Here is a 51,417-nt window from a genome sequence, read left to right on the forward strand (position 1 = left end):
ATGCACCTGTACTGACCTCGCCTTCTGGATGATAGCGGGGTGAACAGGCAGTGGCTCGGGTGGTTGTTGTCCTTGATGATCTTTATGGCCTTCCTGTAACATCGGGTGGTGTAGGTGTCCTGGAGGGCAGGTAGTTTGCCCCCGGTGATGCGTTGTGCAGACCTCACTACCCTCTGGAGAGCCTTACGGTTGTGGGCGGAGCAGTTGCCGTACCAGGCGGTGATACAGCCCGCCAGGATGCTCTCGATTGTGCATCTGTAGAAGTTTGTGAGTGCTTTTGGTGGCAAGCCGAATTTCTTCAGCCTCCTGTGGTTGAAGAGGCGCTGCTGCGCCCTCTTCATGATGCTGTCTGTGTGGGTGGACCAATTCAGTTTGTCTGTGATGTGTATGCCGAGGAACTTAAAACTTACTACCCTCTCCACTACTTTTGGTCATGTAGTGTAGTTATTCATAAATTGAGGTCCAAAGATGAAAATATGATCATAAACCAGGAGTATATTGATTCATCTAGATTCTCAGAATATCCCTGTGCTCTAGTCAGACACCATAATCCTATCCAAAAGTCAGTCTAAGCTCCCAGATAAATGCACTGTAAAAACAATAATCATTCAACTATTAACATAGATAACATAATTATTTGAAGGGACTTCCATAACATTTGAATCCCTACGCTCTATGGGCCTTAAATCACTTTACTATACCATTGAGCAAATATTGTGACATCTCAATGAAGGCTGCTGTCCACAGAGGTACCTGTACATGAGTCAGCAGAAGGTCCAGCAGAGAGTCCAGGAGAGAGTGAATGTGCTGAAGGAGCTCAAACAGGCTGTGAAATATCTCAAGGTGAGTATTATTGATCAGATGAGACAATTCCACTTCTCTCCTCCAGTCAGCCAATGAGAGAGGCCCCTCTCCAATCCTACTGAGCCCCAATGTGGGGAACAGGGTCATATTGGCCCCCAGTTAACAGTGGTCTTGTCTTCTCTCTCTCTCTCTCTGTCCTAACAGCGCTCTGCACAGGCAGCAGTGGAGGACAGTGAGAGGATATTTATTGATCTGATCCACTCCATTGAAAGAAGGTGATTTGAGGTGAAGGAGCTGATCAGAGTCCAAGAGAAGGCTCAAGTGAATCAAGCTGAAGGACTCATGGGGCAACTGCAGCGGGAGATAGCTGAGGAGGAGAAGCACTGAGCTGGAGCAGCTCTCAAACACAGAGGATCGCATCCATTTCCTCCTGGTTGATACAGGTGATATGGAAAAGAATAGAATAGATACTTTACTGTTCATTTTGTGAGAAACTCTCTCAAGGGCAAATGGCAGGAGACCAGCACCTGCCAGATTGACAGTTTTTTTCTCCCTCTCTGGAGTTATCAGTCTCTCTCCAGCCCCAGTATTTCTTCAGACTTACCCAGCATTGTTGTCCATCCTCTTTCACATTGAAGATGTGACTGAGGCTGTTGCTGAGCTGAAAAATAAACTACACAGATTCCTTAAAGGATATATCCTATAGAGCTGGGTTGAAAATAATACTAAAACAAATTGTGAAACACTTTAGACCAAATGTCTTACGTGTGTGTAATGTGATCATAACATTCTCTCTGTGAATGTGTTTGTGTGTCTGCAGTGAATACAGTGGATTGTTCTATTGCCTCCAAAGCCAAAGACCAGAGAACAGTTCTTATAATGTGAGTGTCTTTATCCTGAAGTAACTTTGTCTCTTTTTGTTGACACTCCTCATAAACCTTAAGATAGAAATATATAGCCAAATACTAGTTAGACACAATATCTGGCTCTAAAGGCCATTGTTGGTGGAAGAAGGTGAGGACCAAAGCGCAGCATGGTATGTGTTCATGATGTTAATATTTAATGAATCAAACTGAACGCTGAAATACAAAACAACAACGTGAACGAACGAACGAACGAAACAGTTCTGTCTGGTGCAGAATACAAACACTCAACAGAAAATAATCACCCACAACTCAAGGGTGAAAACAGGCTACCTAAGTATGGTTCTCAATCAGGGACAACGATTGACAGCTGCCTCTGATTGAGAACCATATCAGGCCAAACACAGAAATCCCAAATCATAGAAAAAAGAACATAGACTGCCCACCCCCACTCACGCCCTGACCATACTAAAACAAAGACAAAACAAAGGTCAGAACGTGACAGTATCGCTCTGATTTGATCTATGCTCTGCTATAATCAAAGAGGGTAGTACCAGTATCTGACTCAGTATCTGTATCAGGTCCTCAGTTCTCCAGAGTAGGAGTGTACCTGGATCACAAGATAGGTATTTTTTAAATCATTATTATTAAACCTTTATTTAACCAGGAAGGGCTCACTGAGATTTAAAATCTGTTTTTCAAGAGCGTCCTGGCCAAGATAGGCAGCACCAAAGTCATTACAAAAATTACAGACAAACAACATGAAAAACTACAAGTAATCTAGTAAAAACCATAGAATTCACAAGAGTATAACAAAATCAAAAACACCAAATCAAAAACATTGACAGGTCAGGGAATCAGTCTCAAGATCATTCATCAGTGATTTAAAAATACCAATCGAGACAAGTTCTTCCAGTTTAAAAGTATTTTGTAAGGCGTTCCAAGACTATGGCGCAGAGTACATAAAAGCGGTTTTACCAAATTCAGCTCGGACATGTGGAACAGTTAGCAGGATAATGTCCAGCGAACGAAGAGAGTACCCACCACATTTCTGAACAATAAAATTGCCCAAATAAAAAGGTAGTAAACCCAAAATGGCTTTGTAAATAAAAGTATACCAGTGACTGAGCCTACGAGTGACTAGAGAAGGTCAGCCAACCATGTCCTACTCTGTCCTTCTACAGTGTCTCTGAAACAATGACCCTCCTCCACAGAGTAAATAAAAAAACAAAAATGTACATAAAGAGGTTTAAAAAGGGTTACATTCACGTGAATACAGCAAAAATGCCCCCCCGTCACAGAGCTACACTTTCAGGTATTAATTAAACATAGTTGGGTTCCAATTGTCTAGTGTTGGATTGATGAGCAGAGTTTCACACTCCCACCTCTTCCAGGATGTTGGATTCAATGTCGGACTCTCCTCCTCTGTAAAAATGTGACATTGATAATGCAATTAGTACTCACAAACAGTATCATAAAATAAAGAAGAAAACTGTGTGGTAGCTCCTACTTGTATAGTGCAGTGTAGTGTATGTTGTATAGCATGCTGTAAGTCCTTGCCTATGATGTCATCCTCAGTGTCAAGCTCTTTGCAGGATAGTGGGATCCGGGCTAAGGCAGACAGTTTAGCTATGAAGGCCTCTTCTGCCTCCTGATGGAGCAAACACAAAAATGCATTATGCAACTGTTGGTAAGGCTGGTAATTTACTGTTTTTTCATAAATAGTTTGTTAACCATTAGTAAACTATATATCATTCTTCAAATCAAATATTTGCCAACTCTTATGAACACTCTCTGCTTTCACATCTAAATGATCCTAATCAAGAACACAATGTCATTCAGGTTGTATAGAGTGGTTCTTATCTGTAACTGTCCTTTGAATTTCTCCATGTTTTTTGCTGGGATAACTTCCTGCTCTCAAAGTTTCACACGCAACGTCCAGCTCCAAGTCATACTGTTCCAACATCCTCTTCTTCTGCAGTTCAACTCTATTTAAGTATTACTTTTCGTGTGCAATGAAAAAGAGTGAGCCTTTCTCTGTATAATATATTCACAGTATCAGTTAACAGCAATTGATTAGTAGAGAAACAGTACTTCTGGTGAAACTCAGTGGACAAGGGCTTTCTCCCCCGGTTGACCAGCTCCTTCAGCAGGGCCATGTTAATCTGAGAGCTGTTCTCTCGTCGTTCCCACCCCTCTGTGACAGTGACAGCTGTATTACTTTATGCCAAAATTAAATCAATCGAAGACACGTGAGTTACATGACATTTTGAGTTACGCATACAGTAGCCTTTTCTCAATTGCATACTCCTTGCTTCCTCTCTCCTCGTCTCCTTCTCAAAACCGAATGTAAGATACGGTCAGAGGGGAGGGACCTCTGGCTTTTCATCCATTGAGTTTTGAGAAGGCAACAAGGAGAAAGGACGCAAGGATTATGCAATTGAGAAAAGGCCATAGTATCTCTAGTTAGGATTTAGCCCTTACGGACAGTGCGCTTATTCTGTCTGCATGAAACGCCCCCATTCAACTCAAATAGAGTAGAGTAGAATTAAGCAGTAAGATCCGACGGGGTGTGGTATACAGTGCATTCGGAAAGTATTCAGACACCTTGACTTTTTCCACATTTTGTTACATTACAGCCTTAGTCTAAAATTGATTTTTTTTAATTAAAAAATCCTCAGCAATCTACACATAGTACCCCATAATGACAAAGCGAAAACAGGTTTTTAGAAATGTTTGCAAATTTATTAAAAAAATAAAAACAGAAATACCTTATTTACATAAGTATTCAGACCCTTTGCTATGAGACTTTTTAAATTGAGCTCAGGAACATCTGGTTGCCACTGATCATCCTTGAGATGTTTCAACAACTTGGAGTCCACCTGTGTAAAATCAACTGATTGGACATGATTTGGAAAGGCACACTCCTGTCTATATAAGCTCCCACAGTTGACAGTGCATGTCAGAGCAAAAACCAAGCCATGAGGTCGAAGGAATTGTCCGTAGAGCTCTGAGACAGGTTTGTGTCAAGGCACAGATCTGGGGAAGATTACCAAAAAATGCCTGCATCATTGAAGGTCTCCAAAAACACAGTGGCCTCCATCATTCTTAAATGGAAGAAGTTTGCAACCACCAAGACTTTTCCTAGAGCTGGCCTCCCTGACCAAACTGAGCGGTTGGGGGAGAAGGGGTTTTATCAGGGAGGTGACCAAGAACCTGATGGTCACTCTGACAGAGCTCCATAGTTCATCTGTGGAGATGGGAGAACCTTCCAGAAGGACAACCATCTCTGCAGCACTCCACAAATCAGGCCTTTATGGTAGAGTGGCCAGACAAGCGACACTCCTCAGTAAAAGGCACATGACAGCCTGCTTGGATTTTTCCAAAAGGCACCTAAAGTCACTCAGCCTTGAGAAACAAGATTCTCTGGTCTGATGAAACCAAGATTGACCTCTTTGGCCTGAATGCCAAGTGTCACGTCTGGAGGAAATCTGGCACAATTTCTACGGTGAAGTATGGTGGTGGCAGCATCATGCTGTGGGGATGTTTTTCAGTGGCATAGACTGGGAGACTAGTCAGGATCGAGGCAAAGATGAATGGAGCAAAGTACAGAGAGATTGTTGTTGAAAATGTGCTCCAGAGTGACCTCAGACTGGGGCGAAAGTTCACCTTTCAACCGGACAACAAACCTAAGCCCACATCCAAGACATAGCAGGAGTGGCTTCGGGACAAGTCTTTGAATGTCCTTGAGTGGCCCAGGCAGAGCCTGGACTTGAACCCAATCAAACATCCCTGGAGAGGCCTGAAAATAGCTGTGCAGGGACGCTCCCCATCCAACCTGACAGAGCTTGAGAGGATCTGCAGAGAAGATTGGGAGAAACTCCCCAAATACAGCAGTCATGCCCAAGAAGACTCGAGTCTGTAATCACTGCCAAAGGTGCTTCAACAAAGTACTGGGTAAAGGGTCAGAATACTTATGTAAATATATTATTATTTTGTATTTATTTATAAAATTTAAAAAAAAAAATCAAAATAACTGTTTTTGCTTTGTCATTATGGGATATTGTATCCGGTTCCGGTTGGAGCGAGCGGTCGCATCTACACTTCGGTCCGCAGGTAGTATAACTTTTCATAACATTTCATTTCGTTATAGTACAACGGTTTGATTTGTCTTATCTTAGCAATTTCTTCTTAGCTAGCTACATAGCCGTCTTTGTATCAACGACAATTGCATATTATCGTATTTCGTCGTCCTAACGTATCTGCCCAGCAGCTAGCTAAGCAGCTAGCTAACATCCACTGTCCACTAGCACTGTAGAAACTATTACACTCAACTGAACGACTCGATTAGCGTAGTGTCAGCTAGCTACATAGTTGTCTTCGCTGTCTTCGTATCCAAGATAATTGTGCAGTTTAGAGTGTGTAGACTTAGAGTGATTATCTTAATTTACCGAGTTAGCTAGCCAGCTATTTGTCGTCCTTAACGTAGGAAATGCTGCTAGCTAGCTAGCCAACAGCTAGCCAACCTCTACCGAATTGAACTCCAACTACCCGGTCAACATTCCGCGTCGCTCCACAGGTAGTATCACATTTTTCATTTCACTTCATTACAGTACAACGGTTTGATTTGTTTGATCGTAGCTAGCCAGCTACATAGCCGTCTTTGTATCTAAGACAATTGTGTAGTCTAGAGCGATTTTCTAGGTTAGCTGGCCAGCTATTGTCATTCTTTTAACATAGCTAGCCAGCTAGCCCCCGAATAGCAGCACTGTAGTAACTATTACAGTACAACGGTTTGTTTTGTTTGATCGTAGCTAGCTAGCTACATAGCCGTCTTTGTATCTAAGACAATTGTTTAGCCTAGAGCGATTTTCTAGGTTAGCTACATCGCAGCCACTACCAGCTAGCCTACTCCAGCAGTACTGTATCATTTCAATCATTTTAGTCTATAAGATTCTTGCTACGTAAGCTTAACTTTCTGAACATTCGAGACGTGTAGTCCACTTGTCATTCCAATCTCCTTTGCATTAGCGTAGCCTCTACTGTACCCTGTCAACTATGTGTCTATCTATCCCTGTTCTCTCCTCTCTGCACAGACCATACAAACGCTCCACACCGCGTGGCCGCGCCACCCTAATCTGGTGGTCCCAGCGCGCACGACCCACGTGGAGTTCCTGGTCTCCGGTAGCCTCTGGAACTGCCGATCTGCGGCCAACAAGGCAGAGTTCATCTCAGCCTATGCCTCCCTCCAGTCCTCGACTTCCTGGCACTGACGGAAACATGGATCACCACAGATAACACTGCTACTCCTACTGCTCTCTCTTCGTCCGCCCACGTGTTCTCGCACACCCCGAGAGCTTCTGGTCAGCGGGGTGGTGGCACCGGGATCCTCATCTCTCCCAAGTGGTCATTCTCTCTCTCTCCCCTTACCCATCTATCTATCGCCTCCTTTGAATTCCATGCTGTCACAGTTACCAGCCCTTTCAAGCTTAACATCCTTATCATTTATCGCCCTCCAGGTTCCCTCGGAGAGTTCATCAATGAGCTTGATGCCTTGATAAGCTCCTTTCCTGAGGACGGCTCACCTCTCACAGTCCTGGGCGACTTTAACCTCCCCACGTCTACCTTTGACTCATTCCTCTCTGCCTCCTTCTTTCCACTCCTCTCCTCTTTTGACCTCACCCTCTCACCTTCCCCCTACTCACAAGGCAGGCAATACGCTCGACCTCATCTTTACTAGATGCTGTTCTTCCACTAACCTCATTGCAACTCCCCTCCAAGTCTCCGACCACTACCTTGTATCCTTTTCCCTCTCGCTCTCATCCAACACTTCCCACACTGCCCCTACTCGGATGGTATCGCGCCGTCCCAACCTCCGCTCTCTCTCCCCCTTACTCTCTCCTCTTCCATCCTATCATCTCTTCCCTCTGCTCATACCTTCTCCAACCTTTCTCCTGAGTCTGCCTCCTCAACCCTCCTCTCTTCCCTTTCTGCATCCTTTGACTCTCTATGTCCCCTATCCTCCAGGCCGGCTCGGTCCTCCCCTCCCGCTCCGTGGCTCGATGACTCATTGCGAGCTCACAGAACAGAGCTCCGGGCAGCCGAGCGGAAATGGAGGAAAACTCGCCTCCTGCGGACCTGGCATCCTTTCACTCCCTCCTCTCTACATTTTCCTCCTCTGTCTCTGCTGCTAAAGCCACTTTCTACCACTCTAAATTCCAAGCATCTGCCTCTAACCCTAGGAAGCTCTTTGCCACCTTCTCCTCCCTCCTGAATCCTCCTCCCCCTCCCCCCCCCCTCCTCTCTGCAGATGACTTCGTCAACCATTTTGAAAAGAAGGTCGACGACATCCGATCCTCGTTTGCTAAGTCAAACGACACCGCTGGTTCTGCTCACACTGCCCTACCCTGTGCTCTGACCTCTTTCTCCCCTCTCTCTCCAGATGAAATCTCGCTTCTTGTGACGGCCGGCCGCCCAACAACCTGCCCGCTCGACCCTATCCCCTCTCTTCTCCAGACCATTTCCGGGGACCTTCTCCCTTACCTCACCTCGCTCATCAACTCATCCCTGACCGCTGGCTACGTCCCTTCCGTCTTCAAGAGAGCGAGAGTTGCACCCCTTCTGAAAAAACCTACACTCGATCCCTCCGATGTCAACAACTACAGACCAGTATCCCTTCTTTCTTTTCTCTCCAAAACTCTTGAACGTGCCGTCCTTGGCCAGCTCTCCCACTATCTCTCTCAGAATGACCTTCTTGATCCAAATCAGTCAGGTTTCAAGACTAGTCATTCAACTGAGACTGCTCTTCTCTGTATCACGGAGGCGCTCCGCACTGCTAAAGCTAACTCTCTCTCCTCTGCTCTCATCCTTCTAGACCTATCGGCTGCCTTCGATACTGTGAACCATCAGATCCTCCTCTCCACCCTCTCCGAGTTGGGCATCTCCGGCGCGGCCCACGCTTGGATTGCGTCCTACCTGACAGGTCGCTCCTACCAGGTGGCGTGGCGAGAATCTGTCTCCTCGCCACGCGCTCTCACCACTGGTGTCCCCCAGGGCTATGTTCTAGGCCCTCTCCTATTCTCGCTATACACCAAGTCACTTGGCTCTGTCATAACCTCACATGGTCTCTCCTATCATTGCTATGCAGACGACACACAATTAATCTTCTCCTTTCCCCCTTCTGATGACCAGGTGGCGAATCGCATCTCTGCATGTCTGGCAGACATATCAGTGTGGATGACGGATCACCACCTCAAGCTGAACCTCGGCAAGACGGAGCTGCTCTTCCTCCCGGGGAAGGACTGCCCGTTCCATGATCTCGCCATCACGGTTGACAACTCCATTGTGTCCTCCTCCCAGAGCGCTAAGAACCTTGGCGTGATCCTGGACAACACCCTGTCGTTCTCAACCAACATCATGGCGGTGGCCCGTTCCTGTAGGTTCATGCTCTACAACATCCGCAGAGTACGACCCTGCCTCACACAGGAAGCGGCGCAGGTCCTAATCCAGGCACTTGTCATCTCCCGTCTGGATTACTGCAACTCGCTGTTGGCTGGGCTCCCTGCCTGTGCCATTAAACCCCTACAACTCATCCAGAACGCCGCAGCCCGTCTGGTGTTCAACCTTCCCAAGTTCTCTCACGTCACCCCGCTCCTCCGCTCTCTCCACTGGCTTCCAGTTGAAGCTCGCATCCGCTACAAGACCATGGTGCTTGCCTACGGAGCTGTGAGGGAACGGCACCGCAGTACCTCCAGGCTCTGATCAGGCCCTACACCCAAGCAAGGGCACTGCGTTCATCCACCTCTGGCCTGCTCGCCTCCCTACCATTGAGGAAGTACAGTTCCCGCTCAGCCCAGTCAAAACTGTTCGCTGCTCTGGCCCCCAATGGTGGAACAAACTCCCTCACGACGCCAGGACAGCGGAGTCAATCACCACCTTCCGGAGACACCTGAAACCCCACCTCTTCAAGGAATACCTAGGATAAGATAAGTAATCCTTCTCACCACCCCCCCTTAATGATTTAGATGCACTATTGTAAAGTGGCTGTTCCACTGGATGTCAGAAGGTGAATTCACCAATTTGTAAGTCGCTCTGGATAAGAGCGTCTGCTAAATGACTTAAATGTAAATGTAAATGTATTGTCTGTAGCCAGCCCTTAGCCTTGGTATTTTTGCCATATACCACAAACCCCCGAAGTGCATTATTGCTCTTATAAACTGGTTGCCAACGTAATTAGAGCAGTAAAATACATGTTTTGTCACTCCAGTGGTATACGGTCTGACATACCATGGCTATCAGCGAATCAGCATTCAGGGCTCGAACCACACAGTTTATAATATAATCTAGATCTCATCTTTGCCCGTGTTAGAGTGCTGCTGCTGAAGGCCCATGGTGATGTCTTTGATCTGAGACTAGTAGCTGGTGACCAGAGCACTAAGCGAATCCCTGGTCACATATACACTGCGAGGCTACCACCGTCAGATGGCTCTACACATACACAAAGCATAAATAATGAGAATAGATCACATATCCCATCTATGCCAAATGGTTGGTTATTAAAACACATATAGGCCTAGGCCCCTCATTTCTATTTGCTTTTGGTCATTCAACTTTAATCCAAAATGATCACATGGGCTGTAGTTTTCCCATGTCTGGCCTAGCAGCATTTCCCAAACTCGGCCCTGGGGACCCTAAGGGGTGTGCATTTTGTTTTTTGCCCTAATACAACACAGCTGATTCAAATAATTAACTAAATTAATCTATCAAATGTAAAGCCCTTTTTACATCAGAAGATGTCACAAAGTGCCTCTTCAAAAATCCAGCGAGAAAATGCTGCACATCATCATCTCATCATCAAACTTTGATTATTTGAATCGGTTGTGTAGTGCTAGGGCCAAAACCAAAACATGCACACCTTGGGGTCCCCAGGACCGAGTTTAGGGAACAGTGGCCGAGGGGTTGATTCTGGATGAGGCCAAAGGATCTGGTACCTTCCTTCTGTGGTCAGGTTGGGGCGGGGACCTGGGAGGGGCCTGATCCATCTGCTGCCAGAGGCCCTGGCTGAGGGCGTGTCCCACCAGCAGCTGGGTGTTGGCCTGCAGGAGCTCCGCCCCCATCTCCAGTTTCCTGCTGGAAACTGTGGCCAATCAGCTGCGTCTCCAGTCTCAGGTGCGTCTTGGCGATTCTGGCACTGAGATCCTGTTGGAGGGAGAGATGGAGACATAGGGAGGTGGGTGACAGACCACAGTGACAAGGTGACAGAGACATCTGAACAGTCTCAAACAGAGCCATAGTTGGACGGAGTATAGCGAACATTAGAAACATCTTCCTAATACTGAGTTGCACCCCGCCTTTTGCCCTCAGAAGAGACTAGTCAGGGCATGGTGTCTACAAGGTGTCGAAAGCATTCCCGTAGGATGCTGGTCCATGGTAACGCCAATGGTTCGCACAGTTGTGTCTAGTTGGCTGGCTGTCTTTTGGGTGTTGGACCATTCTTGATACACACGGGAAACTGTTGAGCGTGAAAAACCGAGCAGTGTTGCAGTTCTTGACACAAATTGGTGCGCCTGGCACCTACTACCATATCTTGTTCAAAAGCACTTAAATATTTTGTCTTGCCCATTCACCCTCTGAACGGCACACATACAAAATCCATGTTTCAATTGTCTCAAGGCTTAAAGACCCTTATTTAACCTGTCTCCTTCCCTTCATTTACACTGATTGAAGTCGATTTAACAAGTGATATCAATATAGAGTCATAGCTTTCACCTAGATTCACCTGGGCAGTCTATGTCATGGAAAGAGCAGGTGTTCTTAATGTTTTGTATACTCAGTGAATGCTTCTAAAGCAGTTTGTCAATTCATTCCTTGGGGGGGATCTTAGAGTGTCCACTAACACACCTGATTCAACTACTCAAGGCCTAGGCAATTAGACATGTTTGCGCTGGGATGGAACAGAAATGTGCACGCCCTGGGAATGGCTTGAGAAACTCTGGACAAAACTAACATCTTAATCTCCGTATTTTTGTAAGAATTAAACGGAACAAGAATGTGAACGCAAGATGGAACAATTTCAACAATTTTACTAAGTTACAGTTCATATAAGGAAATCAGTCAATTGAAATAAATGCATTAGGCCCTAATCTATGGATATCACATGACTAGGCAGGGGTGCAGCCATGGGTGGGCCTGTGGAGCCAACTCACTGGGGAGCCAGGCCTAGCCAATCAGTATGTTTTTAATACAGACAGAAATACTCCTCAGTTTCATCAGCTGGTCTCAGGCGGGGTGGCTGGTCTCAGACGATCCCGCAGGTGAAGAAGCCAGATGTGGATGTCCTGGGATGGTGTGGTTACAAGTGGTCTGTGTGTTGAGGATGGTTGGAAAACCTGCCAAATTCTCTAAAACAACGTTGGAGGCGGCTTATGGTAGGGAAATAAACAATCAATTCTCTGGCAACAGCTCAGGTGGACATTCCTATAGTCAGCATGCCAATTGCACATTCCCTCAAAACTTGAGACATCTGTGACATTATGTTGTGTAACAAAACTGCACATTTTAGAGTGGCCATTTTATTGTCCCTAGCACCTGTGTAATGATCATGCTGTTTAATCAGTTTCTTGATATGCCACACCTGTCAGGTGGATGGATTATATTGACAAAAATAAATACTCACTAAAAGGGATGTAGACAAATTTGTGCAACAATTTGAGAGAAATACACGTATGGAAAATGGGACCAACAATTTAAATTTTTGTTTATATTTTTGTTCAGTATAGTTTATTATTGTTGTAAATGTAGGTAGAAGTGTTACTGGACCTGATGCTGAGCTTTCGTCTTGGTTGGGCTGACTGTTTCCTGGGTCTGGTCCACTAGAGCCAGAAGGGACCTGAAGTCACTCTGAGACAGCACTTTGAGCTTGGACAGCCTCATCCTTCAGGATCCTCAGGCAGAAGTGTCTGGCCAAAAAGTGCCTCTGCACCACAGCCAGCAGTAGTTACTGTTTCTTCTCGATCAACATCCCCTCGTGGCTGGGATAGAATAGAACAGAACAAAATAGAACAGAATAGTGATAGGTCAATATGTCCAAATGCATATCTTGTCATTGATTTCAAAGACACTGAATCATATTATGTACATTAAACACATTGTATTACATCTATTAAGTTGTCAATGATGAATATTCTACTATATATTTTGGCACACCTGCCAGGCAAAAGCATGGATTGATGTGGCTCCCTGGTTCACCTGTGGGCTCTCGAGTGGTGCAGTGGTCTAAGGCACTGCATCTCAGTTTCAAACAACAGTCCCCAGTTCAAATCCAGGCTGTATCACATCTGGCTGTGATTGAGTGGCGCAAGGTTGGCCCAGTGTCGCCAGGGTAGGCTGTCATTGTAAACAAGAATTTGTTCTCAACTGACTTGTCTAGTTATGTTTAAAAAAAATAATAATAAAATTCAGCATGTACCTCTTTCTGACCACCATGCCTCTGAGGATCTTCAAATGCTGTTCATCTAGGTGTCTGAGGCAGGCCAGGGCCAACTCCTCACACCATACCTACATTGGGTCAAACAGAAATACAGTATTAAAACCACTTTTTATTATGGAAAGCAACAACAAGGGGTTCTTATTGGTCCAGGTATTCTCTCCCTGTTTCATTCCATTTTCTTCAGTTTGGTACCTAATGAATACAACCCATGATGAGATAAACATGGGGCCTGTTCAGTGGACTGTAATGTTACAGGACGTCCAGATAGAAATGTATTGAGCAGAAAGGATGTCTGTCAGGTCAAATAAGAAATTGAGTCAGCTCTATTCATTACAATTCTAGGTCTGGAAGAATTCCTACCTGTACATCTTGTTCCAGCTGAGCCCGTAGGCCCTCCAGTTGCCATTTAGCATTGGCCTCTGCCTGCTGCAGCAGTGCAGCCAGGTCACCATCTTGATCCAACCATAACCTCTGATCCTGGTCTGGCATGATGCCTCTGGAGATACAAAAGCATGGGTGATATACCATGAGAAATAAGAAAGACCAGTGCTACAAGCCGAATGCTGACTGCTTGGGGCTATTGGCTAGGATATATCAATTGACTAAAACCAAGGGACTCCTCAACCTCTTTGACAAGGTAGAATGAAGTAAACAGTACAAATCTCATACAATAGGTTAAAAAGTTGGGTGATGTAATGTAAAAATCTTCCCAGCGCGAAATAGTTCCCAATCATTCTGATTGTGTTGTGACTGTGAAGTCATGAAATACACTATATACAGTGCCTTGCGAAAGTATTCGGCCCCCTTGAACTTTGCGACCTTTTGCCACATTTCAGGCTTCAAACATAAAGATATAAAAAGGTATTTTTTTGTGAAGAATCAACAACAAGTGGGACACAATCATGAAGTGGAACTACATTTATTGGATATTTCAAACTTTTTTAACAAATCAAAATCTGAAAAATTGGGCGTGCAAAATTATTCAGCCCCCTTAAGTTAATACTTTGTAGCGCCACCTTTTGCTGCGATAACAGCTGTAAGTTGCTTGGGGTATGTCTCTATCAGTTTTGCACATCAAGAGACTGACATTTTTTCCCATTCCTCCTTGCAAAACAGCTCGAGCTCAGTGAGGTTGGATGGAGAGCATTTGTGAACAGCAGTTTTCAGTTCTTTCCACATATTCTCAATTGGATTCAGGTCTGGACTTTGACTTGGCCATTCTAATACCTGGATATGTTTATTTTTGAACCATTCTATTGTAGATTTTGCTTTATGTTTTGGATCATTGTCTTGTTGGAAGACAAATCTCCGTCCCAGTTTCAGGTCTTTTGCAGACTCCATCAGGTTTTCTTCCAGAATGGTCCTGTATTTGGCTCCATCCATCTTCCCATCAATTTTAACCATCTTCCCTGTCCCTGCTGAAGAAAAGCAGGCCCAAACCATGATGCTGCCACCACCATGTTTGACAGTGGGGATGGTGTGTTCAGCGTGATGAGCTGTGTTGCTTTTACGCCAAACATAACGTTTTGAATTGTTGCCAAAAAAGTTCAATTTTGGTTTCATCTGACCAGTGCACCTTCTTCCACATGTTTGGTGTGTCTCCCAGGTGGCTTGTGGCAAACTTTAAACAACACTTTTTATGGATATCTTTAAGAAATATGGCTTTCGTCTTGCCACTCTTCCATAAAGGCCAGATTTGTGCAATATACGACTGATTGTTGTCCTATGGACAGAGTCACCCACCTCAGCTGTAGATCTCTGCAGTTCATCCAGAGTGATCATGGGCCTCTTGGCTGCATCTCTGATCAGTCTTCTCCTTGTATGAGCTGAAAGTTTAGAGGGACGGCCAGGTCTTGGTAGATTTGCAGTGGTCTGATACTCCTTCCATTTCAATATTATCGCTTGCACAGTGCTCCTCGGGATGGGGATGTTTAAAGATTGGGAAATATTTTTGTATCCAAATCCGGCTTTAAACTTCTTCACAACAGTATCTCAGACCTGCCTGGTGTGTTCCTTGTTCTTCATGATGCTCTCTGCACTTTTAACATACCTCTGAGACTATCACAGTGCAGGTGCATTTATACGGAGACTAGTGGTTAGAGCATTTGGACTAGTAACCAAAAGTTTGCAAGTTCAAATCCCCGAGCTGACAAGGTGCAAAATCTGTCGTTCTGCCCCTGAACAGGCAGTTAACCCACTGTTCCTAGGCCGTCATTGAAAATAAGAATTTGTTCTTAACTTACTTGCCTAGTAAAATAAAGGTAAAAAAAATATTTAAAAATATTACACACAGGTGGATTGTATTTATCATCATTAGTCATTTAGGTCAACATTGGATCATTCAGAGATCCTCACTGAACTTCTGTAGAGAGTTTGCTGCTCTGAAAGTAAAGGTGCTGAATAATTTTGCACGCCCAATTTTTCAGTTTTTGATTTGTTAAAAAAGTTTGAAATATCTAATAAATGTTGTTCCACTTCATGATTGTGTCCCACTTGTTGTTGATTCTTCACAAAAAAATACAGTTTTATATCTTTATGTTTGAAGCCTGAAATGTGGCAAAAGGTCGCAAAGTTCAAGGGGGCCGAATACTTTCGCAAGGCACTGTATACAAAAGTATGTGCACATCCCTTCAAATTAGTGGATTTAGCTATTTCAGCCATACCCGACAGACAGTATAAAATTGAGCACACAGCCAGCCATGTGTCATGACTGTCCTGTAAGGATCCAAATAGGTCAGATCAGCTTAGCAACAAATTACTTCCAACAGAACCTCTCTTACCTACAGAGAGGGGATAAGGGAACTGGTGGGAGTTGACAGCTCACACCCTGTAGTAAATCAAGGACAGAACATTCACATATCTCCCTCTCCAATGATCACCACAGGAATGTGCCTTTGTTTCACAGACACTTTTCCCGCCAAAACTCTAACACTTTCTAAAACAAATACTGGAAAAATATTTATAACGTAGAACATGGGGAATGGTCAGAGGCAACCTAAAGAATAATAATGTCATTTTGGTTGTTATTTTGTGATGTCATTAAAAATGTTTTAAAGGATATACTGTAACTTGAAAAGTACACACGCTATATGTGTGAAGTGTCCTTCCGATGCGTTGTGCATGAAATATGATGAGTGTAGAAAGACGTGGAGCTGCAGCTCACATCCAAAGTGGTTCGAACTCTGAATCTCAACATGAGGTAGAGACGATAAAGTCACCTCCTGGAGAATCACTGGTACTGCTGATTAGCTGTCCTAAGTAAAGTATCTAGAGAAGCAAATTTAAGTGGGACCATTCTACTACTCTTCTCAAATCACCTTAGTATGCTATTCTCATCACCCGACTGATAACCATTGACACTGCTGGCTAGCCTATCTTCAAATAAGCAGCTTCCAGAGCGAATGGAAGTAGAATAAACTCTGTCACAGGATACTGGACGACAGCAGAGGCTGAACTCCATTTCCAAGGGGGTCTGGTCCGACAGAAATACATGAAGAACCAAGGCATTTACATGTAAATACATTCATGATTTTTTACTTCAAACGGGCGGTGGTTCGTGTACAAAGTATATGATTACTGTGAGAGTAGTTTCTAAATGTACCAAAGTATTATGTCTCTGTCCCCTCTGCCCTCCTATTTTGTAACAAGCCACCATATTGTGTCAGTCCGGTAGTGACCTGTTTCTAATTTTTTAAGTGTGTATGTTTATCCTGTGTTACCATTTAGTTAGCTAGTAAATAAATAATTAAACCAATTTGTGTAGTACTTTTGCAGATACAGGAGGTTACGTCTGTTCAGAATGATGATATGATACAAGGTTATGATTAATAAGTTGACTGTTTATGGATGATAAGACATTTAGAGTTTAATTTGGGAGATTGTAACTCTTTAAAGAACTACTCTCGTGGTGCCCCAAATTCTAATGAGTCAACTGTTACATAATTAATTTAATCAGGTAACAATTAAAAATAGTTAGTTGATTAGATAAATGACAGATTCATGAAAGTAAAGTCATGACACATGCAATCTCCATAGACAAACATTGTCAGTAGAATGGCCTTCCTGAAGAGCTCAGTGACTTTCAACGTGGCACCATGATAGGATGCCTCCTTTCCGACAAGTCAGTTCAACACATTTCTGCTCTGCTAGAGCTGCCCCAGTCAACTGTAAGTGCTGTTACTGTGAAGTGGAAATGTCTAAGAGCAACAGCGCTCAGCCGCAATGTGGTAGGTCACACAAGCTCACAGAACAGGACCGCTGAAGTGCGTAAAAACCATCTGTCCTCGGTTGCAACACTCACTACCGAGTTCCAAACTGCCTCTGGAAGCAACGACAGCACAAGAACTGTTAGTCGGGAGCATCATGAAATGGGTTTCCATGGCAGAGCAGCTGCACACAAGCCTAAGATCACAATGCGCAATGTCAAGCTTCGGCTGGTGTTGTGTAAAGCTGACCACAATTGGACTCTGGAGCAGTGGAAACGCATACTCTGGAGTGATGAATCAAGCTTCACGATCTGGCAGTCCGAAGGACAAATCTTTAGTCTGCCGGATGCCTTTAGAACGATACCTGCCCCAATCCATAGTGCCAACTATAAAGTTTAGTGGAGGAGGAATAATGGTCTGGGGCTGTTTTACATGGTTTGGGCTAGGCCCCTTAGTTCCAGTGAAGGGAAATCTTAATGCTACAGCATCTAGACAATTCTGTGCTTCTAACTTTGGGGAAGGTCCTTTCCTATTTCAGCATGACAATGCCCTGTGCACAAAGCAAGGTCCATACAGAAACGGTTTGTCAAGATCGGTGTGAAAGAACTTGACTGGCCTGCACAGAGCTATGACCTCAACCCCATCAAACACGTTTGGGATGAATTGGAACACCGACTGCGAGCCAGGGCTAATCGCCAAAATCAGTGCCCGACCTCCCTAAGAGCTTGTGGCTGAATGGTAGTAAGTCCCCACAGCGATGTTCCTTCATCTAGTGGAAAGCCTTCCCGAAAGAGTGGAGGCTGTTATAGCAGCAAAGGGGGGGGTTAACTCCATATTAATGCCCATGATATTGGAAGGAGATGTTCAACTGAGCAGGTGTCCCCATACTTTTGATCATGTAGTGTACCATTAATGACAACCTACCCCCCAAAGACCCCAGACTGCCTCTGCCACTCTACCATCCTGATGCAGCTCCAAGTTCCTGCTCTGCTTCTTTTGTTTTAGAAGATTTTTTTTATTTAACTAGGCAAGTCAGTTAAGAACAAATTGTTATTTACAATGACGACCTAGGAACAGTGGGTTAACTGTCTTGTTCAGGGGCAGAACAGATTTTTACCTTGGCAGTGGAACAGTATAACTTTAGACCGTCCCCTCGCCCATACCCGGGCGCGAACCAGGGACCCTCTGCACACATCAACAACAGTCACCCACGAAGCGTCGCTCCACAAAAGCTGCAGCCCTTGCTGAGCAAGGGGGACTACTACTTCAAGGTCTCAGAGCAAGTGACGTCACCGATTGAAACGCTATTTAGCGCAAACACCGCTAGCCATTTCACATCCATTACATCAGCTCAGGGACTCTAACCACTAGGCTACCTGCTCTTGATACAACTGGAGAGGAAAATTGAACTGTTAAACCTGGAGCATGCAGCTAACAGGAGCAATTAACAATGTAATGTAATGAGATGGATAACTGTTATAGACTTACACAGAGGTGACACTCATCCAAAGTAGACTTTAAAGTGAAGTGATTGAATAGATCAATGTGAGCAGTAGTTTACTACTACTATTGTTGTGGCACTGGACATATGACAGGGAACAAATGAGCCTACTAAAAGAGAGATATTGACCTTCACAAATGTCTGTGGGTCACTGTGAGTCTGTGCAGAATCCAAGACACGGCTTCTCTCCTTCGCTTGAGTCCTCAAGAGCTTCTTCTTCTTGGAGTCGATCTTCTTGCACTTTTCATACTGAAGTTCCTTGGTCTTTATCCTGCATTCTGCAACATGTAGTTTTTATCACAATGCTACTACACTAAGTTGGAGAGAGTTTGCTGCATTGAAAGTAAAGGGGCTGAATCCTTTTGCACGCCCAATTTTTCAGTTTTTGATTTGTTAATAAAGTTTGAAATATCTAATAAATGTTATTCCTCTTCATGATTGTGTCCCACTTGTTGTTGATTCTTCACAAAAAAATACAGTTTTATATCTTTATGTTTGAAGCCTGAAATGTGGCTGATTCGGCACAGAATATGACCAGTTTAACACAATTCACTTCATTCATCTGTGTATCATTATTCACTTACCATTTATAGTCGAGTAGTACATTTCATTACTACAAATGTACTTATGATGGGGCTGCAGGTAGCCTAGTGGTTAGAGCATTGGGCCAGTGACCGGAAGGTTGAAATATCAAATCCCGAGCTAACAAGGTAAAAATCTGCCGTTCAACCCCTGAGCAAGGCACTGTTTCCTGGGCACTGTGTATGTCGATGAAGGCAGCCCCCACACCTCTCTGATTCAGAGAGTTAAATGTGGAAGACAACTGACTAGATATCCCTCTTTCCCTCTGTCAAGACTGTATTACTATACAATTATATTTTATTTTGGTTTGCATTGGTGCTTTCAAAGACTAACTTGAGACTTCCATACATTTATTTGATTCAATCTTGTTAGCAATGGAGAAGAGGCCGTAAAATGGGATATTTTAAGACACCAGTTCATTTAAGATGAGGAACTAGGCCACATAATACTGAAAGATTGCCACCATATTCCTCAGGAGGGACGTCCAGCAGGGTATTACAGAATTACACAACTTCCCAGTGGGCATAACTGCTTGCAAAGACGTCATTATGATACTATGTTCCAAATTCTACCCTCTGAGTACTGATTTCACATGAACTAGAATGCTAATCTACTACGCAATATTTGACCTGATATTGAATTCAAGGAGGTCACTCTTTTGTTAAAAACACACACCAGTTTCTTTGCTTCACCGGTTGGCTATTTGAAGTTGGTGGCCCGCGAAAACAAAATGTGTCAGGAATCCCCCGGTTAGCAGTGCACATACAGGTTAACGAAAAACATGTGCGTGTGTGTGTGTGAGTGTGCATGCTCCTGCGAGTATGCTGTACTGGAGCCCATCGGTCAGGGCAGTTTGCAGCTTGGCCAGGGTCTTATCCATGGTGGCGAAGGTCAGGTGTCCGTCACTGGTCAGCTGCTCCAGGCCCCGGGCCACTAGGCCCTGTCTGGGGGATGCCTCCAGCCGGAGCAGGGCCTGCTTGGACCGCAGCACACCCTTCAGCTCCTCCCACCACAGCAGCTTCTCCTGTGTCCTCTGGGAGAGCCGGTGGGAAGAGAGATATGGATCTAGAAACAAGCCTTACTGCCGTGGCATTGCTTTTGTTTTTGCAATGTCTTTGGGGTCTAGTTCGGGTTACAGTATAAGCACTTTGTGACAACTGCTGATGTAAAAAGGACTTTATGAATAAATTTGATCAAATTTAAATTCACTTGTGTAGCTAGATCTGAGAAGCCTATAAAACTGGATACGTGTATGCCATACCTAGAGCGAGTCAAACAAACAGTATTAAAACAGGGATGTATTCATTAAGGCACACCGTAGCAAAACGTTTTATAATGGAAAGCAAAAACAAGTGGTTCTTATTGAACAAGGCCAGGTTATCCCTTCCTGTTTCAGTCCATTTTCTCCAGTTTGGTACCTAATGAATACGACCCATGATGAGTGAAGCCTGGGGCCTGTTCAGAAGACTTTACAGACGTTACAGAACGTCCAGATAGAAATGTATTGAGTAGAGATGATGTCTCTCCCTTATTTTGACTCATTCTTACAGTTTCTCACCTTCATGTCTGCGGCCTGAGTCTCAGTCAACTGGTTTTCCACCAATAGGAGACAGTGGATGAGGGTGTGGATAACATCCTGGACCTAATTTCTGGGGAGAATCCTGGACCTGCCCAGCAGTCTCTGGCAGAAGGCCTCGACCTGTTTGCTAAAGCCCTTTGTCTGTGGAGCGACACATACAGTACTTACAGTTTCCCACCAAACTTTAAGATATTTTTCGAAGAACAAAAATCCCACAAACTTCAAGATGTATTTTTTAAAGTTTCCCCATAAACTTAATTCTCCCCATTTAAATCAAGTCTTACTTGCCTGAGCAAATAATATGGTTCAGACTTGGCGGTTCAATTTGTATAATGTGAATTACATACTATGCGGGTAGAAAGGTTTGATTGTGCTCGTCTACTACGTAGACAACGTTTTATACGTTTTCATGTCTTCATTTAACACACCGTGTAAACATTCACAGTGCAGGCTGGGAAAAGTATGTGAACCCTTGGATTTATGTGAACCCTCCTTTGGCAGCAATAACCTCAACCAAACGTTTTCTGTAGTTGCAGATTAGACCTGCATAACGATCAGGAGGATTTTGGACCATTCCTCTTTACAAAACTGTTTCAGTTCAGCAATATTCTTGGGATGTCTGGTGTGAACTGCTCTCTTGAGGACATGCCACAGCATCTCAATCAGGTTGAGGTCCGGACTCTGACTGGGCCACTACAGAAGGTGTATTTTCTACTGTTGAAGCCATTCTGTTGCTTCACCCAACTTCCGTTGAGCTTAAATTGGCAGACAGCCTAACATTATCCTGCAAAATGTCTTGGCGAACTTGAGAATTCATTTTTCTGTCAATGATAGCAAGCAGTCCAGGCCCTGAGGCTGCTTAAACCATGATGCTGCCTCCACCATACTTTACAGTTAGGATGCGGTTTTGATGTTGGTGTGCTGTGCTATGCATTTTCTTCTCCACACATAGTGTTGGGTGTTCCTTCCAAACAACTCAACTGCAGTTTAATCTGTCCACAGAATATTTAGCCAGTAGCGCTGTAGAACATCCAGCTGCACTTCAGATGTGCAGAAAGGTTTTTTGGACAGCAGTGGCTTCCTCCGTGGTGTCCTCCTATGAACATTTTCCTTGTTTAGTATTTTACGTATCGTAGACTCGTCAACAGAGATGTTAGCACATTCCTGAGATTTCTGTAAGTCTTTAGCTGACACTCTAGGATTCTTATTAACCTCAATGAGCATTCTGCGCTGTTCTCTTGCAGTCATCTTTGCAGGAGGGCCACTCCTAGGGAGAGTAGCAACAGTGCTGAACTTTCTCAATTTATAGACAATTAGTTTTACCGTGGACTGATGAACATCAAGGCTTTTAGAGATACTTTTGTAACAATATCCAGCTTTACGCAAGTAAACAAGTCTTAATCTTAGGTCTTCTGAGATCTCATTTGTTCGAGGCATGGTTCAAAAAATATTTGAAAATAAAAAATAAGCTAAGGACCCTGGGATTAAACACCTCCCTCTGCAACTAGAGGATGCCCCCATTCGAGCATGCCCCCATTCTAATTGACAGGGCTGTAGTGGTGTAGGTTGAAAGCTTCAAGTTCCTTGGCATTCATATCACCAATTAACTGACAAGGTCCAAGCACACCAAGACAGCCATGAAGAGGGCACGACAAAACCTATTCCCCCTCAGGAGACTGAAAAGGTTTGGCATGGGTCCTGAGATCCTCAAAAGGTTTTACAGCTTCACCATTGAGAGCATCCTGACGGGTTGCATTACTGCCTGGAATGGCAACTGCTCGGCCTCTGACAGCAAGGCACTACAGTGGGTAAGGCGCACGGCCCAGTACATCACTGGGGCCAAGCTTCCTGCCAACCAGGACCTCTATACCAGGCGGTGTCATGGGAAGGCTCTAAAAATTGTAAAAGACTCCAGCCAGCCTAGTCAAAGACTGTTCTCTCTGCTACTGCACAGCAAGCGGTACCGGAGCACCAAGTCTAGGTCCAAGAGGCTTCTATTTTACTGCTGCTCTTGAATTATTTGTTATTCTTATCTCTTACTTTTTTAGGTATTTTCTTAAAACTGCATTGTTGGTTAAGGGCTTGTAAGTAAGCATTTCACTGTAAGGTCTACTACACCTGTTGTATTTGGCACGTGACAAATACATTTTTATTTTATTTGACATTAAACAGCAAGTATTATCAATAGAAATGGACAAAAAAAAGCTTATATCATGTCTTATAATGCTATATGGGGATATAATAGGCACTATAAGTGAATTCATAACAGATTATGAATATTTGTCTTAGTTTGGTAAAAAACAGTAGGATAAATACACATGTAGGTCGAGTCCATTCTCGCTTTTTTTCTTCTTTTCTTTTAAGAGCTTTGTCACAACAGATCAGTTAGTCAATGCATTATGAACAGTTAGCATTATAAATAGTTTGCTAGTGTGTGATGAAATAAAGAGGTCACCCACCCACATTTCTCCTTCAGGACCTGTGAACTGTGTTGTTGCATGTTCCTGCAGAGCCAGACAGTATAGGCTGATCCTGCACTCAAATCTACAATGATAACAGCTACACTAGAACAGCTTGTATTTACAGTAGAACGCATTAAAGGTACTCAGAAATATGACATCATCATACACAGCTAGCACTTTGATGATACAGTCCAAGGGATAGTTTATCTACATTAAAGTGAGGATTGTCTATACACTCTTATACACCCCATGGGAGAAACCTTTGAGTAACCCTTTTGGGTTCCATGTAGAAACATTTCAACAGAGGGATATACATGGAACCCAAAAAGGTTCTCCCATGTGGATAGGCAAATAACCTTTTTGGATCCCTTTTTTCTAAGAGTGAAGACTGACTTCATGGTAAGAAAAAACACATCTTAATTTGTAATTTCTCTGAATTATCCCTTTAACTGAATATCTATCCCATATCAGCTCACCCTGTCTGAGAGACTGTGTGGGGGTAGTGGGCCACCCGGGTGAAACTCTCGTTCTGGAGGCTCTTGGGGACCAGCGAGGAGATGAACTAGCTGCTGTCATCATCATCCTGGCCATGGCTCAGTGACCCCGCTAGAGTCAGATGAGGACACTCCTTTGGGGAGGATGGGAAGCTTGGAGTGCTCGTGCAGCGATGGGATGGAGGCTCCATCCGCTAAGGGCTGTCGTTGGGAATTGACATTAAAGGGACAGTTTGCATCAAAGTCAAAGTTTGCCAGATGTATTCAGTCCTATTTAATGTGGTCTTAAAATGGAAAATTCAGCCATAGACTGCTTTCAAGGAAAGGGAAATAAAATAGGTATTTGTGCTGAACTATCCCTTGAGCCCCATCCCATGCTCTTGGAATGAAGGCAAAATGACCTTCCAATTAGGGTTACAATCTGGATAGATTTGGTTAGAACCTTTTATAGCTTCTGTGGTATGAAGTCTGTAATATAAACAGATATCCTGAGTGGCATAGCGGTCTAACGCGCTGCATCTCAGTGCTAGAGGCCTCACTACAGATCCTGGTTTGATCCCAAGCTGTATCACAACCAGCCAGGTTCGGGAGTCCCATAGGGAAGTGCACAATTGGCCCAGCGTTGTCCGGGAAGGCCGTCATTATAAAATAAGAATTTGTTCTTTACTGACTTGCCTAGTTAAATAAAGGTTAAATAAAGGATCTTACTCTATATTTCTGGTTGATGGGGTACACCACCTTTGCCTGTGATGCAAAAGCAGCCACATCGCTGTTCAAGCGTGGCTTCTTCTTTTCCTGATAAATTAATAAACACAGTGAATTGTTATGGAAAGTTAATGAAAGCCAAATCAGCTTTTAATTACACATACTGTATGTTATGGTTTAGTTTTTCAAACAACAAACACTTGTTCTCATTTGAAGCTGACGTTTATCTCAATCTCTTCTTGCTGACACAGTCACTTTGGTTGTTCTCCCTATCCAGGTCGTCTCCCTCAAACAGTCTTCTGGCATCATAGCCCTGGTGGAAAGGAAGACAGTTCAACTATCAGTGCATAGATTACATGAATATGGAAAGGGGGACACCTAGTCAGTTGATCAACTGCATGTATTCAACTGAAATGTGTTTTCCGCATTAAACCCAACCCCTCTGTATCTGAGAGGTACGGAGGGCTGACTCAATCGACATCCACGTCTTTGGCACCCAGGGAACAGTGGGTAGCATTTCACTACACCCGCTATAACATCTGCTAAACATGCGTATGTGACCAATACAATTACATTTTAACTGCCTTGTTCAGAGGCAGAACGATAGATTTTTACTGGGGTGTATTCAAAAGGACTACTCCTGACTTTAAGTTGTTAAAACCTGTTTGGGAAAGTCGTGCCACTAGCAGGACACCTCGACAACATCCAGTGAAATTGCAGAGCGCCAAATTCAAACTAAATTATTATAAATATTTAACATTCATAAAATCCCAAGTGTAATACATTAAAATAAAGCTTAACTTCTTGTTAATCCAGCTGCTGTTTCAGATTTCACAAAAGCTTTACGGCAAAAGCAAACCATGCAATAATCTGAGGACAGCGCCCCGCATACAAACACATGAAAAACATATTTCAACCAGGCAGGTGCGACACGAAAGTCAGAAATAGCGATATAAAACATGCCTTGCCTTTGATGATCTTCTTCTGTTGGCACTCCAAAAGGTCCCAGTTACATCACAAATGGTCCTTTTGTTCGATAATGTCCTTCTTTATATCCATAAAAACTCAGTTTAGCTGGCGCGCTTTAGTCAATAATCCACCCAGTTTCCCTCCATCAAAATGCATACAAAACGAATCCCAAATGTTACTAATAAACTTTAGGTAACCTAATATGCAAATAAACAGCAAAATTCAAGAAGGAGAATTGTTATTTTCTTTGCCTGAGAAAAATACCAAAGAACGCACTCTCCTCCATGCGCTTGGAAACACTACAGCCAAAATGGAAGCCACCAAGAAAAACTACATTTTCTTCTCCAAAAACCAGCCTGAAACTCTTTCTGAAGACTGTTGACATCTAGTGGAAACCCTAGGAACTGCAATCTGGGAAGACTTGGCCTTATAATTAAAGTGCTATAATAAAAGTGTCCTCGGGGTATCGCCTGCCATATCAGTTCTGTTATACTCACATACATTATTTTCTCTAGAGTGTTTTCTATCCAAATCTACCAATTATATGCATATCCTAGTGTAACAGTATAACTTTAGACCGTCCCCTCGCCCATACCCGGGCATGAACCAGGGACCCTCTGCACACATCAACAACAGTCACACACGAAGCATCGTTACCCATCGCTCCACAAAAGCCACGGCCCTTGCAGAGCAAGGGGAACCACTACTTCAAGGTCTCAGAGCAAGTGACGTCACCGATTGAAACGCTATTTAGCACGCACCACCGCTAACTAGCTAGCCGTTTCACATCCGTTACACTAGCATATTCTGGGCCTGAGTAACAGGCAGTTTACTTTGGGCACACTTTTCATCCGGACGTCAAAATACTGCCCCCTATCCCAAAGTTAAACAGTTACAACGCATTGGTTGAAATAGTGCTAATAGTGCTAATATTACATTGATGTTTGGCTGCTGCTATGATTCCAGAAAACCCCCGCATACCTATCCTGTAAATATATGCAGAGATTCGGCAAACTGAACCAAGACGTCATTGGAGCATTCAGTAATCATATCCTGGTTGTTAATTTTTTGATAATTCCCTGGTACAATGGAAGAAAATATCCGAAAAACACGCGCATTTCTCCAGAAAAAGATTTTAGGCTAGGTCTGAAAGAATGAATCAGGACAACAACTCAAACTGACCATGGATAAACATCGCACAGCATTGCGCTACAGAAAACAACCCTAAAAGTTACTTCTAAAACCTTTTTATGATAGAGAAAGTAATAACTTGAGGTATGACACAGCAAATAACAAAACAACAATATAGTAAGGCACCAAGGTTACAAAGTACCTTTTTTTAGATTAACAGAGTCAATGTTTCACAGATGGTGTATTCAACCAATTATTGAACAGATTTGATGATACGCATGTTAGGGTGGAGCTTGTCATTTTCTTCATAGTTTTGGGGAAGTCTTCAAGGAAGTTTGGATGACCAACTTCCATGACCAGGGTTTTTACAGTGGACAAACTGTTTAGCCTATTGTTTTTTGTCTATTTTCCTTGACACATTTGTTTTATATAATATAGCACAATGTCGTGTTATCAGAGAACAATTACAATGTTGACGTTGTATGTGCAACTTTCAGTCACAGTAGCAGGAGGATGAAAGATGTGATGGATTTCAGAAGTAGTGAAAGTTTTAGGACACAAATGAATTCTTCAGGTACATTTCTTCATGGAAGTCACTGTATTCTCTATTTTCAACTAGAATATAGGCATATATTTTGGATGCAACGTCTACAACACCTCCCCTTTAATTTGTATGGGTTCTACAATGTAACCCATCATGAAACTTCATGCCATTCACACAAGCTTACAAACAATTACAATGGCAAAGTCACAATAATCACAAGAATGGCTTCAGATCAAAGTCTACGTTGAGACCGAAGGGAGCAAGAGTCTTTAAGTGAAATAAGTATATTGTGACTTTTCCATTGTAATTGTTTGTAGCTTGTGTCATCTAAAATTAATCTATGATCGTTTGCTATCCATTTGTTTTTTGTATGCTGTTCTTTGTATGCCATTTTAATATTTGAGAATTAATCAATGACATTAGGCCACTCTTGGCCATGATTAGACACCGGTGTGTCTTTTGACACTATATAAACGACTCATCCCGCAGTGTTTGTGATTATACCCTGAGGATATTACATTTTTGCATCTGAGCTCCTAGAGTGTGCGGCTCTCCTTTATTTTCAGAGTGATGCACAGCCATCAGCGTTTGGACTCACATTTCACAAATTTGCCCAGGTAAATCCTTTTGACTGTGTAACGGACAGGCTTCCTTTGCTTATTGCTTGTTACTGTTCATGTAGACCGGCTTTGTGGTAGTCTATACGTGTGCCCACGCGACATTTGTAGTCAAAGTGGAAGACTTCACAGCTATCATAGCATGTCCTCAACACTATATATATTTTTCTCTCGCTCTCTCATGTCCTCATATTTCCCATTGCACTATTATCTATATCATCCTTTGGGACACAGGTGGAGGCGGGGACTGATTTCCCCCATCTGACGTTCTTCCTGCTCACCCACAACATTCGGCCTCCAGGGGGCACCAACCTGTCCAAACTGGCCATCGGGGACTTCGTATCTGAGATAGCACCCTTTCAGAGTGGGGGAGATCGTGGTGAAAGGCTTCCAGACCTTCACCATCGACTCACTTCCAGGTATACAGTACCAGGCAAAAGTTTGGATACTCATACAAGGGTTCTTAATTGTTATATTTTTTACAATTTTCTACATTGCAGAATAATATTGAAGACAACAAAACTATGGAATCATGTAGTAACCAAAGTGTTAAACAAATCTAAATATATTTTATATTTGAGATTCTTCAAATAGCCACCCTTTGCTTTGATGACAGTTTTGCCCACTCTTGTCATTCTCTCAATCAGCTTCAATATTACTCACTGGTCAACATGGCAACACCCACTCGTAGTACTTGCTCCAGCAGGTATATTTTACTGGTCATCCCCAAAGCCAACACCTCCTTTGGCCACGTTTCCTTCTAGTTCTCTGCTGCCAATGACTGGAAAGAATTGCAAAAATCACTGAAGTTGGAGACTTATATCTCCCTCACTCACTTTAAGCGTCAGCTGTCAGAATAGCTTCCCGATGTCTGGAACTCTACACAGCCCATCTGTAAATAGCCCATCCAACCAACTACCTACCTCATCCCCATATTTGTTTTTGTTGTATTTCTACTTTTTTATTTTTTTATTTACACATCCTCATCTACACATATATCACTCCAGTGTAAACTGCTAAATTGTAATTACTTCTCCACTGGCCTATTTATTGCCTTTATTGCCTTACCTCCTTGCTTCATTTGCACACACTGTATACAGATTCTTCTATAGTGTTATTGACTGTACGTTTGTTAATCCTATGTGTAACACTGTGTTGCTTTTTGTCGCTTTGCTTTATCTTGGCCACGTCGCAGTTGTTAATGAGAACTTGTTCTCAACTGGCCTACCTGGTTAAATAATGTTGAAATAGAAAATGAGGAATGCTTTTCCAACAGTCTTGAAGGAGTTCGCACATATGCTGTTGGCTGATTTTCTTTTTTCCTTCACGCTGCGGTCCAACTCAACCCAAACTATCTCAATTGGGTTTAATTCGGGGGATTGTCGATGCCAGGTCATCTGATGCAGCACTCAATCACTCTCCTTCTTGGTCAAGTACCCCTTACACAGCCTGGAGGTATGTTTTGGTTCATTGTCCTGCTGAAAAAAAAATGATAGTCCCACTGTGCGCAAACCAGATGGGATGGCTTATCACTGCAGAATGCTGTCATAACCATGCTGGTTAAGTTTGCCTTGACTTCTACTTAAATCACAGACAGTGTCACCAGCAAAGCACCACCACACTATACCACCTCCTCCTCCATGCTTCACGGTGGGAACCACACATGCAGAGATCATCCTTTTCACTTACTCTGCGTCTCACATACACACAGCGGTTGGAACCAAAAATGTCAAATTTGGACTCATGAGACCAAAGGACAGATTTCCACCGGTCTAATGTCAATTGCTTGTGTTTCTTGGCCCAAGCAAGTCTCTCCTTCTTATTGGTGTCCTTTAGTAGTGTTGGTTTCTTTGCAACAATTTGACCGTGAAGGCCTGGTTCACGAAATGTCCTCTGAACAGTTAATGTTGAGATGTGTCTGTTACTTGAACTCTGTGAAGAATGTATTTGGGCTGCAATCTGAGGTGCAGTTAACTCTAATGAACTTATCCTCTGCAGCAGAGGTAGTTCTGGGTATTACTTTCCTGCAATTGAAGAAACTTTAAAAGCTGGTGACTTTCATGTCTTGTTAAAGCCTTATTTGAGCTTTTTCAATAATTGATGGTCTTTTGCCAAATAGGACTATCTTTGCACTTGAAGAAACATTAATAAGGAAAGAAATTCCACAAAGTTAACCAGACCTGACATTCCAGGTTTTAGCTAGATTAACTGACTTTCATGATTCCATGTGTTATTTAAAGTAAGGATGGACTGTCAAACTTTTAACTGGTACTGTAAGTCATGAGAAATACTTAGTCTTTGAGCTTTTCCTGTACAATAATATGGACTTAGTCTTTTGCCAAATAGGACTATCTTCTGTATACCACTGAACCTGTATAACAGATTATGAATGGTTGTCACTGAACCTGTCTAATAACACAACTGATTGTCTAATAACTCAAACCTGTCTAATAACAGATTATGAATGGTTATTGAAGTCTAATAACAGGAAAGGTACCACCTAAGTCTAATAACAGATTATGAATGGTTAGGTACCACCTGAACCTGTCTAATAACAGATTATGAATGGTTAGGTCTCTGTCTAACAGTCTGTCTGTCACCAGAACTAATAACAGTTTATGAATGGTTAGGTCTGAACCTGTCTAATAACAGATTATGAATGGGGTACCACCAGAACCTGTCTAATAACAGATTATGAATGGTTAGGTACCAAACCTGTCTAATAACAGATTATGAATGGTTAGGTACCACCTGAACCTGTCTAATAACAGATTATGAATGGTTATACCACCATTTGATTTGAATGGTTGGAACCACCTGAACCTGTCTAATAACAGATTATGAATGGTTAGGTACCACCTGAACCTGTCTAATAACAGATTATGAATGGTTAGGTACCACCTGAACCTGTCTAATAACAGATTATGAATGGTTAGGTACCACCTGAACCTGTCTAATAACAGATTATGAATGGTTAGGTACCACCAGAACCTGTCTAATAACAGATTATGAATGGTTAGGTACCACCAGAACCTGTCTAATAACAGATTATGAATGGTTAGGTACCACCAGAACCTGTCTAATAACAGATTAGGTTCACTTTTGTTTTCTGTTTCAAAAGGTTCTGTAGTGTGTCCCGCTGAACAGGACCTCAGGCTTCACTTGAACTATCAAACATAACCATTGTGAGAATGATTATAACATTGATTTTTACATTGGTTTGGTTGTGTTTCTTCAGCTGGGTCTCATTATGTTGTGATGTATACTGCCCTCATCAATGGTCACGAGTGAAATTCTGGACCTGTCAGCCCTCCTAACATTCTCCAATGCCTCACTGGTACTGAACTCACACTTATGTTTTCATATTTAACTTGCTCTTTTTGCTTCTCGTCATCTGAAACACTTTACATTACTGTACATAGGCATCAGAGGAGGCTGGTGTGAAGAGCTATCGGAGGACAAGCTCATTGTAAGGGCTGGAATGGAATTAATGGAACAGGGTCCAACGTGGATTCCGTGTGTTTGATACCATTCCATTCCAGTCTTTACAATGAACTCATGCTCCTATAGCTCCACCCACCAGCCTCCTCTGATAGGCATCATTTCAGGTTAACTTTAAATGTTCTCACTCCACAGAATGGCGTCAGTATTTTTGGTCCAGTGGTGGCTAATTTAACACTAAGGGGAACTCCATGGATAAGGTAACTTAGTATGGACTTTTCAATACAGTAGCCTGCCTCACCTTACAGATGTTTTATTACAGTTATCAGGTCACAGGTTTGGCCATGACCCTGATACTAATTTCCTTCTCTATATTGAATATTATGTAAATATCTCATATGACCTACTTTCAGATTCACCCCAATCACGGTGTCCACTTTGCTGGGTGTGTTGGGGGATTCTTCCTATCCTTGTTGCTGCTGTCCCTAGGATTTCTGGCCATGAACCTGATATGTGTCAGAGCCAGGAAAACCTCTCTGCAGTGAAGGGTAGGCCGTTATGACTATTACCTCACGACTATTAGCTAGCATGAGTCCCAGATTATTTGTGCTGTCTTGCCAACTCCATTGCTGCTTGTCAGTACCATGTTGGCTGTGTGACAGTGACCGCTATGGAGTAGGGAAGACAGCAGAACAGATGTGGGACTCGGGCTACAGCCGGGATAAAACCCAATGAAACCAATGTATTGAAAAAAATGGACTCTCTATTGTCCTTTATTTGAAATATTTAGTGACTCCTTTTTTCCCTCTTGTTGGTTGACTTAAAGATTATTTTTTTTGCGAGAGTGTGACTATTTCTCTGTATGTCTGTCTTTCCCATAGAAAAAGCAAGGTGATTCAGACGCTAAGTATGCAGTGTGCAACATGAGCGAGACGGTCAAGGAAGAAGCGGCATTCGAGGACAAGATGGTGGACATTATGGTGCTGGAAGACCCCCAGAACATGTATCAAGCTCTGGAGAAGTATGACACCAGCAGATATAATGCTTTATTTCTTGTCATAAGTGTATATGAGCCTTTATTGTTGTAACGTCTGCTTTCAACTCATACTCTCAAACACGTAGATCCCCTGAACGCAGCTCACTCTCCAGAACCCAATCACCTGAATTCTAATCACCTGTTCACACACCTGTATGTCATTATCACACACTATTTAGTTCAGTTCTTTGTACCCCATGGGAGGTATTGTTTGTTTATGTGACACTTCTTTCGTAGCTCGTGGTTTACTCCTCCGGTGTTTGATAGTTTTTGCCTGCCTCACTAACGACGTCTTTTGCCTATTCCCTGCTTGTACTTTAGCCTATCGGATTTCCTGTTATCTACCCATTGACTGATTTCCCCCAGACTACGTTACTAGCCTTTTCCCTGCCTGTACTGTTGTCCTTTTGGACCACTGTGTATGACCTAACTGCCCCTGGACCCAGCTACCTGCATCCTCCTGTGGTCCTTTGTAACAAACACCTGCTGCGCCCTGCACTTGAAACCAGCTCTCTCTCTCCCCTCGGGTTCATTACAATTGTGTCTTATACTCAAGGCTTATATGATATATTTATATTCTGACTAGCCTGCTGGGGGCTACCTCCAGTCTGGAGAGCAGCCATGTTCAGATGTACAAGGATGTGATCGCCACCCTGCTGGTCGCGATGCGCTCCCAGAATCACATGTCCCAGCGTGCTTCACAGCCAGCTGATGGGCATGGAGGGCAAGCTGAAGGAGGCGCGCGTGGTGCATGGCAGCCCAGTGTAACCTGGAGACCATGGAGCAGATGGAGCACTGCAGAGAGGTCCAGGAGAAACCCGGGCAGAGGTGCTGTTTCAGCATGCCGGCCAACAGGTACTGTCTGTAGGGGCTATCATCAATCCAAAAATCACTGGCTTAGGTAGAGATCAATGTGACTTGTGGACAAGAAATTGGTTAAACAGGCCAGAAATGGCTCCTACGGGCACAGATGGAGAACCAACCCCTGGCTTGGCTAACACTGTTCCTGGAAAGTGTGGGTGTGCAGGCTTTTGCACCAGCATTGCCCCCCCCCCCTCCCCGCCTGCACACTGAATAGCTCTCCATGGCACAAACAATATATATTTATATTTAGACAGGCTAAATAAAGTATTTCACACTTTTCTTTGACCCAGGTCTGGTTCATTCTCCAGGAGCTCCTCCAATGCAGTGCCCTCCTGGAGAAGCTCCAGTGCACCCTGCTGGCGAGACATGAGGAGGAAGCTGCCAAGGTACAGAGGCACATTGTGGAGAGGAGGAGAGTAGAGCTGCACAAGATCTTCTCCGAGGAACACGAGGAAGCCACCAGGATGGGCGAGCTGGAGAAGACTGTGGCCAGGAGTCTCCTGCATGACTACTTCACCTACCAGATAAGCTAGTGAGCCAGAGCCTATATCTGGTTTACGTTCAGTAGGAACAAACAGACGGAAACGCTTTGAAATGGGCAATAGAAAAAGCATTCATATAGTACATGTTCAGGTTGTGGATATAGTTTTTAGAAATGTTTTGTTGTGTGTGTGTGTCCCTGAATGTTGTTTCGGGTTCGGGGAAATACTGTGAAAAGGAAACTAGTTGTGCTTCTCATTTCATGGCATCTCTTCAATCAATCAAATGTATATATAAAACCCTTCTTAAATCAGCTGATGCCACAAAGTGCTGTACAGGAACCCAGCCTAAAACCCCAAACAGCAAGCAATGCAGGTGTAGAAGCATGGTGGCTAGGAAAAACTCCATAGACAGGCCGGAACCTAGGAAGAAACCTAGAGGAATCAGGCTATGAGGGGTAGCCAATCCTCTTCTGGCTGTGCCGGGTGGAGATTACAACAGAACATGGCCAAGATATTCAAATGTTCATAGATGACCAGAAGGGTCAAATAATAAAAATCACAGTGGTTGTAGAGGGTGCAACAGGGCAGCACCTCAGGAGTAAATGTGAGTTGGATTTTCATAGCCGATCATTCAGAGTAACCCTACCGCACCTGCTGTCTAGGGAGTTGAAAACAGCAGGTCTGGGACAAGGTAGCATGTCCGGTGAACAGGTCAAGGTTCCATAGCCGCAGCAAGAACAATTGAAACTGGAGCAGCAGCATGACCAGGTGGACTGGGGACAGCAAGGAGTCATCAGGCCAGGTAGTCCTGAGGCATGGTCTTAGGGCTCAGGTCCTCTGAGAGAGAAGAAATAGAGAGAGCATGCTTAATTTCACACAGGACACTGGATAAGACAGGAGAAATACTCCAGATATAAGAGACTGGCCCTAGCCCCCTGACACATTGCCACGTCTTGGTCTTAGTATTTTGTGTTTTCGTTAATTAGTTGGTCAGGCCAGGGTGTGACATGGGTTTATGTTGTTGTATTTCGTAGTGGGGTTTTTTAGTTATTGGGATTGCGGCTGAGTAGGGGTGTTGCATAGGTTTGGCTGCCTGAGGTGGTTCTCAATCAGAGTCAGGTGATTCTCGTTGTCTCTGATTGGGAACCGTGTTTAGGTAGCCTGGGTTTCACTTTGTATTTCGTGGGTGATTGTTCCTGTCTCTGTGTAGTTTCACCAGATAGGCTGTATTTAGGTTTCACGTTCCGTTTTGTTGTTTTGTATTTGTCTCAGTATTTTCATGTAATCGTCATTTGTTTTTTCATTAAATAACATGAGTAACCAACACGCTGCATTTCGGTCCGACTTTCTTACGACAAACGAAGAACGCCGTTACACACATAATCTTTTCCAGCATAAATACTGGAGGCTGGGACAATGCTGGGGGGAAAGTCCCCAAAAAACAATACAGACAAAGCCTTCATCAAACAACACTGTTTCACAGCGCATCAGTGACATGGCAGGAGATGTATTGAAGCAATTTCTGCTTCACATACAAGGCAGTGAATTATATGCATTACAGCTGGATGAGTAAACAGACGTGGTGGGCCTGTCACAGCTCCTGCTATATGTCCATTACATTTATGGGGGGTCAAATAAGGAAGACGTCCTCTTCTGCAATCCACTGGAAACCAGGAAACCAGGACAACATGAGAGGATATGTTAAAGTACTGGACAGCTTTGTGATATCAAATGAACTTTGGTGGTCAAGATGTGTTGGTATCTGTACTGATGGAGCAAAAACCATGACTGGGAGACATAGTGGAGTGGTAATGCGCGTACGAGCAGTCGCCACTTGGGTACACTGCAGTATCCACGAGAGGCTCTTGCTGCCAAGGGAATGCCTGACAGCTTGAAAGACGTTTTGGACACTAGAGTGAAAATGGTTAACTTTGTTAAAGCAAGGCCCCTGAACTCTGGTGTATTTTCTGCATTATTCACTGATATGGGCAGCGACCTTTTAATGCTTTTACAACATACAGAAGTGCGCTGGTAATCAAGGGTCAAGGTATTGACACGTTTTTTTTTTTAAATTGAGAGACGAGCTTAAAGTTTTCTTTACTGACCATAATTTTCACTTGTCTGACCACTTGCATGATGATGATTTTCTCACACAACTGGCCTATCAGGGTGATGTTTTTTTCTCTCCTGAATGATCTGAATCTAGGATCACAGGGACTCTTCGCAACTGTATTCAATGTGTGGAACAAAATTGAGGCTATGATTAAGAAGTTGGAGCTCTTTTCTGTCTGCATTAAAAAGGAAAACACACAGGTCTTTCCATCATTGTATGATTTTTTGTGTGCAAATGAACTCAAGCTTACGGACAATGTCAAATGTGATATAGCGAAGCACCTATGTGAGCTGGGTGCGCAATTACGCAGATACTTTCCCGAAATGGATGACACAAACAACTCGATTTGTTATCCTTTCATGCCCTGTCTCCAGTCCACTTACTGATATCTGAACAAAAGAGCTACATCAAAAGTTTCTTGCCTTGGCAAATCTCACTGTTAAGGTACTGATGCCCTTTGCAACCAAGTACCTATGTGAGAGTGGATTCTCAGCCCTCACTAGCATGAAAACTAAATACAGGAACAGACTGTGTGGAAAATGATGAAGACTGAGACTCTTTCCAATACAACCCAACCCAGAGTTGTGTGCATCCTGTCAAACACACCCTTCTCATTAACCTGTGGTGAGTTATTCACGATTGTTGATTAACAAATAAGGTTTTATATGTAAGATGGCTAAATAAAGAGCAAAATTGTTGATAATTATAATATTATTTGTTCCCTGTCACTGTGACAAAACTCACACATTCTTATGTTTAATAAATGTATCATATAGTGTGTGTGTGTGGCAGGCTTACAATGATGGAAAAAGCAACATTTGAGAGTGCGCTGACCCTGGTGCTAGAGGAGGTACACAGCTGGAGGTTGAATGTTTGAAGGGGTACGGGACAATAACAAGTTTGGGAACCACTGCACTAGAGAATAGAACTCTTGGAGCAGTTTGTGCCGTGCACCATATGTTTAGGCTTGTGTCTGTCAGTGAATCACACCAGCACAATGTGTTTCTTGTCAGTAAACGCTGAATGCAGTTTTTTCACATCTTAAAGGCTTATAAGACACATTCATCATGTCAGTTGAATCATGTATTTTGGGGTTCCATAGCCGCAGCAAGAACAATTGAAACTGGAGCAGCAGCACGACCAGGTGGACTGGGGACAGCAAGGAGTCATCAGGCCAGGTAGTCCTGAGGCATGGTCTTAGGGCTCAGGTCCTCTGAGAGAGAAGAAATAGAGAGAGCATGCTTAATTTCACACAGGACACTGGATAAGACAGGAGAAATACTCCAGATATAAGAGACTGGCCCTAGCCCCCTGACACATTGCCACGTCTTGGTCTTAGTATTTTGTGTTTTCGTTAATTAGTTGGTCAGGCCAGGGTGTGACATGGGTTTATGTTGTTGTATTTCGTAGTGGGGTTTTTAGTTATTGGGATTGCGGCTGAGTAGGGGTGTTGCATAGGTTTGGCTGCCTGAGGTGGTTCTAAATCAGAGTCAGGTGATTCTCGTTGTCTCTGATTGGGAACCGTGTTTAGGTAGCCTGGGTTTCACTTTGTATTTCGTGGGTGATTGTTCCTGTCTCTGTGTAGTTTCACCAGATAGGCTGTATTTAGGTTTCACGTTCCGTTTTGTTGTTTTGTATTTGTCTCAGTATTTTCATGTAATCGTCATTTGTTTTTTCATTAAATAACATGAGTAACCAACACGCTGCATTTCGGTCCGACTTTCTTACGACAAACGAAGAACGCCGTTACACACATAATCTTTTCCAGCATAAATACTGGAGGCTGGGACAATGCTGGGGGAAAGTCCCCAAAAAACAATACAGACAAAGCCTTCATCAAACAACACTGTTTCACAGCGCATCAGTGACATGGCAGGAGATGTATTGAAGCAATTTCTGCTTCACATACAAGGCAGTGAATTATATGCATTACAGCTGGATGAGTAAACAGACGTGGTGGGCCTGTCACAGCTCCTGCTATATGTCCATTACATTTATGGGGGGTCAAATAAGGAAGACGTCCTCTTCTGCAATCCACTGGAAACCAGGAAACCAGGACAACATGAGAGGATATGTTAAAGTACTGGACAGCTTTGTGATATCAAATGAACTTTGGTAGTCAAGATGTGTTGGTATCTGTACTGATGGAGCAAAAACCATGACTGGGAGACATAGTGGAGTGGTAATGCGCGTACGAGCAGTTGCTCCCGACGCCACTTGGGTACACTGCAGTATCCACGAGAGGCTCTTGCTGCCAAGGGAATGCCTGACAGCTTGAAAGACGTTTTGGACACTAGAGTGAAAATGGTTAACTTTGTTAAAGCAAGGCCCCTGAACTCTGGTGTATTTTCTGCATTATTCACTGATATGGGCAGCGACCTTTTAATGCTTTTACAACATACAGAAGTGCGCTGGTAATCAAGGGTCAAGGTATTGACACGTTTTTTTTTTAAATTGAGAGACGAGCTTAAAGTTTTCTTTACTGACCATAATTTTCACTTGTCTGACCACTTGCATGATGATGATTTTCTCACACAACTGGCCTATCAGGGTGATGTTTTTTTCTCTCCTGAATGATCTGAATCTAGGATCACAGGGACTCTTCGCAACTGTATTCAATGTGTGGAACAAAATTGAGGCTATGATTAAGAAGTTGGAGCTCTTTTCTGTCTGCATTAAAAAGGAAAACACACAGGTCTTTCCATCATTGTATGATTTTTTGTGTGCAAATGAACTCAAGCTTACGGACAATGTCAAATGTGATATAGCGAAGCACCTATGTGAGCTGGGTGCGCAATTACGCAGATACTTTCCCAAAATGGATGACACAAACAACTCGATTTGTTATCCTTTCATGCCCTGTCTCCAGTCCACTTACTGATATCTGAACAAAAGAGCTACATCAAAAGTTTCTTGCCTTGGCAAATCTCGCTGTTAAGGTACTGATGCCCTTTGCAACCACGTACCTATGTGAGAGTGGATTCTCAGCCCTCACTAGCATGAAAACTAAATACAGGCACAGACTGTGTGGAAAATGATGAAGACTGAGACTCTCTCCAATACAACCCAACCCAGAGTTATGTGCATCCTGTCAAACACACCCTTCTCATTAACCTGTGGTGAGTTATTCACTATTGTTGATTAACAAATAAGGTTTTATATGTAAGATGGCTAAATAAAGAGCAAAATTGTTGATAATTATAATATTATTTGTTCCCTGTCACTGTGACAAAACTCACACATTCTTCTGTTTAATAAATGTATCATATAGTGTGTGTGTGTGGCAGGCTTACAATGATGGAAAAAGCAACATTTGAGAGTGCGCTGACCCTGGTGCTAGAGGAGGTACACAGCTGGAGGTTGAATGTTTGAAGGGGTACGGGACAATAACAAGTTTGGGAACCACTGCACTAGAGAATAGAACTCTTGGAGCAGTTTGTGCCGTGCACCATATGTTTAGGCTTGTGTCTGTCAGTGAATCACACCAGCACAATGTGTTTCTTGTCAGTAAACGCTGAATGCAGTTTTTTCACATCTTAAAGGCTTATAAGACACATTCATCATGTCAGTTGAATCATGTATTTTGGCTCCTATCAACTGAATTTGAATATGGCCCCTTTTTGCCATTGTAACTAGCTACTTGTCAAACAAATAGCCTGCCACAAAGGCTAGTATTTGAAAGAAACTACAAAGAAATGGTTCAACATAACAGCATTCATTTAGGGATCTAGTAGCAAGCTAAGACTTTATTGATCATACAGGGGGGTGCTGGCATTTCTGTACACATGAGAACGTTTACAGCACTGTCGAAGTAGTGAGACCAATCAATGGGATCTCACTGAGCAGGAAAGACTACTACTTCTGTGTATCATATGTTCCCATCTGCCTATGATACATTGGCTAGGAGCATGGAACACTTCTGTCAACGTCCTGTCTGGCCTGGCCAACATTCTGTTTGGACTCTGTTGTTTATGTGAATAATGCTCTTTGTTTGAGGACGCCTGGCCTGGGACTTGGCATGTCTATTCAGGGAAGTTCATGAGAACATTAACTTAAGTAGCATAATGTCCATCTCCATCTGCTTAGTTACCCTGGCCCTCAAGTGTATCATTCATATAATTAAATGTAGTGTTATTACTTTTATTTGACAGGGACCATGTACAATAAAAAAAAATCAAAACACATCAACGGAAATGTGATGCATTGTAGATGTATTCTTGATATAACTAGAGAGTTCATTTCCTTCTCCGTTCTGGGCTGTTTTCTCAGGTGGCCAGGGGGAGCAGGTAAATCTCTGCTTGTCAGACTGAGGGAGGATATGGTGGAGAGGAATTTCTCAGCCCACGCAACGACCAGGACCGAAACCAGTGAGTGGAAGACAATGACCCTCAACTTTCTTCTGGAGCTTTTATTTCCAATGTGGATACACTTTATCTAAGGCCCCAATTAAATTCTCAGAATATTGACCATTTAGATTTTTTATTTAACCTTTATTTAACTAAGCATGTCAGTTAAGAACAAATGGTTATTTTCAATGACGGCCTACCAAAAGGGAAAAGGCCTCCTGCGGGGATTTAAAAAAAAGTAAGATATAGGAAAAAACACACATCACGACAAAAGAGACACCACAACACTATATAAAGAGAGACCTAAGACAAAAACACAGCAGGGTAGCAACACAACATGACAACAATATGGTACTAACACAACATGGTAGCAGCACAAAATATGGTACAAACATTATTGGGCGTAGACAACAGCACAAAGGGCAAGAAGGTAGAGACAGAAATACATCACACGAAGCAGCCACAACTGTCAGTAAGAGTGTCCTTGATTGTCTTTGAATGAAGAGATTGAGATCAAATTGTTTGAGTGTTTTTTTCCAGCTCTTTCCAGTCACTAGCTGCAGCAAATTGAAAAGATGAGCAACCCAGGGATGTGTGTGCTTTGGGGACCTTTAACAGAATGTGACTGGCAGAATAGGTGGAGGATGAGGGCTGATAGGTAGGGAGGAGTGAGGCCTAAGAAGGTTTTATGAATAACCATCAACCATTGGGTCTTGCGAAAGGGTATACTGAGATGACCAGCTTACAGAGGAGTATAGAGTGCAGTGATGTGTCCTATAAGGAGCATTGGTGGCAAATCTGATGGCCGAATGGTAAAGAACATCTAGCCGCTCGAGAGCACCCTTACCTGCCAATCTATAAATTACATCTCCGTAATCTAGCATGGGTAGGATGGTCATCTAAATCAGGGTTAGTTTGGCAGCTGGGTGAAGGAGTTGAGATTACGATAGAGGAAACCAAGTATCGATTTAACTTTAGCATGCAGCTTCGATATGTGCTAAGAGAAGGACAGTGTACTATCTAGTACTTGTATGAGGTGACTACCTCAAGCTCTAAACCCTCAGCGGTAGTAATCACACCTGTGGGGAAAGAGGCATTCTTCTTACCAAATCACATGACCTTTGTTTTAGAGGTGTTTAGAACAAGGTTAAGGGCAGAGAAAGCTTGATGTACACGAAGAAAGCTTTGTTGTAGAACATTTTACACAAAATCCAGGGAGGGATTAGCAGCACAATATTGCTTAGAATATTGCTTAGAATCAAGGGCAACGGTGACATCATTGAGGACCTTTAAGGTTGCAGTGACACATCCATAACCTAAGCGGAAACCAGATTGCATACCAGAGAGAATACTATAGACATCAAGAAAGACAATCAGTTGATCAGAAGGTTTTCCAGCACTTTTGATTAACAGGGCAAAATAGAAATGGACCTATACAGTTAGGATCCGCTTGATCTCCCGTTTTAAATAAAGGATGCACTGTGGCTGCCTTCCCAGAGAGGAGCGACAAGTTTAAAAGGTCAGAGATAGGCTTTCCCGATGATAGGGGCAGCAACCTTAAAGATGAAAGGGTCTAAACCATCTGACCCAGATGTTTTTTTGGGGAGAAACTTTGTAGCGGGCGGGCATCAGGGGAAAAAGAGGGAGGAGATGTTGGACAGGCAAGGAGACATGGCTGAGTCAAATAGGAATCTTGACTTAGAAGGTCAGCCATGTGCTCCTTGTCAGTAACAACCACATCATCAACATTAACCTCTTGAAACTCCCCATCCCGGATCCGGGATTGTGACTAAGAGGCTCATTAGGCAAGTTAACGAGACAAATAAAATTAAAATGGCTCTGCTTAGCCTTTTCTTAACAACACTGTCATCTCAGATTTTCAAAATATCTTTTGAACCATGAAATCAATGCTAGTATAGCATTTTGTGTAGAATGTAGCAAACATTTTCACAAAAGCCAGATAACAAATAAATAAAATCATTTACCTTTGAAGAGCCATGTGCATCCTTGTTTCCAGCGTCTGTGTGTAACAACCACATCATCAACATTATATCGACCGAAACATGGCAAACGTTGTTTGGACAATCCTCAAGGTGTTTTTTCACATATCTCTTCATTGACTGCAGTTCGTGGGAAGCTTGCTTCTCTCTCATGCCCCTTTCTCTCTGGATGGAAAAATACTGGCAGGTGACTTTCAATTCGGCGCAGGACACCGGGCGGACACGTGGTAAATGTGGTCTCTTATGGTCAATCTTCCAATGATCTGCCTACAAATACGTCACAATGCTGCAGACACCTTGGGGAAACGACAGAAAGGGCAGACTCAGCGTTCACAGCCATATAAGGAGATCATGAAAGACAGAGCCTCAAAAATCCTTGTCATTTCCTGGATGCCAAGTCATCTTGGTTTTGCCTGAAGCTCACGTTAAAGGGCACGCACAGAGAAGATATTTGTATTTCTGGACACGTCAGAGTGTTTTCTTTCGAACAGTAGCAATTATATGCATAGTCGAGCATCTTTTTGTGACAAAATATCTTGTTTAAAACGGGAACGGTTTTCTTCCAAAAATGAAATAGCGCCACCATAGGTGTAAGAGGTTAAGGGACATGGGCAGCTGTGAGGAAGAGGGTTCATTCTCCAGGTCTTTAACCGCTTTCCAGAACTTCTTGGGGTTAGACCCATAGAGAGAGACCCTCTCTTAAACTTTGGCCTTCCGGATAGCCTGAGTGCACTTATTTCTCATTTGCCTGAATGAGAGCCAGTCAGCCTGAGTATGCGTGTGCCAAGCCTTTCGCCAAATTGAAATCTTGAGGTGGAGTGTCTCTGCAAGATTACGGTCGAACCAGGGTTTGAACCTGTTTTTAATTCTCTATTCTTTTATGTGGGCATGTTTGTTAACAATACCACTGAAATTATAAAAAAAAGAAGGTCCAAGCGTCATTGAGAAAGAGGAACAAGCTGATTCTATATCAATTTACAGAAGCCAGGTCATGAAGGAAGGCTTGCTCATTAAAGTTTTTTAGCAAGTGTCTATGACAAATCAGGACAGGTCGTTTCACTGAGCAGTCATTACAAATGCAGGCTGTAAAACAGTGATCACTAAGGTCATTATAGGAAACACCAGACTGATAACTATCAGGATTATTTGTGAGGTTAACATCGAGGAGAGTAGCCTTTTCTGGGTGTTTGTAGTCATACCTTGGTTGGTAATAATCTGAGAAATAGTTTGGGAGTTCCATTGCTTTAAGACTTGGTCAGGTGGTTTAACTTCTTACAGCTGAGATCCCGTTAACGGAATCGATATGACAACAGCAAGTGAAAGTGCAGGGCGCCAAATTCAAACAGAAATCTCATAATTAAAATTCCTCAAACATACAAGTATTTTACACCATTTTAAAGATACACTTGTTGTTAATCCCACCACAGTGTCCGATTTCAAAAAGGCTTTATGACGAAAGCACACCATTTGATTATGTTAGGTCTGCACCTCGTCACAGAAAAACACAGCCATTTTTCCAGCCAAAGAGAGCAGTCACAAAAAGCAGAAATGTAGATAAAATTAATCACTAACCTTTGATGATCTTCATCAGATGACACTCATAGGACTTCATGTTACACATGTTACAGAGAACCACATCAATTTACAGAAATACTCATAGTAAATATTGATAAAAGATACAAGTGTTATGCATGGATCTTTAGATAAACTTCTCCTTAATGCAACCACTGTCAGATTTCAAAAAAGCTTTACTGAAAAAGCACATCATGCTATAATCTGAGTACAGCGCTCAGAGACCAAAACAAGCCATACAGATATCCGCCATGTTGTGGACACAACAGAAGTCAGAAATAGCATTATAAATATTAACTTACCTTTGATGATCTTCATCAGAATGCACTCCCAGGAATCACAGTTCCACAATAAATGTTTGTTTTGTTCGATAAAATCCATCATTTATGTCCAAATACCTCCTTTTTGTTCGCGCCTTTAATTCACAAATCCAAATTCCCGACGCGCAGGCCAGACGAAAAGTTTAAAAAATCCATTACAATTCGTTGAAACATGTCGAACGATGTATAGAATCAATCTTCAGGATGTTTTTAACATAAACTTCAATAATGTTTCAACCAGAGAATTACTTTGTCTTTAGAAATGCAATGGAATGCAGCTACCTCTCACAGGAGTGCGCCTGAATGAGCTCATGGCCTTCTGGCAGACCTCTTACTCAATCAGCTCTCATTCTCTCCTCCTTCACAGTAGAAGCCTCAAACAAGGTTCGAAAGACTGTTGGCATCTAGTGGAAGCCTTAGGAAGTGCAATCGGACCAAATTTACACTGTATCTTGGATAGGCAAAGAGTTTAAAAACTACAAACCTCAGATTTCCCACTTTCCGGTTTAATTTTTCTCAGGTTTTTGCCTGCCATATGAGTTATGTTATACTCACAGACATCATTCAAACAGTTTGAGAAACTTCAGAGTGTTTTCCATACAAATCTACTAATAATATGCATATCCTCTGGGACTGAGTAGCAGGTAGTTTACTCTGGGCACCTTATTCATCCAAGCTACTCAATACTGCCCCCAAGCCATAAGAAGTTTAAGCATGTCCCAGTTTAGGTCACTTAGCAGGACAATTTCAGACTTAGTGTAAGGGGCCAGGAGAGAGCTTAGGGCAGGTAGGGTACAGGCCAGTGCTGATGAAGGACAGTAACACCTAACAACAGTCAACAAAAACCAGCAAATCAAATTGTTTGGGGACAGACTTGGTGGAGACAACCGAGCACTGAAACTGATCCTTGGTAAAGATTGCCACTCCACCCCCTTTGGAAGATCTGTTATGCCGAAAAAGGTTATAACCAGAAAGGTTAACATCAGTATTCAAAACACTCTTCCTTAACCATGTCTCAGTAATGACCAACAAATCTGTATTCGAGCTGTTAACTCACACTTTCAGTTGATACATTTTAGGTAATACGCTTCTAGTGTTAACGTGCAGAAAACCCAGGCTTTTACGAGAGCAGAAATCAGTGAAGCAGATATCAGAGCACAAGTCAGAATTGGGGCTAGCAACAGTAGATGGGCCAGAGTGTACATGCACATTTCCAGATATCAGCAGCAGTAATACAATCATGGCACTGCATATGACAGGGAGAGCTCTGCGGTGTTGATTTATGACATTTGAATGTGCATTAGATGGCAACAAGATCATATTGTGCAGCAATTTCATCAGGTAACATGAATACAAAGCTGCCGAGAGGTGGTTAGAATAGGATGGGAGGCCAAGAGTCTGTGTAGTCAATAGAGTCAGAGACCCAAGTGTGAGAACAAACATAGTCTGTCCCACAGTTGGGTGAACAAGAAAGTTCATAGTCAACAAAGCATGCAGGAGTCAAGAGGCAAATAGCATAAGTTACAAGAAAAAAATATAACGACTTTGTGCTAGCCATTGTAAGTTCAGAGTCACTCGCCTCAACAGTGCGTGTGTACTGGAGGTAAGCGAAAGCTCGGGAGAGAGGGTGGAGTGTGGCGAGGGTACCTGTACCAGACAGGGGGAGACAGGCCAGGGCAGACGGTGAACAGCTCGCCAGGTGGAATCCAAGCAGCAGTGCAGCAGGCAACGGAAGTAGGTGTCACACCCACTTGGGAGAAGCTTTTTTCTGGAGGCAGATTTCTTGTAGAAAAAAACAGTGGATGGTCTCTGAACAGCGGAAGGTGGCTTCAAAGGCATTGACTCCTGCAATTGTTGGGCTCAAAGGCTTTGACACCTCTTACTTCACACCTCATTGCTAATTGAAGTTGTATCTGTTCTGTCCTTGCAAGCTTTGCAGCTTTAACTTTGCATTCTGTCCCCATAAGGTAAAATATATCATTGTAATGTATTTCTTTTATTTTTTCTTGGCTTTAAATATAGCATCAGACCAAACATTACTCACTCAGTTCCAGTTTGTTTTGTCCTCAGGTCTCTGCTGTTTGTTTGCCAGAGCACCCACTGTATAGCTTGGAAAAAGGAATCCTTGGTAGTAGGAAACCTTCCCGGTAATTTTGTCCAAAATCAATTTGTAGGTTGGTTAGTTTGATCTGGAGTGAAGGTTGTGCTATGGAGGGTAGCATAATGTATATGTCCCTGCCAAAAAATCCAAGTTTATCTATCTTTTTGTAAAAACATGCTGAAAAAAGCAGGAGCTCACATGCAGCTGTGTTTCTCTCTCTATCTCCCTCTTAAACTTATCAATACAATGCTAACGAGGACAGGTGGGTCTGTGTGAATTTAAAAAGGTTAATACCTCAATAATGATAAAGCATAGCGACATTGAGTGGTACATCCATTTTGGTCCCACTAATAAAAAATAACAAAAGCCTTTGTGAACCCAATTCTGTGAACCCTAATTGAATTGAACCTATGGGTATGTGGGCTAATTACAGTGCATTCAGAAAGTATCCAGACCCCTTTTTCCACATTTTGTTACGTTACGTCCTCATTCTAAAATTGAATAAATTGGGGGTTTTCCTCATCAATCTACACACTACCTCATAATGACAAATCAAAACAGTTTTTTTTATTCTTGCAAAATATTACATTTACATAAGTATTCAGACCCTTTACTCAGTACTTTGTTGAAATAACTTTGGCAGCGATTACAGCCTTGAGTCTTCTTTGTTATGACACTACAAGCTTGGCACACCTGTATTTGGGGAGTTTCTCCCATTTTTCTCTGCAGATCCTCTCAATTTCTTTCATCTTGGATGGGGAACGTCGCTGCACAGCTATTTTCAGGTCTCTCCAGAGATGTTCAATCGGGTTAAAGTCCAGGCTCTGGCTGGGCCACTCAAGGACATTCAGAGACTTGTCCTGAAGCCACTCCTGGTCTGAAAGTCCTTTAGGTGCCTTTTGGCAAACTCCTGGTGAGCTGTCATGTGCCTTTTACTGAGGAGTGGCTTCCATCTGGCCACTCTACCATAAAGGCGTGATTGGTGGAGTGCTGCAGAGATGGTTGTCTTTCTGGAATGTTCTCCCATCTCCACAGAGGGAGTCTGGAGCTCTGTTAGTGACCATCGGGTTCTTGGTCACCTCACTGACCAAGGCCCTTCTCCCCTGATTGCGCAGTTTAGCTGGTCGGACAGTTCTAGGAAGGGTCTTGGTGGTTCCAAACTTCTTCCATTTAAGAGTGATGGAGGCCACTGTGTTCTTGGGGACCTTCAATGCTGCAGAAATGTTTTGGTACCCTTCCCCAGATCTGTGCCTCGACATAATCCTGTCTCAGAGCTCTACGGTCAATTCCTTTGACCTCATGGCTTGGTTTTTGCTCTGACATGCACTGCTAACTGTGGGACCTTTCCAAATCATGTCCAATCAATTGAATTTACCACAGGTGGACCAATGAAGTTGTAGTTGTAGAAACATCTAAATGATGGTCAATGGAAACAGCATGCACCTGAGCTCAATTTCGAAGTCTCAGAGCAAAGGGTCTGAATAGTTATGTAAATAGGTATTTCTGTTTTTTATTTTTTATACATTTGTCAAAATTTCTAAAAACCTGTTTTAGTTTTGCAATTATGGGGTATTGTGTGTAGATTGATGAGTAAAAATTGTTATTTAATCCATTTTAGAATATGGCTGTAACGTAACAAATTGTTGAAAAAGTGAAGGGGTCTGAATACTTTCCGAATGCACTGTAGGTGCTTCAGAATTCCTAAGGAAATGTCATGATCTTCATTTTCCAGGTTTCAGGAGAAGAGGCAGAGCCTGCTGGAGAGGCTGTTCCTCAAACCCAGACCTGAGGCTCCCAGGGACGTCATTCAAGTGTTGGTCCAGGAAAAGGGGAGGGAGGGAGTTCTTCGACCCACTCCACAACAACCCACCCAACAAATCAGTCGCGACTGGAATGAGCCAAACCACAACCTCGGAACAGCTCCAAGACGTTGTTCTGATTTCAGTGGGAGGAGGAGTAGAGGTGGACAGTGAAACTGTGTTTGACTCTACTACTGCAGCAGAACCCTCCACCTCTGGCCTGGGGAACGATGCAGTAGTACTGGACATCCCCACTACGGGGGAGAGGGTGTTTGTGTTCCGCACCCCGCTGGAACCCCAGAACACAACGGGAGTCACCAACAGGTAGAGGAAGAAGAGGAACTTCCTTAATCTGAAGAATGGGTCGGTGGCCCCCACGGACCAACCCTGAGTTTGTTGGTCCGGGTTGGTCGTCTAAAAATTGGTCATAGGATCAATTCTGGGTACAGAAGATTCCTACTGGTCCTATACTGTACCCCAAGCCTGGTCCCAGATCTGTTTGGTGTGACAGAAACAAATAAGTCATTACAGATGACAATGGCCAAAACAGCATAAACAGATCTGGGACCAAGGTAGGGGGGACCCTGTTAGATTCTGCTATGTGGTCTTAAATGTCGCACCAGTATGCTACTCACTGATGGTATGATAAAAATGAACAGAATTATTTATAATAATTTTGTTGAAATAGTCAGCAAGTAATACAAAATAGTCAGATAGTTGCAGGCTTTGTCTTTAGGCAGGTAAATCAAATAAAGTCAAATCATATTTATTTGTCACATACACATGGTGAGCAGATGTTAACGCTAGTGTAGCGAAATGCTTGTGCTTCTAGTTCCGACAATGCAGTAAGAACCAACGAGTAATCTAACTAACAATTCCAAAACTACTACCTTATACACACAAGTGTAAAGGGATAAAGAATATGTACATAAAGATATATGAATGAGTGATGGTACAGAGCAGCATAGGCAAGATGCAGTAGATATCGAGTACAGTATATACATATGAGATGAGTATGTAAACAAAGTGGCATAGTTTAAAGTGGCTAGTGATACATGTATTACATAAAAATGCAGTAGATGACATAGAGTACAGTATATACATATACATATGAGATGAATAATGTAGGGTATGTAAACATTATATTAAGTAGCATTGTTTAAAGTGGCTAGTGATATATTTTACATCAATTCCCATTATTAAAGTGGCTGGAGTTGAGTCAGTGTGTTGGCAGCAGCCACTCAATGTTAGTGGTGGTGTCAGGTTCTGACCATCATTCATGTGTGTTTTCCTTGTTTTAGTGTTGGTCAGGACGTGAGCTGGCCGTCATTGAAAATAAGAATTTGTTCTTAACTGACTTGCCTAGTAAAATAAAAAGTACAAACTTTTTTTTTTACATTCGATTTTACATTTCAATAGCTCCTTGGTCATGTGACCGACTTGACTCAAACAAGGTGCAGAATGTCCACTGACTACCCCTCTACATTGCACACCCTTTGGTTTGTCCATTTTCATCTCACACTTTTTTACATTAATTTTTCAAAATGTAAAACTTCAATAGCTCCTTGGTCATGTGACCTACTGGACTCAAACAAACTTTAGAATGTCCAAAGACTAGCTTTATATATTGCACACTCTTATTTGTGTACTGTGAAATCACACGGTGTAATGTACATTTTTCATAGTTTTAAATGTCAATAGCTCCTTGGTCATGGCAATTACACACCTAAGAAGCGTGCAGTGGATATGCACACATATTGCATAACCTTTAGTCATGCATCTTCTATATTGTTGTACATTAATAAACTCAGCAAAAAAAGAAATGTCCCTTTTTCAGGACCCTATCTTTCAAAGATATTTAGTACAAATCCAAATAACTTCACAGAACTTCACTGTAAAGGGTTTAAACACTGTTTCCCATGCTTGTTCAATGAACCATAAACAATTTATGAACATGCACCTGTGGAACGGTCATTAAGACACTAACAGCTTACGGTAGGCGGTAGGCAATTAAGGTCACAGTTATGAAAACTTACTACACTAAATAGGCCTTTCTACTGTCTCTGAAAAACACCAAAAGATAGATGCCCAGGGCCCCTGCTCATCTGCGTGAATGTGCTTAAGGCATGCTGCAAGGAGGCATGAGGACTGCAGATGTGGCCAGGACAATAAATTGCAATGTCCGTATTGTGAGACACATAAGACAGCGCTACAGGGAGACAGGACAAACAGCTGATCATCCTCGCAGTGGCAGACAACGTGTAACAACACCTGCACAGGATCGGTACATCCGAACATCACAACTGCGGGACAGGTGAAGAATGGCAACAACAGCTGCCCGAGTTACACCAAGAACGCACAACCCCTCCATCAGTGCTCAGACTGTTCGCAATAGGCTGAGAGAGGCTGGCTGAGGGCTTGTAGGCCTGTTGTAAGGCAGGTCCTCACCAGACATCACTGGCAACAACGTTGCCTATGGGCACAAACACACTGTCGCTTGACCAGACAGGACTGGCAAAAAGTGCTCTTCACTGAAGAGTCGGGGTTTTGTCTCACCAGGGGTGATGGTCGGATTCGCGTTTATCGTCAAAAAAATGAGCGTTACACTGAGACCTGTACTCTGGAGTGGGATCGATTTGGAGGTGGTCCGTCGTGGTCTGGGGTGGTGTATCACAGCATCATCGGACTGAGCTTGTTGTCATTGCAGGCAATCTCAACGCTGTGCGTTACAGGGAAGACATCCTCCTCCCTCATGTGGTACCCTTCCTGCAGGTACCCTGACCCTCCAGTATGACAATGCTACCAGTCATACTGCTCGTTCTGTGTGTGATTTCCTGCAAGAACAGGAATGTCAGTGTTCTGCCATGGCCAGAGCAGAGCCCGGATCTCAATCCCATTGAGCACATCTGGGACCTGTTGGATCGGAGGGTGAGGGCTGGGGCCATTTCCCCCAGAAATGTCCGGGAACTTGCAGGTGCCTTGGTGGAAGAGTGGGGTATCATCTCACAGCAAGAACTGGCAAATCTGGTGAGGAGGAGATGCACTGCAGTACTTAATGCAGCTGGTGACCACACCAGATACCGGCTGTTACTTTTATTTTTTACCCCACCCCCCCTTTGTTCAGGTACACATTATTCCATTTCTGTTAGTCACATGTCTGTGGAACTTGTTCAGTCATGTCTCAGTTGTTGAATCTTATGTTCATACAAATATTTACACGTATTAAGTTTGCTGAAAATAAACACAGTTGACAGTGAAAGGACGTTTCTTTTTTTGCTGAATTTATTAGTTTGACAAGTAGGGGGTTCAGTCCAGTGTTGTGTTTTCCCTTTTCTTTAATATGCATCTATAATAATTGGTAGTTCTAAGTACTTATTTTCCTTGTTTTTTGTATTTTTC

The 51,417-nt window shown here is 43.0% G+C and overlaps 2 pseudogenes; one reads left to right on the forward strand and one right to left on the reverse strand.

The window, feature by feature from the left end:
• Positions 1 to 10,009: 10,009 nt before the first annotated feature.
• Positions 10,010 to 26,503, reverse strand: LOC135541477 (uncharacterized; annotated as a pseudogene).
• A 1,164-nt stretch (positions 26,504 to 27,667) lies between these two features.
• On the forward strand, positions 27,668 to 48,409 carry LOC135541478 (limbin-like; annotated as a pseudogene).
• Positions 48,410 to 51,417: the final 3,008 nt, after the last annotated feature.

The sequence above is a fragment of the Oncorhynchus masou genome, chromosome 6 (genome assembly GCF_036934945.1).
Source record: "Oncorhynchus masou masou isolate Uvic2021 chromosome 6, UVic_Omas_1.1, whole genome shotgun sequence".
In the NCBI taxonomy this organism is placed as follows: Eukaryota; Metazoa; Chordata; class Actinopteri; order Salmoniformes; family Salmonidae; genus Oncorhynchus; species Oncorhynchus masou.